The following is a 72089-nucleotide window of genomic DNA, read 5'->3' as shown; positions in this document are numbered from 1 at the left end:
TTAAAAGACACAAAAGATGATTCAATAGGGAAATGTATGTTAGTGTGAGATAAATTAACGTAATTTTTTTAATTATTTTGCTTAAACCCTTATTTTGGGTATTAGAAATTTCTGTTACTAAGAAAAAATGGTGACTTGTTTTCAGAAAGCAGCTCGAGTGATTTGTGTGGAAAAGATAATACAGCACCACCTAGTGGCATAGTAGATCATTGTTTCAAATCAATGTTGCAAATTAACTTTTGAATACCTGTCAGATTGCCACCTAGTGGCATAACAGGTAATAGGGTTATTCACAAATGCTAAAATAGTATACTTAGAAGGGTTCATGCATGCAGAGCTTGTGAGCATCTAAGTATAATGGACACCTGGCGAGAGAGATATACAAATAGGATACAATGCTGTCTCCTCACGAGTAGCCACCCCAACTGGCCCATCCTACTCTCTCGCCGACCTTCCTGTCCAGAGCACCTGCAGGGGGCTAACCTTGCCAATCTTCTCCCCATCAAACTCATCCCTCCAAGCGCTGACCCTGTGGATGCTGGCAGTGGATCAGCCATCACTGACCCTCTCCGCATCTCCCTCCAGAATGTTGGTTCACTTGCGAACAAGGCCCTTGCCATCCATGAGCTTATCATGAATGATTGCATCTACATCATGGCCCTGACATAAATTTGGCTGAGGGGTGATGAAATCTTACCCTTAAATGAAGCCTCCCCGCCTGGCTATACCTTCCACCACTTGCCCCGCCCAGACCGCTGTGGTGGCGGTGTGACTCTCATCACCAAATCATACCTGGGTCTGTCCCCCTACTCCTCTGGCACTTTCTCCTCCTTTGAGCATCTCACCTTGTTTCACACCTCTCACCTCTCATTTAAAATTATCATTCTCTACCACCCACCCAAGTGCCTTAAAAAATATTATCACCAAGATATCCTCATTGCTTTCCTCCCTCAGCCTCTGCGCTGAGCGACTTTTCATCCTCGGTGATTTCAACCTCCATCTCAATTTAACATGCTCTCCCTCCTCTGCGTTCACTACCCTCCTATCCTCCCTGAATCTCTCCCTCCATGTGAACTCCCCAACGTATATTCACGGCCACCCCCTTGACCTTGCCCTCTCTCGTGGCCTCGCTACTCTCACCATGTCAATCGAAGATAAGGCCATCTCTGACCACTTCCTTGTATCGCTCTCCATCCACATCCCCCTTCCACCACCCAACCCTACTTCCTTCTGTGTCCGCCCCTGGAAAAAACTCTCTCCCAACTCTCTTACAACTGCACTTACGAAATCCCAACTGTCCAGTCTTTGGCCCTCCATTAACCACAACATTTCTGCAGCTACCGATCTGCTCAACCATACTCTCACCACCACCTTTGATGTCCTAGTCCCTATTAAAACGATTACTCTCTCTCACCCTGGCCGTTCCCCTTGGTAAGGCCCACATCTATGCCCCCTCAAGTCCAAGGGACGCAGACTTGAACGGATATGGTGGACAGTTCTGACGAAAGGTCATCGACCTGACAGGACTGAACAGACTAGATGCAGGAAGAATGTTCCCGATGGTCGGGGAGTCCAGAACCAGGGGTCACAGTCTAAGGATAAGGGGTAGGCCATTTAGGACAGAAATTAGGAGGAATTTCTTCACCTGGAGAGTGGTGAACCTGTGGAATTCTCTACCACAGAAGGCAGTGGAGGCCAATTCATTAAATATATTCAAGAAGGAGTTGGATATATTTCCAAAGGCTAAAGGGATCAAGGGGTATGGGGAGAAAGCAGGGACTGGGTATTGAATTTGGATGATCAGCCATGATCGCATTGAATGGTGGAGCAGGCTCGAGGGGCCGAATAGTCTACTCCTGCTTCTATCTTCTATTAAAAAATGTTAACTCTGTTTCTCTCTTCACAGATGCTGCCTGACCTGCTGAGCATCTCCAGCATTTTCTGGTTTGATATCAGCTTTCCAGCATCTGCAGTATTTTCTTTTTGGATATGGCAGACAACTGGTTTAATCGTTCACTGCCAGATCTGGTTGGACCACATAAAGTATTATCGGATCCTACTCCCAAAACTGCTCACTATTCCAGGATCATTCTGGAATGCAAAGATAGCCCCGGCTACTATTTTCTACTGCTAACCATCTTCTTAAACACCTCTCTCCTATCTTCTCCACACTCACCTCCAACAACAAGTGCAAGGAGCTCATGGACTTCATTGTCTCTAAGGTTTAGACCATCCGATCAGCTTCCTCTGCCACTTCCCTTCCTAACATAAAAGCGGATTGTAAAAGCTTCTACAAGTATGTAAAAAGAAAAAGATTAGTGAAGACAAATGTAGGTCCCTTACAGTCAGAAACGGGAGAATTTATAATGAGGAACAAGGAAATGGCAGGGAAATTAAACAAATACTTTGGTTCTGTTTTCACGGAAGAGGACACAAATAACTTCCCAGAAATGCTAGGGAACCAAGAGTCTAGTGAGAAGGAGGAACTAAAGGAAATTAGTATTAGTAGAAAAATAGTGCTGGAGAAATTAATGGGACTGAAAGCTGATAAATCCCCAGGGCCTGATAATCGGCATCTCAGAGTACTAAAAAGGTAGCCATGGAAATAGTGGATGCATTGGTTGTCATCTTCCAAAATTCTGTAGATTATGGAACAGTTCCTGCAGATTGGAGGGTGGCAAATGTAACCCCACTATTTAAAAAAGGAGGGAGAGAGAAAACAGGGAACTACAGACCGGTTAGCCTAACATCAATAGTAGAGAAAATGCTAGAGCCTATTTTAAAGGATCTGATAACAGGATACTTAGAAAATTTCAACAAGATTAGACAAAGTCAACATGGATTTATGAAAAGGAAATCATGTTTGACAAACCTACTGGAGTTTTTTGAGGACGTAACTGACAGAATAGATAAGCGAGAACCAGTGGATGTGGTGTATTTGGATTTTCAGAAGGCCTTTGATAAAGTCCCACATAAGAGGTTAGTGTGTAAAATTAAAGCACATGGGATTGGAGGTAATATACTGGCATGGATTGAAAATTGATTAACAGACAGGAAACAGAGAGTAGGAATAAATGGGTCTTTTTCGGGGTGGCAGGCGGTGACTAGTGGGGTACCGCAGGGATCAGTGCTTGGGCCCCAGCTATTCACAATATATATCAATGATTTGGGTGAGGGAACCAAATGTAATATTTCCAAGTTTGCTGACGACACGAAACTAGGTAGGATTGTGAGTTGTGAGGAGGATGCAAAGAGCCTTCAAGGCGATTTAGACAAGTTGAGTGAGTGGGCAAATACATGGCAGATGCAGTATAACATGGATAAATGTGAAGTTATCCACTTCGGTAGGAAAAACAGAAAGGTAGAGTATTATTTAAATGGTGATAGATTGGGAAATGCTGATGTACAAAGGGACCTGGGTGTCCCTGTACACCAGTCACTGAAAGCAAACATGCAGGTGCAGCAAGCAGTTAGGAAGGCAAATGGTATGTTGGCATTCATTGCAAGAGGATTTGAGTACAGGAGCAAGAATGTCTTACTACAGTTGTACCGGGCCTGGTGAGACCACACCTGGAGTACTGTGTGCAGTTTTGGTCTCCTTACCTAAGAATGGATATACTTGCCAGAGAGGGAGTGCAGCGAAGGTTCACCAGACTGATTCCTGGGATGGCAGGACTGTCGTATGAGGAGAGATTGGGTTGACTAGGCCTGTATTCACTAGAGTTTAGAAGAATGAGAGTGGATCTCATTGAAACGTATAAAATTCTGACAGGGCTAGACAGGCTGGATACAAGGAGGATGTTTCCCCTGGCTGGGGGGTCTAGAACGAGGGGTCACAGACTCAGGATACGGGATAGGACATTTAGGACTGAGATGAGGAGACATTTTTTCACTCAGAGGGTGGTGAACCTGTGGAATTCTCTACCACAGAAGGCTGTGGAGGCCAAGTCACTGAATATATTTAAGAAGGAGATAGATAGATTGCTAGACACAAAAGGCATCAAGGAGTATGGGGAGAGAGCGGGAATATGGTACTGAGATAGAGGATCAGCCATGATCATAGTGAATGGCGGAGCAGGTTCGAAGGGCCGAATGGCTTACTCCTGCTCCTATTTTTCTATGTTTCTATGTTTCCCCTAGCCCACCGGGCCAAACTTCCTCTAAGGTTCCCCCCTGCCCTAGCCCTGAACTCGCATCTTTCTCCAGTTTCTCTCCGATCTCCCCTCTTGTCCTCCCCACACTCATTTTGTCTATAAGACCTACATCCTGCTCCATTGACCCTATTCACACCAAATTGCTGACCACCCAACTTCCTTTTCCGGGTCCCATGTTAGCTGATGTTGTTAATGGTTCTCTCTCCTCAGGTACTGTACCCCTCTCCTTCAAATCTGCCTTCACCACCCCCTCCTCAAAAAAACAACCCTTGATCCCTCAGTCCTTGCAAACTACCGCCCCATCTCCAACCTCCCTTTCCTCTCCAAAGTCCTTGAACGTGCTGTCGCCTCCCAAATCTGTGACCATCTTTCCCGGAACTCCATGTTAGAATCCCTCCAATCCAGTTTCCGCCTCTGCCACAGTACCGAAACGGCTCTCATCAATGTCACAAATGACATCCTTTGTGACTGTGACAAAGGTAAACTTTCCCTCCTCGTCCTTTTTGACTTGTCTGCAGCCTTTAACATGGTTGACCACTCCATCCTCCTCCAATGCCTCTCCACCATCATCCAGCTGTGTGGTACTGCACTCGTCTGGTTCCATTCTTATCTATCTAATCGTAGCCAGAAAATCACCTGCAATGGCTTCTCTTCCCACTCCCGCATCGTTACCTCTGGGGTTCCCCAAGGATCTATCCTTGGCCCACTCCTATTTCTCATCTATTTGCTGCCCCTTGGTGACATCATCGAAAACACAGGGCAGGATTTTCATTGGGCCGTGGAGGTGGGATTGGAGGCATGTGGGGGGTTAAAATTCCGAAATCGGGGGGCACGAACCCATCCTGCCCCAAACTCGCCTCCATGCCAGTTTCAAAGGAGGCGGGTACCCGCCCCGCACTGGGACCTTCCTCCCCGAGGCGGGAAGGGGATTAGTGCCAATTAACTGCCTGTTAACAGATAGTTAACAGGCAGTTTTTAGCCTAATCCCTATTTTCATTCTTGAAGTGTGGGATTCCCGACAGCTCCAAACCACGCCAAGTTAGCGAGGCGGGCCGTCGGGCTGAAGGGCTTGGAGGGGTCGAGATGTCCGGTGTTCAGGTGAGTGATGGGTGCAGGAGTGCAGAGGTAAGTGTGTTTGGTGTGTTTAAAGTGTTTAAAGAAGCTTTATTTACCTTTGCAGCCTTCCTTCCTTCAGGTCTTGGGAATCCCTCATCTCACCGGCACAGAAAGCAGAATGGCCGCGATCTGTCAAAATTTGCAGCATTCAGCTTTCTGCTCTGGAGAGATCTCTAAATCATCCTGAAAGGAAGGAATTAACTTAGAGTACAGATTGTCAGTGTTTGACAGCTTCAAACAGCTGTGAAATGCTGATATTTCATCTGTCAAAGTATCAATCTGTGACATCACCTGTTGCTGGGTGGCCCTTAATTGGCCTGCTGAGCCCGCTGGGCGGGCTCAACAAGGTCAATCAAGTCAAAATCGCGTGGGTTGGCTACAACTCGATGGAGGCGGGACTACAACCCCGAAAGTTGTAGTCCTGCCTTCTACCCACCTCCTCAATGAAAATCTAGCCCACAGTGTCAGTTTCCACATGTATGCTGATGACACCCAGCTCTACCTCAACACCACTTCTCTCGACCCCTCCACAGTCTCTTAATTGGTACACTGCTAGTCCGACATCCAGTACTGGATAAGCAGAAGTTTTCTCCAATTAAATATTGGGAAGATCGAAGCCATTGTCTTCGGGCCCCCCACAAACTCTGTTCCCCAGCCATTGACTCCATCCCTCTCCCTAGCATCTGTCTGAAGCTGAAGCAGATTGTTTGCAACCTTGGTGTCATATTTGACCCTAAAATGAGTTTCCGACCACATGTCCGTGGCATAACTAATTCCGCCTATTTCCACCTCTGTAATATCACCTGTGTCTGCCCCTGCCTCAGCTCATCTGCTACTGAAACCCTCATCGTTGCCTTTGTTACCTCTAGACTTGACTATTGCAACGCCCTCCTGACTGGCCTCCCACATTTTACCCTGCGTAAACTTGAGGTCATCCAAAATTCGGTTGACCATGTCCTAACTCGCATCGCATCCCATTCACCCATCACCCCTGTGCTCACTGACCTACATTGGCTCCCAGTTAAGCAACGCCTCGATTTCAAAATTCTCATTCTTGTTTTCAAATCCCTCCATGGCCTCGCTCATCCCTATCTCTGTTATCTCCTTCAGCCCCACAACCCCCCGAGACATCTGCACTCCTCAAATTCTGGCCCCTTGAGAATCCCTGAGTATAATCGCTCAACCATCGATGGACGTGCCTTCAGCTGCCTAAGCTCTGGAACTCCCTCCCTAAACTTCTCCGCCTCTTTACCTCTCCTTCCTCCTTTAAGATGCTCCTTAAAACCTACCTCATTGACCAAGCTTTTGGTCATCTGCCCTAACTTCTTATGTATCGGTGTCAATTTTTTTGTCTGATAACACTCCTGTGAAGCACCTTGGGTCATTTTACTACATTAAAGGTGCTATATAAATGCAAGTTGTTGTTGTTGTTGTTGAAATGTATAAATTGTTTAGCAGAGTTATATGTAAGTGCAGAAGAGGGGATGTAGCAATATTAATCAAGGAACTCATAAAGGTTAAGAAAAGCCATGACATCAAAGAGGAGTCAATGGCGACTGAAACACTGGATAAATTAAATACGGGGAATCAAAGAGAAACTACAGCTGCCTATTTTACCTTAAGATCCATGATCCATATCTTGAGGGGTCTGTGTAACTATAAAACAGTTAGTCTCACATCAGTCCGTGGGAAATTTCTGGATCAATTATTAAGGACAAGGTAATGGAGACATTAGAGAGTTACAAACTAATTATTCAGATTCAGCATGGATTTATAAATAGGGAAGTCATGCCAAAGCAATCTAATAGAATTATTTGATAGAATAATATTAGATGTAAATAAAGGGAAGAACATAGATTCAATATATTAGGATTTTTCTGAGAATGATTCCAGGGATGAGGGACTTCAGTTACGTGGATAGAGGAGATTTGATCGAGGTATTCAAAATCATGAGGGGCCTAGACAGAGTAGATATAAAGAAACTGTTCCCATTGGCAGAAGGGTCGAGAACCAGAGGGCACAAATTTAAGGTAATTGGCAAAAGAACCAAAGGCGACGTGAGGAAAAACTTTTTTACACAGCAAGTGGTTAAGATCTGGAATGCACTGCCTCAAAGGGTGGTGGAGGCAGGCTCAATCATGGCTTTCAAAAGGGAATTGGATAATTACCTGAAGGAAAAATATTTGCAGGGCTATGGGGAAAGTGCGGGGGAGTGGGACTCGCTGAAGTGCTCTTGCAGAGAGCCAGCATGGGCTGGATGTGCTGAATGGCCTCCTTCTGTGCTGTAACTGTTAGATCCGTGATTCTGAGGGTATGCTGTTATTCAATAACCACACGGATGCTGTTATTTAACAATAAACAGGTCTTTACTGGAGGAGGGTAGTCTCAAGACTGGGGGTACAGAGGCATGCGCAAAGCTTATATACAGGTGTGGTCACTGCCGGTACTACAGTATACAGGAGCTGTAAAAGTAGTTCTGTCTTAAAGGCACATGCACTACAATTCCTCCCCTTTTAGATTAGTAGTACCCCTAATATTCAAATAACAATTAACACTTTAACATGTACATTAAACAACAATAATCCAGTTATAGATTCAGTCTTTGGGGCGGCTTCCTGACCCTTTCGGGATAGCGCCTTTCCGGAGGTTCTTGTTCTTGGTGCAGAGGCGATTCTGACCCCTTTTCATCGGGTAGTTCATCGGGTTCCACTGCTATTAAGAACAATAAGTCCATGAATGGACCAGCGAAATCAATATGCACCCATTGCCATGGAGAGGAGGGCCACTCCCATGGGTGTAGAGGGGCATGTGGTGGTGCATTTTGGACCTTCTGGCATCCTAAGCAGCTCTTAGTTAGGTCTTCGATTTGTTGATCGATTCCTGGCCACCACACATAAGCCCTAGCAAGGCTTTTCATTTTCACTCCCCCCAGATGACCTTCATGTAGCTCATTTAGCACTCTCTCCCTTAACTTGGGTGGAATCACCACTCTGGATCCACACATCACTGTCCCCTGGCATACTGACAGCTGTTCTCTTCTGCATGAGAATGCTGGCAACAGTGAGTCGCCATGTGTTGGCCATCCCCTCACCGTCAAATCATATACCCGAGACAGCGTCGGATCATTTCGGGTCTCCTTCTCTATATCCGCGTTCGTTACTGGCAATCGTTCAATTATTGACGAATAAAATATCTCGATAGGGTCCACTGCTGGGGCTTCCTCCACAGTAGGCAGTGGCAGGCGCGATAGCCCATCAGCGTTCCCATGCTGTTTCGTGCCTTTATATTCTATTTCATATTGATTCGCCCCTAGAAACAGGGACCATCTTTGTAACCGCTGTGCAGTCATCACTGGAACGCCCTTCTTAAGATTAAAGATGGAGACAAGTGGTTGGTGGTCAGTCAGCAAGGTGAACTTCTGCCCATGCAGATAGTGGTTGAATTTTTTTACTCCCCACACTAGGCTGAGGGCCTCCCTGTCAATCTGGGCATAGTTGCACTCGGCTGAGGTTAGTGACCGAGACGCAAAGGCTACTGGCCTCTCCAACCTGTCTGGGAATTTGTGCGACAGCACCGCTCCAATACCATAGGGTGATGCATCACATGCCAAACGAATTGGTAGTGCTGGGTTGAAATGGGCCAACACCTCTTTTGATGTGATCAATTCTTTACACTCCTGGAAAGCTCGTCTACGTTTGTCATCCCACTTCCATGGTACCCCTGTTTGCAGTAGGGTGTTCAGTGGGTGTAATACCGTGGACAAATTTGGTAAGAACTTGTGGTAGTAGTTTACCAGCCCGAGGAACGACCTCAGTTGTGACACATTTTCCGGTGCTGGAGCCTTGACTACAGCTTCAATCTTGTCAGGGGACTTATGTAACCCCTCTTCATCGATGACGTGGACACAATACGAGATCTGTTTCTGGAAAAACTCGCACTTGTGGCGATTAGCTCGTAGCCCATACTCCTTTAATCCGGTGAGCACCTTCTCCAAGTTGGCGAGGTGATCACTGTCATTTTCGCCCGTGACCAAGATGTCGTCCAAATAACACTGGGTCCCTGGAATCCCTTGCAGGACCTGATCCATCGCCCTTTGCCAGATAGCCGGAGCTGAGGCTACTCCGAACACCAGCCAGTTGTATTGATAGAGACCTTTATGAGTGTTAATCGTAAGGTATTGTTTCGAAGCTTCTTCTACCTCCATTTGCAAGTACGCCTGGGCTAGATCAATTTTGGTGAAGCGTTTACCTCCAGATAGCGAGGCGAAAATATCCTCAATTCGTGGAAGCGGATATTGCACCGTGTGAAGGACTGGGTTCACTGTCACCTTAAAATCCCCACAGATGCAGACCTTCTTTGGTTCCCCAGGCGTACTACTCAATGACCTCTTCATTACAGGAACGATGGGTGTAGCCCACTCGCTCCAGTCCACTTTGGACAGTACTCCTGAACGTTCCAACCCTTCCAGCGCTGCTTCAACAGCTGGTCTGATCGCATAAGGCACTGGGCTGGCCTTAAGAAACTTTGGGCTTGCATTTTCCTCTATTTTAATCGTTGCTGTTATGCCTTTTAGTGTTCCTAGTCCCTCCTGGAACACTTCTTTTGCATCAGTTAGCATTTTTGACAGTCGTCCAGGTGTGACGTCATCATCCTTTTTGGCCTCAACCTTCAGTGCCTGTATGGAATGCCAATCTAATTGTATCTTCCGGATCCATTCACATCCTAGCAGTGGTGGTCCTCCATCTGGCAATACATATATATCCATTTTAGGTATTTCCTGGCCTTTATATATCACTTTCACCCTTATTTTTCCTTTGGGGTAGACTTTTTGCCCCGTATACATCTTCAAGACAATCTCTGTAGCTTTCAAGGGTATATGTGAAAATAACTGCTTGTAGTCCCTTTGATTTATGACTGTTAGGGCTGATCCTGTGTCCAATTCCATTTTCACTTGGACTCCGTCTATCTCGAGTGTAACCCAGATAGTCTGGTGATCCTCCATTTCGGTTACCTTATGCAGTTTCAGACAACCCAGCTCCTTGCTTCCGGAGCCTGTGTCCCTTTTCTGTTCATCTGAACCACTGTCCATCACCTGGTGTACCTTTTTGTACTTCTCCTGTGGAGATTTCTCACTGTTGGTTTTCTTCCCAGACCTGAAGACTCTTGCTATGTGCCCTGCTTTCCCACACTGTCTGCACACTTGGTCCTTGAACCAACAATCCTTCTGGTCATGTGTTGTTCTGCCGCAGCGATAGCACTTCCCTGTTCCATAGGACATTTCATTGGTGCCATATTCTTGCGGTCTCCGTTGTATCTCTGCAGCGCCCCTTGCGGCTGCTTCGTGTGATACTGCCATACTGAAAGCTTTGTCCAGCGTAAGATCCTTTTCTGATAGAAGCCGTTTCTGGGTTCCTTCACTTTGTAGCCCACACACAAACTTGTCCCTTAACGTATCTGCTAGTCCCGCTCCAAACTGGCAGTGTTTCGATAGCTTGCGCAGTTCCGTTAGGTACTCAGCATTGCTTTCGTCTTTGTGTTGGTTCCTTTTATGGAACTTAAATCGTTCTGCTATCAGCAGCGGTGTGGAGTTTAAGTGGTCCTGTAGGATTTCTGCTATGCTTTCGAAATTCTTGTTCACCGGCTTCTCTGGGGTTATTAGGTTTCGCAGTAACCCATAAGTTTTTGCACCCATGGAATTTAACAAAACCAGTGCTTGATTAGCATCTGGCACTTCATTCACCCTGCAGTACACCTCAATACGTTGCACATATGTCGCCCAATCTTCGACTTCATTGTCGAACGTAGAGATACTGCCACTCTTCGGCATCCCTGGGTGTGAGTTAACTGTCAAAAATGGCGTCTCCCGCACTTCCCCTTCTTCTCCCCGCGGACCCTGTTCAGCCCGTGAGCCCTGGCTGTGCTCTGCGCGTTCTTCTTTTTATTATTATTATTATTTTTTTTTTTTTTTCGACACCGCTCGGTCTTGAACCCGGCTGTTTCTTTACCCTCTCTCTCTCCAGTTTGTTTTCTTTTTCTCGACGCCGCTCGGTGTTCAACCCCCGGCTGCGCCCTGCACGCTTCACCCTCTGTCTTACCCCGTCGACGCTGCTCGGCTTTCTCTCCGCCGTCGGTCGGCTCCAGCCGCCGCTGCTCGGGAAGGGTCTGCGCTGGACCTGTCGTCAGTCTCTTGCTGATCGTCTTGGCTGGGGAACCAAGCCCGGCTCTCCACAGCCTCCCCTGCAATGTTCACTCTCTGCCTGACGACTGGGCAGTTGCTCGTGGTCGACGCCCGTGTTCCTGGCCTCGACTTTTTTTTTTGTTGCAAATAGATTCAAATCGACACTCGTCGCCACTGTTAGATCCGTGATTCTGAGGGTATGCTGTTATTCAGTAACCACACGGATGCTGTTACTTAACAATAAACAGGTCTTTACTGGAGGAGGGTAGTCTCAAGACTGGGGGTACAGAGGCATGTGCAAAGCTTATATACAGGTGTGGTCACTGCCGGTACTACAGTATACAGGAGCTGTAAAAGTAGTTCTGTCTTAAAGGCACATACACTACAGTAACCATTCAATGATTCTATGATTCTAGTGAGGCTATTAATAGCTTTCTTAGAAAAGTAATTCAGAAAATTAGCTGCTGTGATACTGGCACAATGTGTTGAGAGAATTGAATTGTGACTTGGCAGTAAGAGAGAGACCATCTATGTCTATTGGAATGGCAAGTATATTGGGTGGTGGTATGTGGTGAGTGAAGTCCCATGTGGCTCGATTTTGTGACTAGCACTCGTCAAACCTTTCATAAATAACCTGGAAGAGGGCATCGGTAGCTTCATCTCAGAGCTTGTGGATTACTCCGAAGTAGCAGGAATGATTAATATATTGAAAGATGGGGATGATTTATAACAGGACTGAGACTGTTTGGTGAGATGGGTGGAGAATTGGCAGATGCACTTTAATGCACATAAGTTTAAAGTCACACATTACAGGATTATAATAGGAAAATATTAATGTAGATAGAACAGGAAAGGGATCTGAACTGCGTAATAGATAGGACATCAAGCCAATGTCTGGCTTCTATGAGAAAAAAACAATGGGATTGTAGGTTGCATAAAAAGAGGAATGGAATGTAGATTAAATGAAATAATTCTACCATTATGAGGAGCAGTGGTCAAGCCTCACCAAGAGCTGTGTGCATTTCTAGAACACACATCACAGAAAAGATGTTACTGAGTTGGAAAAGATACAAAGAAAAGCTACTACGATTATAAGAGGGATAGAGAATGAAAGGTGAGGATAGGCTCAACAAATTGGGAATGTTCTCATTGGGGAGAAGACTGAGTGGGACATGATTGATGTTTTCAAACTAATAAGACTTATGAACATAGGGGATCAGTCTATTTGACTATTTAACTTGGTACAAGACGGCAGAACTGAAGATGAGTATATAATCTATGTATGAATACATTCAAGCAGGATGTAAAAGTCATTAATTAGAGTGTGGAAAATTTTTGGAATAGCTTAATGAGAGAGGTTGCAGGGCAAGTAGCTTAGATTTCCTCATGGTAAAATCAGACAAGTATCCTGAAACTGAAATACATCATCAAATACAAATGTGAGCACAGCATGAAGGCAGACTAGATAGATTTGAGGGATAATGTTAAGGCTTCACACCTCCATTATTGAAATGAACATAAAATCATGTTCATGCACATGAATTTCTGATATAGAAACATAGAAGATAGGAGCAGGAGTAGGCCATTCAGCCCCTCGAGCCTGCTCCGTCATTCAATGAGATCATGGCTGATCATCCAAATTCAGTACCCTGTCCCTGCCTTCTCCCCATATCCCTATGCACTAGTGACAGGCACTGCTTCTGCCAGGGGTGTAAAGTCAGACCACGACATTGTGGTGTTGCCTAGCCTTGAGATTTTGTATGTTTCTCAGTATCACCATATTATCAAAATTGTTGGAATGCCTGAAAAGGAGAGAGAAAACTTCTGATGGTATCACTCCATGAAATACAAGAAAAGTCAGAAAAGCTGATTGATGTCAAGGCAGAGCAAACACATATTCATTAATTTAACAGTACAGGTAGAACTATATTCTATAAACTAATTTCTATGCTATCGCATTGACTGTGAAATTTGCTGCAAGTAGCAACATCGCTTCCACACCCAGCATTGAAATGACTGGAATGCATGCACAAATCATGAATAGCTAACATGTCAGATCTTCCAGGGGTGGCCTTCATTTACTATATACAGTGGGCTCCTGGGCTAGATTGGCAAAAAATAGGAGAGGGAAATCTGACACATCATCAGCCCTTTAAGGGCCATAGACCAGATTTATATTGCTGTGTCCACTTAACTGTAAATGGCAACACGTAGGGATCAAAATGTACAAGCCTTTCCAAAGGTTGTACTACATATTAAAATGATTGTGTGTCGGGCAAAAGATGTGGCTGCCAAAAGAAAACCACTTTTCCGGAAATGAAATCCATGAGCAAGTTATGGAGTTGATGCAGCAATTATACGCACTGTTTGAAGGCCAAAAAATGAAAGTGCTGCTGCATGAATTAGGTGCAAGGAGGGTTGTCTTAATTGACACTACAGGGCGACCTTCCCAGCGGACAGAAATGCAACATGCTGTGTACACTACTTGTAGAATCTGATAATAAATATGGAAAACGATGCCACACCTCAAGTAAGCTCCCAAGGAATCACATCCCAACAGTATCACTGGCTAGATAGATGGCTCAAGTGTTACGTGCTCCATGTTTATCTGGTGCACACTTACTGTTGGTTCATAACCAAGATCCTATACAAACTTAATAACCACAATAACCTCATTGCTTATTATGCATAACCATACCCAGCAGGGCATACATTCAAGCTGCAACTTACAATTGAACACTTTGGCACACTGACATCTTCACAGGGTTTCACATATAAAATAATTGCAACACAACAGTGCTACAAGATGCATCATCACTTACTGACATACAAGATGGGCTGCAGGTGTTGCTCATGTCTGTCACTGTGTATGTGCTCCTTCAACTTACAATATGTTAAACTTATTTCACTACTTGCATGACAAGATGGTGCATAATAGAATAGAATAGGTCAGAACTAGAGGCCTTAGAAATTATAAGCTGTTGACTCTCTTGCAAGAGCCACCCTGGGCATCTTTGTAAGTAATAGACAGAGGATGTAGTGGAAGGTGAGGCTGCATGTCTCCTCCAAGCTTTTTTTTTATTCGCTTATGGGATCTGGGCATCGCTGGCCAGGCCAGCATTTATTGCCCATCCCTAGTTGCCCTTGAGAAGGTGGTGGTGAGCTGCCTTCTTGTACCGCTGCAGTCTGTGTGGTGAAGGTACTCCCACAGTGCTGTTAGGTAGGGAGTTCCAGGATTTTGACCCAGTGACGATGAAGCATCGGTGATATACTTCTAAGTCAGGAAGGTGTGTGACTTGGAGGGGAACTTGGAGGTGGTGGTGTTCCTGCTGCCCTTGTCCTTCTAGGTGGAAGAGGTCACGAGTTTGGGAGGTGCTGCCGAAGAAGCCTTGGTGAGTTGCTGCAGTGCATCTTGTAGATGGTACACACTGCAGCCACAGTACGCCGGTGGTGGAGGGAGTGGATGTTTAAGGTGGTAGAGGGGGTGCCAAACAAGTGGGCTGCTTTGTCTTGGATGGTGTCGAGCTTCTTGAGTGTTGTTAGAGCTGCACTCATCCAGGCAAGTGGAGAGTATTCCATCACATTTCTTACTTGTGCCTTGTAGATGGTAGAAAGGCTTTGGGGAGACAGGAGGTGAGACACTTGCCGCAGAATACCTAGCCTCTGACCTGCTCTTGTCGCCACAGTATTTATGTGGCTGGTCCAGTTAAGTTTCTGGTCAATGGTGACACCCAGGTTGTTGATGGTGGGGGATTCGGTGATGGTAATGCCATTGAATGTCAAGAGGAGGTGGTTAGACTCTTGCTTGTTGGAGATAGTCATTGCCTGGCACTTCTGTGGCGCAAATGTTACCTGCCACTTATCAGCCCAAGCCTGAACGTCGTCCAGGTCTTGTTGCATGCGGGCATAGACTGCTTCTTTATCAACATATAAGAACATAAGAACATGAGAATTAGGAGCAGGAGTAGGCCATACGGCCCCTCGAGTCTGTTCCACCATTCAATAAGATTGTGGTTGATCTTTGACCTCAACGCCACATTCCCGCCTGATCCCCATATCCCTTGATTCCCCTAGAGTCCAGACATCTATCTATCCTTGAATATGCTCAATGATTCAGCATCCACAGAACTTTGGGGTAGTGCATTCCAAAGATTCACAACCCCCTGAGTTAGAAAAATCTTCTCACCTCAGTATTAAATGACTGATCCCTTATCCTGAGACTATGCCCCCTAGTTCTAGACTTTCCAGCCAGGGGAAGCAACTTCTCAGCATCTAGCCTGTGAATCCCCCTCAGAATCTTACATGTTTCAATGAGATCACTTCTCATTCTTCTAAACGCTAGAGAGTATAGGCCCAGTCTACTCAATATCTCCTTATAGGACAACCCTCTCATCCCAGGAATCATTCTAGTAAACCTCTCATCCCAGGAATCAATCTAGTGAGCCAGGTTTCCACAAAACTCTGCTTACTGGAAGGTGAAATCCTATGTTATCTTTTCTAGCATTGAAAGCTTAAACTGGCCAGGGGATGGGCTGAAACAGTACAAAAATAGTTCAATCGATCTGCCTGACTTAATTTCTGACTCTCTAAAATAGTTGACACATATAAGCTAATCGAGGTACACTTGATATCTATTGACTTTAATGGCACACAAAAGATATGGGCCTAGAAATTGGGTTGGTAGCGCCGGCGCTGAGCGCCTAAAGAGACCAAGAATTGGGGCGAAGCCCTATGTTGGGGCGGACGCTATGAAGATAGCGACAACTCAGATATTGACTATACATTTAGCGCCTGCGCTAAGTGTTTGCGCGCGCCCGCGAGCGCAAGCAGTTCATGACGTCATTTCAGTGTGCAACGCCTTCTAGGATCGCCTGAGCGCATATTGGGTGGCGCCCGGAGCCTTAGTGCCCAGCGCTATTAGTGACAGTTCGAAGGAGGACTAACAGGCCCTTCTCGGAGTAGGGGGTGCTATTTAAAGGGGACAGCTTTAGTGCAGAATCTTCTGCCACTTGGCCTGCTCATTGCGATCGTTGCTAGAAAGAGTTGGCGAGCTAATGTGGAGCCGAGTTCTAGGAATTTAGCTTTACAGTACTTGGGACCTTCAAACCTGTCCGGAGCACTTGCAGCACTACACCTAAAAGCCTTTTGACCAATTGGCATCAGAATGAGAGTTTGTTTGGAGGGCAATGGCCTCATCGCCCAACACTGTGAAGGGGCAGAGAGACGGCGGGAGAGAGGGCCGGGATTGGCCAGAAGGAGGAGGGGCAATGGAGGTCGGCCAATCCAACGGGAAGCTGCGAGGGTCTTTAGGCAGCAGGTGACAAGCCTTGACATGTCGGAGGAGCAGTGTTTGGGAAGGCTCCGATTCTGGACGGACATTGTTACTGATCTGTGCCAACTGTTTGGTCAGAATCTGCAGCCGCGTGAACGCTGCAGAACCTCTCTGTCCGTGATGGCTAAACTGACTGATGGCCTCCATTTTTATGCCAACGGATCCTTTCAGTCAGCCATTGGGGACATTGCGACTGTCGCTCAGGTTGCAGTCCACTGTTGCATCCGGCAAGTTACAGAAGCCCTTTATAGGCGAAGGCGTCAAATCATGACCTTCCCTCGGACCCTGCACAAGCAGGCGGAGGGCACTCAGGGTGTCGCTTCTATTGCTGACTTCCCCATGGTGCAGGGGATGAGTGACAGCACACACGTGGCTTTGAGGGCGCCATGCCATCATCCTTAGGACTTCCGCAACTGCAAGGGGTTGCACTCCCTCAACATGCAGCTGGTCTGTGACCACCGCCAAATCATCATGGCAGTCACCGCGCATTTCCCAGGGTGCAGCCACGATGCCTTTATCCTGCGGTTGACCTCAGTTTGTAACCTTTTTGAGGGGCTGCCTCGAAGACGAGGCTGGCTTACTGGGGACAAGGGCTATCCTCTCTGGCCATGGCTGATGACAACACTCCGTGTGGCCGACACCCCAGCAGAAGAGCTGATCAGCAGCGGCCATCAGGCGACTAGGCACAGTAAACAGCACACTATTGGTGTTGTCAAAAAGCATTTCCAATGTCTGGAACATTCGGGGGGATCCATGCAGTACTCGCCGCAGCAAGTGGCACACATCATCGTCGTCTGCTGCATGCTCCACAACTTGGCGAATCGATGCACCCAGCCAATTCCAGCTGTCCCTCAATGACCAGCAGAGCAGGTGGAGGAGGAGGAGTATGAGGAGGAGGAGGAGGAGGAGGAGGAAGAGCAGGTGGAGGAGGAGGAGGAGGAGGAGTATGAGGAGGAGGAGGAGCAGGAAGATGGAAGGGCTGCTGAAAGTGGAAGGGCCATACGTCAGAGGCTCATTTGGACTCGTGTCGAGACCCCTGTGGCAGAATGATGAGAGTCTTAATTCATGCGCACTTTGGATGTTTGAGGGCCTCTGAATGCCAGCATCACTGAAACTAGTCACATGCACCATGCCACATTGAAACTTCTGTTTATTGGCACAAAAGTCTTTCATTACAGCTAAACAACGTAATGTCAACAGAAACCATAGCTTTCAAAATAACTGCGAACTGTTCGGCAAAGCTGCAAAACTCAACAAACCTTCAGCAAATATAACAGCAGGTGAGGGTGTCCTTGAATTTGGACAAACAAACGTCTCAGCACCTCCCTCTACAACTGGCCCCTTGAGGGAGAACGACTTCTCTTTCGCGCCTGGCCCCTTCCCTCCCTGCTGCTCCTACGTAATTGGACCCCAGTGGCGGGCTCAAGGCTGGGGGATGCCTGCTGACTGTCTGGAAGCGCAGAAGCCCCTGAGGGACGGCCTGGCCGACCTCTGGGCTTGGAGGGTGCGGACGCAGGATGCTTAATGTGACCATGGCTGGAAGCAGTGTGGCCTGCAGGTGGTGGCAGCTGCAATGCAGGCGTCCCAGCGCTGGCATGTGCAGTGGTCTCCTGCCGAGAGAGGACACCTGCACCATGGTCGGACGACACACTGGCTATCTGAGGGGAGCGGCTCGGCTCATCCGCCACAATCGCATGCTCCACTGATTGCTGGCCTTGTATGGGACTGGAAGGGCCCGGGGTGATCCTAACTGATGCAGAGAGGGTGGCTGCAGTGAGAGATTGCGTTGCGTCAATCTGGCTGTGGAGGAGCCCAGCAAGTGACTGCGTGGCAACAGTGAGGGCCTGTGTGCCAGGTGCCAGTGTTTCGGAGAAGGCCTGGACAGTTCTTCCCATTGCTTCGGACAAGCCAGGTGCCAACAGCTCCACTGCCTCGGACAAGCCCTGCACAGACCATTCCAGGGATTGTCCGAAGCCCTGAACAGTCCTTTCCATAGCCGACTCAAAGCCGTGGACAGTCCTCTCCATTGTTGGGCCAAAGCCCTGGATAGTCCTGTCCATTGTTGCCCCGAAGCCCTGGATAGACCAGTCCATTGTTGCCCCAAACACCTGCAGAGTCCTGTCCATTGTTGCCCCAAAGCCCTGGAGAGTCCTCTCCATTGTTGCCCCAAAGCCCTGGAGAGTCCTCTCCATTGTTGCCCCGAAGTCCAACATACTCTTAGCCAATGAATCTATTGACTCAGGCATCTTCTCGACTGCAGCCATCAGCTCCGTGTGTCTGACCCAGGCCTGTTTGCTCATCTCAGCAAGGCGACGCACCTCATCTGCACTCTGTGCAGCAGTCATCACGACCTGCCTTGCCCTCCGGGGAGACGGTGGCCGAACTTGCCTATCCCCCGTGCGTTGCTGCATGCCGCTTGGTCCGGCAACTGGTTCATCCTCAGAGCCCCCCCACCTCCCCTCCAGGGGACTACTATCCCCAGCCTGTAGATGTGTCAGCTCCCCGGATTCTGCAACGGCTGGTCCGGATTCCTCCTGGTCCTCGCCTCCGGTGGCACTGGTACTGGCAGCTTCAGCGCGTTGAGCCCGAGTTGGTGCTGCTTCATCTGAAAGTGGGAGGTGGAAGAGTGGCTTTAGCAAAAGGACAGGTTTGTTGAAAGGCATGCCGGATTGCGGCAAGGCTCTGACATGGCTGCACACTGAGGAAGCATGCTGGCGGGGGGACCAAGTGGAAGGCAACAGGTGAAAAAGGTGAGAGTCTTACCCTCGCTGTCGGTAATGGGGTCGGCAGATGCAGTGGTCACAGGACCAGACAGACGTCCTCCAAGTATCTGGTGCACTCTCTCCTCCAGATCCGTCAGAGTGACCACTTGTGGAGGTCCGCCACCGGTTCGACGTTGCTCCTTCCGGATCATCGCCAGCTTGGACTGCAGGGGAAAGAAGGGGAAGTTCTGTAACATGCTGCCTTGAGAGATCATCGCATGGCCCCCATGGTGCAAGAGCCCTTACATGAGGCCTTGAGAGATCATCGCATGCCCCCCATGGTGCAAGAGCCCTTACATGAGGCTTTGAGAGATCATCGCATGCCCCCCATGGTGCAAGAGCCCTTACATGAGGCCTTGAGACGTCTGTCCATGTGTGTGCCCAGAAAGGGCCATGGGTGCATGCTGACAGATGGCCATTGGGGCATCATTGCAGCAGGGTGCCCGAAGTCAGCTGCAGATGGAGGGAATCAGAAGATTGCTAAACCATCACTCACCCTAACGATCCGTGTGAGGTCGTTGAATTTCTTCCTGCACTGAACAGGGGTCCTGGTCGCCATGCTGCTGGAGTTGACCCTCACAGCAACCTCCCTCCAAGATCATCGGTAAGCCTTCTGATTCGGCCTTTTGCCATTATCCGGATACAGGACCTCTCGATGGCGTTCAACTGCAGCCACCAAGTGGTCCAGAGCCTCAGTGCTGAAGCGCTCTGCTCTCTGTCTAACCTTCTCCATGCTGAACAAGTTTGTACCGCCAGACAAGGGCGAGCGCCGAATCTGAGGCCTACAGGGCGTTGGGTTTTGAAGCTCAAGCTGACTGACCCACCCCTTTAAGAGCCGGCCGGCGCCTGGAGGTCTCGTGGTTTCCTGTAATTGAGATCACCTGCGCTGCGCCCGTCCGCATCGATATTGAGTAGCGCCTGAACTTTTGCGCCTTAAGAGCACCGTGCAACGGCTGAATTAGCGCCTCAATCCCCTTTGGGGGCGATGCAACCCAATATCTCGCCAGGCAGCGATAACTTTCGTCTGGCTATAAACTTAGCGCTCCGCCAGTTCTAACGCCTCAAGCGAGGCTATATCCAATTTCTAGGCCATGGTGCCCTGAAAAATGTGTTTACTTGAGGAAAAATGGACACAGAGCTACACAATTGGTATGGTAGGCTTGATGTATGGCAGCTTAGCTGTTAATGCTGGTGGGCATAGGTAGGATGGATCATGCAAGAACAGGCAATGGTACAAACCTTGAGCAGAAGCAGGGCACACTCGTAATATGTCATAAGCTCCACTATTGTGGTTGTCCCTCTCCTCTGGTAGTCATCTGCTACCAACAAAACTGAAGTAAATGAAAAAAAAGGTGAGTATATCTGCCTGGATTAGTTCTACATTCAGTTGTGAAAGTGCATTCTGTAGGGTTAAAGATATAAAGGTGGACCTTGAAGGGGCAAGTAATAGATAGAGTTGTCAATGGGTTGCCTTGTGATTCTTGTTCAAAGAAAATGAGCATGTGCAGGGCAGATGGTGGCAGGTGCACAGTGAAGCTTCATGGACAGTCGTGGAAAGGTGGAAGAAAAGCCTACCACCAGTTGGCACAGTGCAGAAATAACAGAGGGAGTTGCCCCTGCTCACCTGGCCTTTTCTGGGCAGATCTTTGGACTTCTTCTGGCAATGAAGCCACCTCCCTTGAATAGTGCTGGAAACATTGGGTGGGATTTTCATTGGGCCGTGGAGGTGGGATTGGAGGCGTGTGGAGGATTAAAATTGCAAAAGCTGGCGTGTGGGCCCAACCCCGCCTCCATCCCGCCTCCAAGCAATTTTCATTAATTAGTGTCTACTGGTCCCGTCTCTGTCCCGCCTCCAAGAGTTGGGATAGGCCGTTAAGGCCCTTAACAAGCACTAAATTGCCTCTATAATGCCATTTTGAAAGGCCTTTGTGATTTTAACCCTTTTCCCACGTGAAACACGCCTGTTCTGAAACATGATGGTGAAACCTGGCGGGAGCACAATTGGATTGCTGACTATCAGCTGCAGCTCAACCATTACAGAGGAGATTTGATCAGCCATCATTTGCAGGTGGCAGGACTTTGTAGTCTCAGGTCTGGGGGAACTTTTAGAAGGCATAACCACAGCTGTGGAAGTTTGGAGCCTGACACCCATCTCCAGTGTGACCTCCTGGGAAACCCCTCTCGCCACCTTCACTGAGCGCTTTCTCAACAGAGGCATATACCAGAAGCATGGGAGCCATTTAGTTCCTTCCCTTCTGGACATCAGATGAGGATGAAGACCAGCCGCATCACCAGCAGAACCAGGAACAACAGCAGCACCAACAGCAGCAGCAACAACAGGAGCGCCAAGCTGCTGCTCACCCACCTGAAGCTGCACAGGCCAGAAGGAGCCAGCGCATGGAAGCCCATCGGCGCAGGAGATACCCCCCAAACAGGGTCTACATACACAGGGTCAGCTACCTCAACATGTCTGAGCAGCAGTGCCAAAGGTGGCTCCAACTTTCGCGAGAGGTAGTGGGTGACATCTGCGCAATGCTGCAACAATACCTGCAGCCCAGAGGACCAGGTGGACAACCCTTACCAGTGGCCGTCAAAGTCATCACCGCACTCAACTTTTTTGCCTCAGGCTCATTCCAGGGATCAGCAGCAGACATCAGCAGCATCTCCCAGGCAGCCGCACACACTTGCATCACAAAGGTAACTGATGCCCTCATTTCACCAAGGATCATGCAAGTGTCACGGCGCGTGCGGTTGAATTAGCTAATCTGGCAGGCTTTCCAAGGGTGCAGGGCATCATTGACTGCACACGTGTGGCCCTTAAGGCACCCCATCACAATCCAGGTATTTTTGTCAACTGCAAGGGCTTCCACTCCCTTAACGTTCAGCTGGTGTGTGACCACAAGAAGGAAATTTTGCATGTTTGTGCCAAGTACCCTGGCAGTTGCCATGACTCCTTCATACTGCGCCAGTCTAGTGTGCCTCCGCTATTTAGTCCACCAGACCAACTTAACGGATGGCTACTTGGAGACAAGGGCTATCCCCTGAAGACATGGCTAATGACGCCGTTGAGGAGCCCATCCAACGAAGCTGAGGAGAGCTACAACTCCAGCCACATGTCCACCAGAGCTATAATTGAGCAAACCATCGGTTTGCTGAAGATGCGCTTCAGATGCCTGGATAGATCAGGTGGAGCCCTGCAGTACTCAGCAGCCATGGTCTCCAGAATTGTCGTGGTTTGCTATGCACTTCACAACATAGCACAGCGTCGTGGCTTGCAGATTCCTGAGGACCAAGTGGCTCGTCACATATCCTCCTCAGATGAGGAGGAGGAGGAGAAGGAGGAGGAGAGCGAAAACGAACATCTTGCAGAGGCCCATCAACCAACGGCAGCAGTACGCGAGAACATTGCTGCCCAGGATGCAAGGAACGCACTCATCTTGGCCAGATTTGCTTAGCCTAGCCAATCAAGCACTTTTGCCTCATAGCTTCGTACCTGAGCATCGACAATGGCCAAGAACCAGCAGATTCCTAGCAATTTGACCACCATACGGACAAGTGCAAGTAATCCTAAGCCCTCAATGTGAAAGTCCCATTCGCGAAATGACACACGCCACAACTACAGCAGTAGCCATCAGATTTTTTATTTACATTATTCATTTGGAGGCTTTTTCACAGAAAACATCAAATTTCACCCAAGTGACTACCCTTGTGACTATTTGTGCAGTATCTTTCTCTTACGCGTGCTCCTACTTGGTGCTTCCCCTGTGGCTTCAGCAGATATGGAGGCCTCTTGCTCACTTTCCTGCTGCTCCTGTCTCGACACCTTTGGTGGGCGTCCTCTGGGGTTGCAAACCTGTGAGGGCTCGGCAACAGTCTGCTGCTCCTGTGGCTGTGCAGGGGTTGAGATGCCGATCTTAGATGGGTGTGGACCGAGGGCTCTGCAGTGGCATGGAAGTGTGAGCGCTTGGAGAGGAGCCCGCACTTCCTTGATGTCTGCCACCAACTTCCCTCTCATGGGGTCAGGTCCCCCTCAGTGGTTGCAAGTGGCTTGAGAGCACCTTGCTGCACATCAGGGGGGCCATGGGGACCCGTATCTGCACTGGCAGTCCATCTCAGCAGGACTTCCATGAAGGTCTGATTTTTCTGTTCAATAGATGCCCATCGCTCCTCAAGAGATGTCATTCTATTCTGAACAATCACCATGTTTTCTGCACTCTGGTGACTTATCACCTCCATGGATGTTTCCATCCTTTCCATGGTGATGCATTCATGCGCCAATGACTCCACAAAGGCTCTGCTCATGTTCGCTATGGACTCCTCCATTTGCTCCACACTTGCAGTGACCCTGGAGACAAAACCTGCCAGAGATTCCTGCATCTGTTCCTGGAGTTCCAGTACCGCTGATCTTGTGGATGGACCCAGAGGCAGAGGGTCGACACGCAGCTGAGCCGAGCTGGCAGAGTCCTGCGCCCTCTGACGAGGACTCTCCACTGCTGTCCCTGTCTCCACCATCTGCTGATGCTCACTTGTGAGCTGTGATATGCCATGTGACAACACTACTCTATGTCCCGAAGGTCCCACCGAGGTGTGAGTGCCTGCGCTGGTGCTGGGTGTGCTGAATTCTGCTGACGCTGCGCCCTCAGAGGTTGCAGCTTCCTCTGATGAGTCTAGATGCTCAGGCTCTTCCTCCTGGCTAGTGGGGACGGCTGCTGTCGATGGTCCTCTGGGGGAGTAAAGGAAAGAGTCAGAGATGTGATGCCAAGGTTAGATGCGCATTGCATATTGCAGATGATCATTAGTCCATCTGTTAGAGCTTCAGAATCATTATCAGCGACTCATACAATGTCAGTGAGAGAGATGGAAAACTATTCTGTCACCAGCTTGCTGTGATGCAGCCCTCTGTCCGTCCCCCACTTGCGCATCTTCCTCCACTCCTACGATCTCCAGGACCGCCTCCTCCCAGGGGGTGACGTGGTCTACTGAGGGTAGCCCTCCTCCTGTCCTCACTCTTTCTCGCTTATTGTGAGCTCTCTTTTCCTGCAATGAGGGAGACAAGTGGAGGTTGAGTGAGAATGAAGGAGTGAGTGTAGAGATTCCATAGCATAGCTACTTAGAGGGAGACAAAGATGGTGGGAGGTGGCAAGACCAAGGGCCCTCCGTGTGTGTTGTCAGTTGTTTTCATAGCATCACAGTGATAGGGAGTGTGGTAAACCACTGTCGTTCACTGTGTTCACTATTGTTGTTGTTGTTGTTGTTGTTGTTGTCGTTCACTCTTGTTTCACTGTTATGCCTGACTATGCCTCAGCTGACTCCGCCCTTGGCTACCGGGTATAAGGACGGCCGCATGGCAGCTCCTGGCATTCGGTCGTCCACTAGAGGCATAGTCCTGATCTGTCTGAAGTGCAATTCAGTAGTTAATAAAAGCCTGTCGTTCTGAACTCTGCTCAGCCTTTTATTAGAATTGATAGCGCATCAGGGAGTGTGAGGGCTGCATAGTCAAATAGTTAGGTGAATGTGACCATAGAGAGAGAGGAAATGGGTAAGGGTGCATGGATGTCAGTGTCAAGTGGGATGTGCAAATGTAAGAAGTCACACAACACCAGGTTATAGTCCAACAGCTTTATTTGAAATCACAAGCTTTCGGAGCGCTGCTCCTTCGTCAGGTGAAGTGGAGAAATGCATAAAGACACAGCTTATATAGTCAGAGCTTATATAGGAAGAGATTGCTAAAGCTGAGTGCTGGTGAGGAAAGGCAATGGGGATCAGATTGATGGTGATGGGAAATTCATACTCACGTTTCCAGTGTGCAGAAGGTCATGAAATCTCTTCCTGCATTGAATCCAGGTTCTGCGGGTTGCTGATAATGAGTTGACCTCCTTTGCCACCTGGATCCACACAGCCTTGGTCTGCTGGGGAGGCTTCTTCCTCCCTGAAGAAGGGAAGAGCACCTCTTTATGTGCTCTTGCTCCCTCAACTAAAGCCCTCGGAGCAGCCCTAGGTCTCTCGCTGGCCATTCTTCCTCCAGGTCTCTGTAGCATGAAAGGCCAAAAGGTTGGCAGCCTGCAGAAGAAGCAAGGCTTGTTGCAGACCTTAAATGCAGCAGCAATAGTGACATCATTGGAGGCGACTTTCAGACTGGAAAAACTCATTTGCCATGGGTTCCCACACGTTGGAACTCAATTGGCCAATTAAGTTAAAATCGCATCAATCTCCCATTTAGATTCGGGTGGATAACACGAAATGCGGATTACACGACCCCAGCCCACCCCTGAATTAAAATCCAGCCCATTCACTCTCTCTGTCTGCTACCTATTGCCAAGCTCAGTGTTGCTGATTTTCCAACTCTGCAGCCATGGCATGTTAATAATACATCCTTTCTGCACTCCACTTCCTCTGGCCAGCTGCTCTATAGTGTCACCATCAAAGCAGGGGTCCTTCCTCTTTGTGCATGCTGCCCACCATACCTGTGCTGAAATTGACTGCAAAAGTTCCCAGGCAGCTCCCAACGAAGTTCAGCCAACAGCAAGGATACAACGGCCATCATTTAGCCCCTGAATCAGCTGCCACATGTCAGGCACCACTGCAGCAGGTTGACTTCAGCCAGGGGACTCACTCCACGATAACTTCAAGCTGGCAAGTTATAGGCACCATGGATGGAAAATCAGGCAGGCTTTCTTAAGGACATGCACACTTCCTCACTGAATTTTCCTCTACTCAGGCAATCTACTACCCCCAGATGCAGGAACAGTACAAATTGTCCCATGATTCATTTCTCTCACCATGAAAACACTGCTTTAAATATCAAATGTAGTAGGATGGCAAATATATACAATTTATTTCTGACTACTTGATTATAAGGCTCATGTTTGCATTTGAAGCTATGCCAATTTCAATCATATCAAAAGAGATTGGAAGCACAATTATCACAGGATCCAAGTTAATTAGACTATATGACTAATAGAAATCAAAATGTTTGCAATAAATTATACCAAGTCAGCAATGACACTCTATCATTTGGAAACTCGCCAAGGCATTGCTGAAAGGAAGGATCATAATGCATTTGTTAGTGAAAGGAACAGCAACAGGAGTTATTGGTGCTGGCAAAAAAGGTCAAGGATCTGGACAATGAGTTTGTAAACGAACCAAATAACAGCTTAGAGTAGGATACGAATAGAAGCCGTTCATCTCAGAGCAGATAATTTTCTTAATGAGAACTAGGCTACAATACTGCAAAGAAGAAGAAAAGGCAGATAAATTGATTTGCCAACTCATTTTTTTTATATTAACTAAAATACCAAAACTTGGGTGACTCAGTAACTATAGATGTTTACAGCACAGGAGGAAGCCATTCAGCCCACTGTATCTGTGTGAGCTCTTTGTTATACCAATTTAAAACTAATCGCAAAACTAATCTCTCCCCAGAGCCCTGTTTTTTCATTGCTTCAAATACTTATTCCATTTTCCATTAAAAGAAGCAGTAGGGGGCAATTTTAACTTAACCTGCCCAGCAAGAAACTGATGGGATCGGATTACAAGCCGCCCGATTTTACTTTCCATTGACGTCATGTTTTATTTTGTCTGCAACACCATTACATTTTTAAAAATTCATTCATGGGATGTGGGCGTTGCTGGCAAGGCCAGCATTTATTGCCCATCCCTAATTGCCCTCGAGAAGGTTGCGGTGAGCCGCCTTCTTGAACCGCTGCAGTCCGTGTGGTGAAGGTACTCCCACAGTGCTATTAGGTAGGGAGTTCCAGGATTTGACCCAGCGCCGGTGAAGGATTGGTGATATATTTCCAAGTCAGGTGACTTGAGGGGAACTTGCAGGTGATGGTGTTCCCATGCGCCTGCTGTCCTTGTCCTTCTAGGTGGTAGAGGTTGTGGGTTTCAGAGGTGCTGTCAAAGAAGCCTTGGTGAGTTGCTGCAGTGTATCTTGTAGATAGTACACACCTGTAGATGGTGGAAAGGGATTGGGGAGTCAGGAGGTGAGTCACTCGCTGCAGAATACTCAGCCTCTGACCTAGTCCTGCAGCCACAATATTTATGTGGCTGGTCCAGTTAAGTTTTTGATCAATGGTGACCCCCAGGATGTTGATGGCGGGGGATTCAGCAATGGTAATGCCATTAAATATCAAGGGGAGGTAGTTAGACACTCTCTTGTTGGAGATAGACATTGCCTGGCACTTGTGTGGCACAAATGTTACTACAGGAAACTTTCTGGTATCCGGCACTGATGGGACCGAGCTGGTGCCATTAGATCAAAACTGCCGTATAAACTAACGGCAATGTTAAAACATACAGAGCTTTTTAGCTCCGTGTGAATCAACAAACCCTGTTGCTTAGCAACAGCTTCAAAACAGTCGGCTGCAGCTGCAAGCATCTCTAGCTGAAGCTGTTGCTTAGCTACAGACCTTGCAGAGCCTGACTGGGAAAAAAAAAGCAACGAGAAGTAAAAAAACTTATAGAAAACGGCTCCTGAATTTTGCCGGTAGATAGAGCTTTCCGGACTTTTAACCTCCGGTTAAACGAAAGTTTCCTGTCCCCATTTATCAGCTCAAGCCTAAATGTTGTCCAGGTCTTGTTGCATGTGAGCATGGACTGTTTCATTATCTGAGATGTTGCGGATGGAACTGAACATTGTGCAATCATCAGTGAACATCCCCACTTCTGACCTTATGATGGAGTGAAGATCATTGATGAAGCAGCTGAAGATAGTTGGGTCTAGGACAATGCCCTGAGGAACTCCTGCAGCGATGCCCTGAGGCTGAGATGATTGCCCTCCAACAACACAACCATCTCTTCCTTTGTGATGAGTATGACTCCAGCCAGTGGAGAGTTTTCTTCCTGATACCCATTGACTTCCAGTTTTACTAGGACTCCTCGATGTCACACTCGGTCAAATGGTTCCTTGATGTCGAGGGTAGTCACTCTCACCTCACCTCTGGAATTCAGCTCTTTTGTGCATGTTTGAGCCAAGGCTGTAATGAGGTCTGGAGCCAAATGGTCCTGGTGGAACCCAAACTGAGCATTGGTGAGCAGGTTACTGGTGAGTAAGTGCCGCTTGATAGCACTGTCAATGACCACCTTCCATCACTTTGCTGATGATTGAGATTAGGCTGATGGGGCAGTAATTGGCTGGATTGGATTTATCCTGCTTTTTGTGGACAGGACATACCTGGGCAATTTTCCACTTTGCTGGGTAGGTGCCAGTGTTGTAGCTGTACTGGAACAGTTTGGCTAGAGTTTGGTCTAGTTCTGGAGCACAAGTCTTCAGCATGACAGCCGGGATGTTGTCGGGACCCATAACCTTTGCTCAGGAAGAGGCTGAGACTTGGCACTTCTGGCTGTAGATGGTTGCAAACGCTTGTAGGGGGTGGCGTGTGCCCAGTCAGCTCTGCCCCTGACTGTCCCTGAGCGGTTCGAATCACTCCCACACCCCTGGGTTCTAGACACCGGACTTAGGTACAGGCGGCGACACAGAAAATAGAGCAGACAACTGGTTTGGTGCAAGAAAACCGTAATTTTTATTAAAGACAAAATAAAGTCACAATACTGAGAATTACTAGGATAATTACAGGCATATATATAAAAAATATACACTTATTTGGGAATGAGGAACACACAGCACATCGAGGGAACAAACACTTTAAAATCACCATATCCTTATCCCACCCCCAATACCTAACTAGATTAAGCTATGAGGGGCCAGGGATTTATGCTCACCAATTCGAAGCCTGTTGATTAAACCAGTTGTGGTTTTTGGGATTCGCTCTTGTTGTCCTTTGGGGTCCGTTGTCATCATGTGGTCAGCGGGCGTGGCGATGGAGTCGTTTGTGTGAAGTCCCCTCCTTTTCCTCCATTAACGTCTTCGTTGGGTACTTTGCAGCGATGGGTTTTCTTCTTCTGGTGGCGGTTTGGTCGCAACGGTTTTGTTGCGGTTGGGGCTCGGTTGGCGGTTTATTGTCAATTGATCTTCCTACCCATGCTTCGAACGGCAGCTTATAACTAGGCTGGGGTGTGTACCCGTTCGTCCCCAATGCGTCTTTTCCGCTGCCCTTCTCTGCTTTTATTGGTTTTACCGTTTGTCTCGTCTCGTCTCGTCTGCCCGTTCGTGGCCCCGTGTGTCCTGTGCATTTTTGATTCGGGTCTTGTTCTCCTCCTGCGTTTGGCCCCCGGTGTAATAATGGGTGTCCTTGGTGTCGAGCGGCACAGGGAGGGAGAAGAGAGCCCGCAACGAGGCACGACGCAAGAGCGAGAGGCAAGAGGCAAGGAGCGAAGAGAGTGAGAGCTACCGGTGGGCCTACAATTATACTCGGTTCTGCACCCCTTATCTACGCACCAAATCAGGTCAGTCCTTTGTCTAACTTTTGGCGGGCTCGTCCAAAGTGATTGCGGTCATCCACTTTAATGGCTTTCTGGGGCGGTTGTCTCCTGGTTTAACGGCTTCGATATCCTGGCTGTTTGTTATTTATGAAACTTAATCATCTTTTCCTGGCTCGGTGGCCACGTTGACCTGTTACCGATTATGTATGCAAAAAGTTGATGCCTAGCAACCATGCCCCATACAGTACGCACACCTCATTCTGTGTAGCCTGGTCTGAAGCATTTCTGTCCTCTCTTATAAGGGCCTTCACAGTCTTGGCGTGTCTCTCCAGCTCAGCTATAATTTCTTTTAAATGGACCGTCATGGCCTGGTCCACATGTAACTCTGAGCCTACTACCTTATTTTCGTCCATTAAGATTTTCCTCAATTGAGTTTTTAAACCGTTTATCTGTGTCTGCAATTCTATGTTATCCAGACTGTTGATGACAGAGGACACTGTGTTAAACGCTGTAAAAACATAATTCCAGGCTCCCCTTCTTTGTCTCCCCGTATTACCAACAAACTCATGGTGTGTGGTGTACAGTTCGGTCTTGTCTACATTGGCAAAATTGAACTCATAGAATTTCCTAAACATCTCTTTTAACAGGGCCTGGTATAGCTGTTCTGTCTCTTTGGGGCACCACTCAGGTAAGTGTACCTCGGTGAGGTTTAAAATCATGGAGGCTACCGCGTAATGTACCCCCTGGTACAGCACCTGATCCATAGGCACTAGTACCAGCCCATTCCCTGGTCCCTTGGTGGTGGCAGGGCACCCCTCCCTGTGTGTCCTTGCTGCCTGGGTCGTGGGCAGGGGCTTTCGGGGGCGGGTCACAAGTTCAGTGGCATTCACTGGGTTTGGGGAGTATGGGACCGCGCACGCCTTCAGGCTGGAATCCCACTCCACCCCCTCCCCGGCATCTTACCATTGCCGGTGGAAAATGATGGATATGCCTGTGGGGCAGACCTTCTCTGACCCCCACATACAGACATAAATCCCCTGATCCGGTTCCCACCACATGTCCCAGCACACACTCAATCCCCTGTGAGTCCCTGTAATCGTCCGATGGGTATTGTCCTCCAATCGTTCCCACTCGACTGCAGGGTTTCCCATATCCTTGCTCAGTTTTCTGAGCCACCACCACCTATCCAGAGGAATCTGTCCCTTGCATGATAAACATACACGTTTCCCCACGGTGACGCTGACCCTTGTGGCAATGACCTGTACCCTGGGGCACAGGAGGGAGGCCGCCCCATACGTGAACCCGGTTTGGCTGGAGTACTAGTCAAACTGGACCCCAGCGACCCTGACCACCTTCCCTCGTGGAAGTAGACGGCGAACTCCTGCACATCCCGTTCGCCACTTCCATCGGTAACTATAGGTGCTCTATCTCCTGAGCACCCATAGATGTGGGATTCCTCCACATCACCTCGCTTTCCAATGCTCATTCCTATCAGGGCGATTAGGAGTACGCCCCCCTTCATCCTGAAATCCTCTCTGCAAAGAGATACAAGAACATATAGCCAGGTCCTGCAGAGATTCTCTGGCTTGGGTGAAGCATAGTCGAGTCTTGCGACCTCGACTCAATATAAACACTCTTAACAAATTATTACTTATTTAAGACTACCCACCACCTTTTTTAAACTTACACTAAACACCCAAACTTAACGATATCACACATAAATTACATAAACTATGTACAACTGCCGCCCGTCTTCGGGCGGCCAGCCTAATTCCTGTTCGGGCTGCGGCACACCGCCCCCTTCGGTGTGGCCACACTGTCCTGTACTTTCGTTCCCTCGCAGCCTGTGGCTGCTGGCTGGGGACCTCTACCCTCATACTGATCCCTCACTCGAGAGGCTTCCCCTTTTAAATGGGGAGCCGGTGACCACGGTTTCCTTGGCTGAGGCATCCGTGGGGACCTTCTAGGGACTTTGGCGGGTGGGGTTTTTCTGGCTGGTGGGCCTTTAACCCGAGCCACTGCCCCCTCCAGTGCGGTCTGTGGACTTACCACTACCGCTGGCTGGGGATCTTCATCCTCAGGCTTTGCCACTCCTATCGTAATCTGGGGTGTAATGTTTAAGTTATCCACCAGATGGAGCCAAATATTAAGGGTTCACATTCACTAGTATTTAAGGTAATGGGTCATGTGTTCAATGTCCTGGTACACCAGTTAATATGGTAATGTGGCATTGCATTATGGGTATGACTCAGAGGTGGATCCTCCATCTTGTGCTCGTGCAATGAGAATTGTGTGCCTGGCCTCCAGCTAATAAGAGATATGTTTCTCTGCTACACCGTGTAAATAAACAGTTGGGTTTTGTTCCTAATATCTCGCTTCTCTCAGTTTCTGACTTTACCACTCGGATATCACATATTGGCGACGAGGATAAACAGATCACATCTTGACGAAGAAAAAAAAGAAAAGGAACACTGAATAATGGATCATGGCTGCTACGGTAGGAAAGATCTCTGCTTTTGGTGTTCAGACGCAGACCTGGAATGAATACTGCGAGGTGTTGATGCATTTCTTTGAAGCAACTGATATAAATGATGTTGGAAAAAGGAGAGCAATTTTGCTCACTTCCGTGGGAAGTCAGATGTATAGTTTAATGAGAAACTTATGCAGTCCTGCAAAGCCTGGAGACAGATCATTTGCTGATTTAGTGGCCTTGCTAAAGGACCATTTCAATCCCAGACCGAGTGAGATTGTACAGCGCTTCAAATTTAATTCACGGAACAGAAAACCGGGAGAGACTGTATTGGATTATGTAGCGGTGTTGTGGAAATTGGCACACGATTGCAATTACGACAACAACCTGAAAGACATGCTGAGAGATAGGCTAGTTTGCGGGATAATGGATGATCGAATGCAGCGGAGATTATTGTCCAAAACTGGGCTTGCGTACGAAAAAGCATTGGAACTTGCTCAAGCCATAGAGACAGCGAACCGAGATGTAAAAGAAATACAAGGTTCCGACTGGGCTACTACAAAGCAAGTTGCAGGTGAGGTTATTGTGCAAAAGTTAAACATGCGTCAGGAACCACAATGTGAGCATGTAAAGGCATGTTATAGATGCAATGGTGATCACCTGGCGAGGGAATGCAGGTTTCTGGAGGAAATGTGCCACAAGTGTGGGAAAAAAGGGCACATAAAATGTGCATGCAGAGCAAAAGCAATCGTGGAGGAATACAAACCAAAAGGGGGAGAACAGCAAAACCTAGGAAGAGAAGTGAAAAAACAGGGAGCACATCACATCAGCGGAGAAGCTGAGAAAGAAGACGATATGTTCATAATGCATAGTATGGTAGAGAACATTCCAAAAGTGGATCCAATCACTTTGCAACTGACAGTAAATGACTCTAAGGTCAACTTTGAAGTGGATACAGGATGCGGTGTAACCATAATGAACAGGGAGGAGTGCTCAAAGTTGTGGAACCATGCAAAAGTTCCAGAGTTAAAGTCTTGCTCTATGCAGCTTAAAACATATACCGGTGAACGAGTGGCAACATTGGGTACAGCTACTGTAACTGTGCAACACAGGGACACCGTGGAACAGCTACCTGTAGTTGTAGTATCGGGTTCCAGACCAAACCTGTTAGGTCGGGGCTGGATACAAGAACTTAAATTAGATTGGGGAGCAATAAATCAAATAGAGGGAGGCAAACAGTTGTATTTGCAAGAAATCACAGAAATCACAGAAATCACAGAAACCCCACAGTGCAGATAGAGGCCATTTCGGCCCATCGAGCCTGCACCGACACATGTCCCACCCGATCCCCGTAACCCCTACACCAACACATATCCCACCCTATCCCCGTAACCCCACGTATTTAATCCCCCTAACACTAAGGGTCAATTTATCATAGCCAATCAACCTAACCCGCACATCTTTGGACTGTGGGAGGAAACCGGAGCACCCGGAGAAAACCCACGCAAACACGGGGAGAATGTGCAAACTCCACACAGACAGTCGCCCGAGGCCGGATTCGAACCCGGGTCCCTGGTGCTGTGAGGCAACAGTGCTAACCACTATGCCACCGTGCTGCCCTTGATTGAACATGAGAACATGTTCAAGGAAGAACTTGGCACATTTAATGGCCCCCCAGTTAAGATTTATGTAGACAAGGAGGCACTGCCAAGGTTTTTTAAACAACGACCTGTGCCGTATGCCATGAAACCGAAGGTAGTGGTTGAGCTTGACCGTCTTTTGAGAGAGAATATACTGGAACCCGTGAAATGTTCAGAATAGGCAGCTCCCATTGTACCTGTTTTAAAACCGGACAATTCGGTAAGACTCTTTGGAGATTATAAATTGACAGTAAATAGGGTGTCTAAACTAGAACAGTATCCTATTCCCAAAACAGAGGATCTCTTTGCAAACCTGGCTGGAGGGAAGAAATTCACGAAGCTGGATATGAGTCATGCATACTTGCAGATTACACTAGATGAGGAATCCAAGAAGTATGTAACCATAAATACACACAAGGGTTTGTTTACCTATAACTGCTTACCATTCGGTGTCTCATCTAGTCCAGCTATTTTCCAGAGGACTATCGAGGGTGTACTGCAAGGGATCCCACATGTTTCAATCTATCTGGATGACATTCTGGTGACGGGAAGAACCGACCAGGAGCATCTGAGCACTCTGAGAGAGGTACTACAAAGATTGGATAAGGCTGGGTTACGGCTCAAGAGGAGTAAGTGCACTTTCCTGGGGGATGAGGCCGTGTTCCTGGGACACAGAGTGGACGCCACCGGGCTCCATCCGATCAAGGAGAAGGTACAAGCACTGCAGGAGGCCCCAGCTCCTACCAATGTGACTGAGTTAAAAGCTTACCTGGGACTGCTAAACTATTATAACAGATTTTTACCAAACTTGGCAACAGTGTTAGCACCTCTTCACAAACTTCTGTGCAAGGAGGCGCAGTGGCAGTGGAAAGAGGAACAGAGGGTTTCATTCGAACAGTCCAAGAAACTGATGCTGTCCTCGGATGTGCTGGTTCACTACAATGCAGAGAAAAACATCATTCTCTCTTGTGATGCTTCACCTTACGGGGTGGGGGCGGTTCTTTCACACAGCTTGGAAGATGGAACAGAAAGACCAATAGGGTTTATGTCTTGAACTCAGACACCGGCGGAAAAAAACTATTCCCAGTTAGATAAAGAGGGGTTAGCAGGAATGTTTGGGTTACAGAGGCTTTACAAGTACATATATGGCAGGAAATTCACCATATGCACTGATCATAAACCTCTTCTATCTCTTTTTAATGAAATTAAAGCGGTACCACAGATGGTGTCGCCCTGGATCCAGAGGTGGGCAGTGACGTTGAGGGCATATGAGTATGTCATCGTTTACAAGGCGGGCAAGTACCATGGGAACGCAGATGCCTTGAGCTGTCTTCCACTGCCAGGTACACCTATCCGTGCAGCTCCAGAGGACAGAGTTTTGATGTTGGAGGACATGGACACGGCAATTGTGACCGCAGAACAAGTAAGGACATGGACCGGTAAAGATCCAGTACTGTCTAGAGTCCGAGAATATATGATGAGGGGTTGGCCACAGCATCTGGAAGGGGCTGACTTCACACCTTACAGTGTCAGGAAAACAGAGCTGAGTGTGCAGGATGGTTGCGTGTTGTGGGGAGCACGAGTGATTATTCCACAGCCAGCACGATAGTCTATCCTAGGGCAACTACATCAGTGTCATCCTGGAGTTTCGCGTATGAAAGCCTTGGCAAGGAGTTACTTGTGGTGGCCAAAGCTAGATGAGGAGGTAGAAAATCTAGTCAAGACATGCAGCACTTGTCAAGTACACAGGAAGGCACCAGCAGCGGCTCCTCTCCACCCCTGGGAGTGGCCGGATAAACCATGGAGAAGATTACATGTAGATTATGCGGGTCCATTCATGGGAAAGATGTTCCTCATAATCATTGATGCCCATTCCAAATGGATGGATGTTTATCCTGTAAATTCTGCTTCATCCAATGTTACTATAGACTGCCTGCGTAGGAGTTTTAGTAATCAAGGGCTACCGGAGATCGTAGTAAGTGACAATGCCACGTGTTTTGTGAGTACCGAAACCAAAGAGTTCATGAGAAACAATGGCATAGTGCACGTGACCTCATCTGTCTTCAAATGGGCTTGCGGATAGAGCCGTACAAACATTTAAGGAGATGATGAAAAAAAGTGCGGAAGGGAGTTTGGCGGCCAAGGTGTCACGAGTTCTGTTCAACTACAGAATAACACCTCAATCTACCACAGGACTCTCTCCTGCTGAGCTGTTTAAGGATGTCGACTATGCTCCACTCTTGACCTGGTTCACCCAGATCTAAAAAGAAAGGTGGAAAACCGACAAATCAAACAAAAGGAGAACCATGACAGAAGGACAAAGAGCCGCAGTTTTGGAGAAGGAGATGCGGTCCTTACCAGGAATTTCAGTTATGATCCAAAATGGATTGCTGGCGTCATAGACTCAATGACCAGTCCAGTATCATATACGGTCATGGTGGGAACTGGTCAGGTAGTACGCAGACATGTAGATCAGATACTGACCAGACAAGAGGAAATCGGACTGGAGGTTCCAGAGGAGATGTCAGAGGACAACTTGGCCCCCAGTTATCCAAATGCATCGGTGGAACCACCACCACGAACAGAGCCAGTTCCACCTGGACCCCTTCGTCAAGAGGAAACCATCGTAGCAGAGTCAGATACTCTGAGTACTGCTCAGGAGCAGCAGGTGGCTCTACCACAACCAAGCAGGGACTTGACTGTAAGACGTTCACCAAGGCCTCACAAGCCACCAGAGAGATTGATAACGACCTGCTAGATTCGTTCAGTGTGGACTATCGTTAAAGGAGTTTCCTTATGGGACTTTGTAAGAATGTTGTTTAGAAATTAATGTTCAACTTAAGAGGGGAGGGATATAGTAATCTGGGATGTAATGTTTAAGTTATCCACCAGATGGAGCCAAATATTAAGGGTTCACATTCACCAGTATTTAAGGTAATTAGTCATGTATTCAATGTCCTGGTACACCAGTTAATACGGTAATGTGGCATTGCATTATGGGTATGACTCAGAGGTGGATCCTCCATCTTGTGCTCATGCAATGAGAATTGTGTGCCTGGCCTCCAGCTAATAAGAGATATGTTTCTCTGCAACACCGTGTAAATAAACAGTTGGGTTTTGTTCCTAATATCTCGCTTCTCTCAGTTTCTGACCTTACCACTCAGATATCACAACTCCTGAACCTGGGCTAGGGGCAGGTAACTCTTCGCAGCCTGGTGCTGCAGGCTGAGGGTCCTCGCCCTCGGGTCCCTCCTCCTCTAAACCTGGGTCAGGGGCTGGGTCTTCACCCTCGGGTCCCTCCTCCTCTAAACCTGGGTCAGGGGCGGGGTCTTCGCCCTCGGGTCCCTCCTCACCTGAATCCCAGAAGAGTGGGGGAGTGTCCCAAGCATTGGGCGGGATGGCACCTCCCCTTAAACAAGCCACAGTGCCTGCCTGTGCTGCCTGTGAACTTGCTCCTGCTGCAGGCTGAGGATTTCTATCCTCAGACCTTATCCCAACTGGCTGTTCTCTCTTCTGGGGCTCAAACAGTTTACACTGATTAATGTAACTAGCAGCCTGTTTTAAAGTCTCGTCCGCTGTCCCGACCGGGCCTTCTATGAACTCCCCATTCTTTCTCCTTACCGGGACGGCCTTAAGGGCGGGATCTTAAGGGGCTTGGACCTGCTTTGGGTCCGGGGCCAAAACTACCCACTGTGTGCCTCCCTGCGGCTACTGGGCCTGCTCTACAGGGATCCCAGAACTCTCCTTCCCTGGCCCCCTGCTTGGCCACCTCATTGGTCCTTTGGTTACCCTCCCACGTGGTAGGGAGGGGTCCTAATTCTAAGCCCAAAGGTTTGGCCATTTCCCCAGCCTGCTCGTTCCCTGTGAATCCCATTAGGCCAAATGGGACCTTGTTAGACCTGGGTGAATTGGTCGGGTCTTCCGAATGGACCACCGTGCTGGAAGCTCCAGTGTCCACCAAATATCTCCCCTGCACCGTCTCCACCCACATCTTAACACAGGGCCTGCTCCCCTCGTCGTTTTCAGGAGGACACAGGTCAACAGGCTGCGCTGGTTCTAGTCATGGCTGTGGGTTGGATGGGGCTGACGGGGTCGGAGCACCGGTAGCGGCTGCTACTCTCCCTTGGCCAGTCAATAAGGATCTCATGGTGTCCAAAAATGACTCGACCGTGGCGGGAGGGATTCCTGTCTCTGCCTTTTGGACTGGGGCTGTGGAATTCCTTCCCTTGTCATCTTTCCAAGGGTTTTTGAACTCCTTCCTCCAGTGTCCATCCTTCCCACACCCGTAACAATTGAGCTTAGGTTTGGAAGGGTTATTCCCTTCCTGATGCCACTCCTTCCTACCCTGTCCGGGTTTTACCTCATGCACCTTCCCCTTAGGTGGGTGTGCAACGGTTCCCCTACCGTTCTTATAGGCTAGGGTCAACTGTCTGATCACCATAAGTTCGGTGGTCAGGGGATTCCTAGAGTCGAACCAGACTCCTGCCTTGGCCCGGACCTGTGGCAAGCTGTTTGCCACCAGGCAATGGAGCCAGTGGGCCAGCTGGTCACGGCTCAGGAATGCCGGGTTAGGTGCCCCAGGACAGGCGCTCCTATATACCGGCCATAACCTGTCCGCGAAAGCCTGTGGGGTTTCCCCTGCGAGCTGCACTGTCTTCTCCACAAGGGAGAAAGGACTTCCCTCACTCATCCACATGGCCTCCAGAACTTCATCCCTGAGCTCCTCATACCCGCTCTGCCCCCTCTTACATTCGTCAGAGAGGGACTGGAGGAGCCTACTCTCCAAAGAGAACAGCAGCATTTTGGCCTGCTCAGCATCATCGCACTCGTTGATGCTGGCTGCCTGTTCCACTTCCCTGAAGTGGACCAAGGGGTCCCCTTTTTCGGTGAGCTTTAGGATATGACTCACCGTAGCCCTAAGCTGTTGGGTGCTATAGGGTAATACAAACTGGTTTTGGAGGGGTCCCACGTCCTCGCCATTAATGGGTGGGCCGAACCTCCGATGCTGGGCTGGGCACATCGGGCCTGGTTCTAGCCTTTCTTGCGGGGGGTTGTTCCACCTCCGCTTCTACCCCTGACTTCACACCCCCTTGCTGCCAGACCTCGCTAAATCCTGGCGCTACGGGTGGTGGTCGTGGGACCTCCTGTTCCTCAACTGGGTCGACCCTTGGCAGTACCTGTGGTGTCTGAATCGTTCTCCCCAGGTTCCCTGTAAAGTCGACCTGGGCTGCCTTCAGGCTTATGAGGCACACCATGCCCTTTGCCCTCTTTAGGGCCAGGCTCAGATTCTCTATCTGTTCCTTGCAGGGGCCATGATCTGCATCTTCAAACCCCTGTTCGCTCGCTAACTTATAAGCTGCCTTTACTTCTTTTACTTTCTCCTCCTGCTCTCTTACTTGTCTCGCTAGGCGGGCGTTCTTTTCCCGCAACCTCAACTCACTGCTCTTGGCTTCGGTGACCTGGCACTGTAGTTATTCCAACCTGGCCTTATGTTCTTCCATTAATTGTACCCTTTCCTGATTCAGGGCCTGCAATGCTACCAGTAACTTCTCCCCTGCTAGAGCCTTGTCGTGGACCTCCAGGGCTGACTCCCTTATCTTGGCTGCCTGTGCTACAACAAGCCTGTCCAAAAGCTGGACCTGCTTCTTGAAGCACATCAGCCAGACTGCCTTCTCTAGGGATTATCCACTTTGGTGGCAAAAACAGGAAGGCAGATTATTATATGAATGGCAATAGATTGGGAGAAGGGGGAGTGCAAAGAGGCCTGGGTGTTCTTGTGCACCAGTCGCTGAAGGTAAGCATGCAGGTGCAGCAGGCGGTTAAGAAGGCAAATGGTATGTTGGCCTTCGTAGCAAGAGGGTTCGAGTACAAGAACAAGGATGTCTTGCTGCAGTTGTACAGGGCCTTGGTGAGACCGCACCTTGAGTATTGTGTGCAGTTTTGGTCACCTTAGCTGAGGAAGGACGTTCTTGCCATGGAGGGAGTGCAGCGAAGATTCACCAGGCTGATACCTGGGATGGCAGGAATGACGTACGAGGAGAGATTGTGTCAATTGGGCTTCTACTCACTGGAGTTTAGAAGATTGAGAGGGGATCTCATCGAAACCTATAAAATTCTGTCAGGTCTGGACAGACTAGATGCAGAAAGGATGTTTCTGATGGCCAGGGAGTCCAGAACCAGGGGTCATAGTCTAAGGATAAGGGGTAAGCCATTTAGGACTGAAATGAGGAGGAATTTCTTCACCCAGAGAGTGGTGAACCTGTGGAATTCTCTGCCACAGAGGGCGGTGGAGGCCAGTTCATTAAATATATTCAAGAAAGAGTTGGATATATTTCTTAAGACTAAAGGGATCAAGGGATATGGGGAGAAGGCAGGGACAGGGTAATAAATTTTGATGATCAGCCATGATCTCATTGAATGGCGGAGCAGGCTCAAAGGGCCGAATGGCCTACTCCTGCTCCTATCTTCTATGTTTCTATGTTTCTATGTTTCTGTCCACTTAGCTGCGGCATCTACCGGACGCCCAGCCTTTAACAGATTGGTGATCCACTTCTTCGTGATATTCACCTTGCTGAACACATAATCAGAAATCCTTTCCTCCATCATGGTTTGCTCTTCCGAACCATTGTCTACTGTATCGCACCCCTGTTGCCGGAGTCCTGCCGTGGTCGCCATTTCTGTAGGGGGTGCTGTGTGCCCAGTCAGCTCTGCCCCGACTGTCCCTGAGCGGTTCGAATAGCTCCCACACCCCTGGGTTCTAGACACCGGACTTAGGTACAGGCGGCGATACAGAAAATAGAGTAGACAACTGGTTTTGTGCAAGAAAACCGTAATTTTTATTAAAGGCAAAATAAAGTCACAATTCTGAGAATTACTAGGATAATTACAGGTATATATTAAAAAAAAATACACTTATTTGGGAATGGGGAACACACAGCACATCAAGGGAACAAACATATTAAAATCCCATTATCCTTATCCCACCCCCAATACCTAACTAGATTAAGCTACGTGGGGCCATGGATTTATGCTCACCAATTCGAAATCTGTTGATTAAACCGGTAGTGGTTTTTGGGGTTCGCTCTTGCTGTCCTTTGGGGTCCGTTGTCATCACGTGGTCACAGGGCGCGGCGATGGAGTCGTTTGTGCGATGTACCCTCCTTTTCCTCCGTTAACATCTTCGTTGGGTACTTTGCAGCGATGGGTTTTCTTCTTCTGGTGGCGGTTTGGTCGCCGACAGTTTTGTTGCAGTTGGGGCTTGGTTGGCGGTTTATTGTCAATTGATCTTCCTACCCATGCTTCGAACACCAGCTTATAACTAGGCCGGGGTGTGTACCCACTCGTCCCCAACGTGTCTTTTCCGCTGCCCTTCTCTGCTTTTATCGGTTTTACCGTTTGTCTCGTCTCATCTCATCTCGTCTCGTCTGCCCGTTCGTGGCCCAGTGTGTCCTGTGCATTTTCAATTCGGGTCTCGTTCTCCTCCTGCGTTTGGCCCCCGGAGTAGTAATGGGCGTCCTTGGTGTCGAGCGGCATGGGGAGGGAGAAGAGAGCGCACAATGAGGCACGATGCAAGAGCGAGAGGCAAGGAGCGAAGAGAGCGAGAGCTACTGGTGGGCCTACAATTATACTCGGTTCTTCACCCCTTATCTGCACGCCAAATCAGGTCAGTCCTTTGTCTAACTTTTGGCGGGCTCGTCCAAAGTGATTACGGTCATCCACTTTAACGGCTTTTGGGGCGGTTATCTCCTGGTTTAATGGCTTCGATATCCTGGCTGTTTGTTATTTATGAAACTTAATCATCTTTTCCTGGCTCGGTGGCCACGTTGATCTGTTACCGATTATGTATGCAATAGGTTGATGGCCTCAACATTAGGTCCATCCTGACTTGATCTGTTCCAAGGTGAAGAATCCATATTCTGTGTTTACCTAGCTGTCTGGCTTTACAAAGTCTTTCACAGATCCATGCATGTTAGGTTTCGTTTCAGGTTTTGAAAGGGCCTGCCTTTTGCAGGGCCTTGCTTAAAAAAAAAATCCTGTAGGTTTTGGTCACGAGGTTTCAGAAGCCATTTTGGGTACCCTTTTTAATAACTTGTCCATACAGGGTCCCTTTATTCATAACTTTTGGGGAATGTGGGAATTTTGAGAGCCCTACAGCTTCAGCCTTGTCTCTTGCACTCAAGTGCTGGGCTCCCCCATCATTGAGGATGTGGATGTTCATGGAGCTTCCTCCTTCCATTAGTTGTTTAATTGTCCACCACAATTTAGAACTGGACTGCAGAGCTTTGATCTGATCCATTGGTTGTGCGATCGCTTAGCTCTGTCTATAGCATGCAGCTTCCACTGTTTAACGTAAGAACATAAGAAATAGGAGCAGGAGTAGGCCATTTGGCCCCTTGAGCCTGCTCCACCATTTAAAGGGATCATGGCTGATCTGATCTTGGGCTCAGCTCCATTTCCCTGCCCGCTCTCCATAACCCTTCACTCCATTATTGTTCAAAAATCTGTCTATCTCCACCTTAAATATATTCAATAACCAAGCCTCCACAGCTCTCTAGGGCAGAGAATTCCAGATTTATGACCCTCTGAGAGAAGAAATTCCTCCTCATCTCAGTTTTAAAAGGGCGTCCCCTTATTGTTGAGCCCGCTCAGTATCTTATATGTTTCAATAAGATCACCTCTCATTCTTCTAAACTCCAATGCGTATAGGCCCAACCTGCTCACCCTTTCACAGAAACCTCACAGTACAGATAGAGGCCATTTCGGCCCATCGAGCCTGCACCAACACATATCCCTCCCAATCCCCGTAACCCCTACACCAACACATATCCCACCCTATCCCCGTAACCCCACGTATTTAATCCCCCTAACACTAAGGGTCAATTTTTTTTTTAATCATAGCCAATCAACCTAACCTGCACATCTTTGGACATCTTCATAAGACAACCCCTTCATCTCAGGAATCAACCTCATGAATCTTCTCTGAACTGCCTCCAATGCAAGTATATCCCTCCTTAAATAAGGAGACCAAAATTGTTCTCAGTACTCCAAGCGTAGTCTCACCAATACCCTGTACAGTTGTAATAGGACTTCCCTGCTTTTATACTCCAACCCCCTTGCAATAAAGGCCAACATTCCATTTGCCTTCCTAATTACCTGCTGTACCTGCATGCTAACTTGATTGTGTTTTATGCACAAGGACCCCCAGGTCTCTCTGTAGAGCAGCATTTTGTAATCTCTCTCATTTAAATAATAATTTGCTTTTTTATTTTCCTTACCAAAGTGGGTAACCTCACACTTTCCAACATTATACTCCACCTGTTAAATGTTTGCCCACTCATTTAGCCTGTCTATATCCCTTTGCAGATTTTTTGTGTCCTCTTCACAACTTGCTTTCCCACCTATCTTTGTATCATCAGCAAATTTTGCTAATTACACTCGGTCCCTTCATCCAAGTCATTAATATAGATTGTAAATAGTTGAGGCCCCAGCACTGATCCCTGTGGCACCCCCACCAGTTCCAGTTTGCTAACGGGAAAATTACTAATTTATTCTGACTCTCTATTTTCTGTTAGCCAATCCTCTATCCACGCTAATATATTGCCCCCAACCCCGTGAGCTCTTATCTTGTGCAGTAACCTTTAATATGGCACCTTATCGAATGCCTTCTGGAAATCCAAACACACCACATCCACTGGTTCCCTTTTATCCACCCTGCTCATTACATCCTCAAAGAACTCCAGCAAATTTGCCAAACACGATTTCCCTTTCATAAAACCATGTTGAATCTGCTTGATTGTATTATGATTTTCTAAATGTCCTTAGTTTGCTTCATTAATAATGGGCTCCAGCATTTTCCCAATGAAAGACGTTAGGCTAACTGGTCTATAGTTTCCTGCTTTTGGTCTCCCTCCCTTCTTAAATAGGGGCGTTACATTTGCAGTTTTCCAATCCACTGGGACCTCTCCAGAATCCAGGGAATTTTGGTAGATTGCAACCAATGCATCCACTACCTCTGCAGCCACTTCTTTTCGGACCCTAGGATGCAGGCCATCAGGTCCAGGGGACTTGTCACCTTTAGTCCCATTATTTTACCGATTACTTTTTCTTTAGTGATAGTGATTGTTTTAAGTTCCCCCCTCCCTATAGCCCCTTGATTATGTATTGTTGGGATGGTTTTAGTGTCTTCTACCATGAATGTAGTCCTGTGCTGTAGCTTCACCAGGTTGGTACCTCATGTTTAGCTATGCCTGGTATTACTGGTATCATAGGGTTTTTCAGTAGGAATCCTCCTATCTGAAGTGCTCAAAAGCAAAAGAGGAGGAGCCCTAAATGGATGCCAAGTAGTTTGGGCTGCATGAGGGTTGCTCTATGCCTACCTACCACTACCCACACAACCACAAGTGGAGACAAAAATGACCAGTATTTGCTTTGGCAGACAATTAGTGCATGAGGAGATAGGTAATACCAACAGGCCATAATGCAAAGGCATGTCTGAAGGCCAAGTTAACGACTATGCTTGATAATTCTCCAATCACAGCATTTCATTTTTTATGTAGTCCTGTATGTCAGAGTGATCAGCAAGCAAAGTCTGATTGATTCTGTCTGCCAAGATATTGCCAATCATATTTGCAGGGATTCTTGCACTTATCTGGCAAGGAGATTTTGATGGTTAAGCCAGGGCCACATCTTCTGCTGTCCTCCAGAGTTCACAAAGTCAGCTGCAAGGCAGCTAATTTGCATGAAGCTGAAGTGAACGAGTGTCACTGCGAGCACATCTCCTGTGCTCGCCTGCCCCATGCAACCAGAAAACTCTGTGCCTGCCTGCTACTGGGGGGTTGAGCACACATGTCCCAACCCCCATGACCCCAGCTATGTCCACTTCCGCCCACAGTATAATGGGACCAATCAGGATGTTTTTTTTAAGTTAGTACCTTTCTTCGGATATCCAGGATACTTGCCTAACCTGGATACCCCACCCTGTTGGGTTCCCTTTCCACTCATCTGGAGGGCAGAATGCCTCCAGTAATGCATTAGGTCGCAAATAAGCCAGGAAAGCAGGAATTCCTGGAGCAGGGAGCCCCTGCCCTTGTCTGTTTCCCCTCTGGACCTTTGCCTTTTTAAGGGATAGGCAGAAGTTCTGCCCTTGATAAGGCATACTGGAAAATCCTAGAAGCAGCAGGGACCCAGAACAACCAGGTTCCTGTCCTTATCTGATGGGTTCCACTGGTGGAGTTATGGCCAATGGAACCCTATGGATTTCTGAGGCAATGCTTTATACCAGTACAAAACAGTTGGCCACATGATTTTCTAAAGAGGGTATTCCAGCTGCAGTAGTTTCTCTCGATGTTGAGAAATATTTGACGTTTTAATGGAAATATCTGAATTGCATGCATAAGTAATATGGCTTCCTTATTAACTTAAAAAATTATAGATAATAGCCAATACCTCCACCATAAGAGGTGTTAAAATATGACTTTATTTATTCAATTTTGTGAGGATATGCTTTTATTGTTATATTTCCAATTATTTACGCCCTTCAACATTTCTGGTATCCCCAGCTCATGCACCAACAATGGCTGGGAAGGAAAGAAACATGGACCAACTTTGTGCCAACTGCTAGCAGCGCACAGCATTGACCTGGACATGACTCTCCTGGAATTTTAACTCTCTCCTGGACATCACCTGGCCTCTTTCTACAGTAACATGGCTGATAGTGAAAATTCAAAAATATGGAGAAATGTGGGTGCAAATCAATGTCGCATCACTCTGTGATGCCCCAAACCACTGCACAGCATGAATCTCACTGTGTTTGTCACCTCTGATTTATACTCATTACAAAACTCCTAGCAACCACAACTGGCAACTACTAAAAACCAAGTGCATTGAATAACAGTAGATGAAAGGAACCGTAAGATTACTTTCTATGCAGACAATATCATGCTGCTTTTGTCAGATTGTGAGAAATCCCTGCCAAGTTTGTTAGGGATTATAAATGGTTTCCGAGCCACTTCTGGACACAGAACAAATTGAAGTGAATCTGAAATAATTCCTCCAATAATTACCATTTAAATAGGCAACAGATGGTTGAGTATCTAGGGATATACTTTTGGAAAGGAATAAGACAATTAACAGGGACAACTCATGAAAACATGATTGAATGATAACAAGAAGTCCTGAAACTGCTGAAGAATTGAAGTACTTATGGTTAGGGTGTTCTCAATAAAAATTAACTTATTACTGAGACTAAGCTATCATTTTACAATGATCCCAGTTCACAGTGCCCAAACCAATTTTAAATAAGTTTAACATTTTTAGGAATTATAGTCCCAGTTAAAATAATATGTTAACCCAAAATGACAGGTGGGCTTGCTCACCAAGATAATTAATCACTGCATATTATGTATAATTCATTGCTTTTGAAAAGATGGCATTTCAAATAGCTGAGCACTTTAAATTCAAAGTCCATTAGGACAGCCCAGCTTGATTGAGAATAATATCATGAAATTAATGAGCCTATGAGCATGGCAACAGCAATGTGAAGAGCCCCCCCTTGCTATTTGAGCCTAGTCACTGATTTTGATTAGTTATAAAGAATCAGAAAAAAACAAAATAGCATCATATATACCAGCTGTCAGCGTTTTAAATTCATCAGCTTTGATACTGTGATTTTAGCAAAAATGTGATTGTGTGGAAGGCCGGACTGGAGGTTGTCAGAACCAGTCCATTTGTTTGAAGCATGGTAGAGGCAAGTCGATGGTACTTTCTTCCACTGTTGGTTGTGCACACACCTGAGGCAGGAAAATTTAAAATGAGCAGTTGGCTTCTGAGAGTTGCATTTACACTTTTTTTTAGTGCTTTTCCAAAGGCGTTAAGAGGGGGAGAAAGTGAGGAAGTTCAAAGAACAACCAGATCACACAGCTGAGAACCAATCATCTGAGGCAACAACTCAGATTCAAGGACAATTAATCAGAAAATCCTCAAGACACGTGAAGCCTCCTGAGAGACTCATTGAGCAAATTTAAGGACTATTGTTAAAGAAGGAAGTAATGTTATCTTATTCTTTCTTCAAGTTCTAGTGTATTGACATATTTCATGTGAACACACAAAGCAAGGGTAAAAAACCTTGATCATGATAATGATGATGTAAGTTCATTAAATGTTGTTAGTTAAAAGTAAAATACTTTTGTTTTAAGAAAGGGAGATGTAAGGATATCAGCAAATAGTGATGATATTTGTCTGTGTTTGATTACTTATGCCTTACAGCATATTTGTCTGTGTTTTTGATTGCTTGTGCCTTAGCAGCAGAGGTCATGTGACCAGACAAACAGGCTGGCAGTTTTACTTTCAGTTTGATTCTAGCTGCATCACAGCATAGTGTGTTCTGTAAAAAGCTGTAGAAAGTCTTGAACAAGACTTTAGATTAAACAACATTCTCTTTCAGAAATGAGTCTTTATTGAACCCAAAAAGAAATCAAAACATTATATATAACACGTTGGGATAGATTTTGACTTTATGTGATAGTGTAAAACGGATGATTTATACTATCGCTGAATTGCAGCCCATTTTACATCACTCCCGATTTTGATTTCAAATCAAGAAAGATGTAAAATGGGCTGCCATTTCTCTATCACCTGTTTTACACTATTGCACAAAATCTAAATCTATCAGATAATCTGCTAAAATGCTGCTTTAAAAACTTTACTTTCACTCAGAGGAACTTTCTGGGCTTGTTCAGCTGTTGCTTCACATGAAGAATTATTTTCTTCAGGACTGCTTGAAGCCAATTGTTTGAAATAAGGAGGATGTTCCCTTCGTGAACGCATTAACTGCTTTATTTGAGCAGTCCTGTTGCTGCTTTTGTGGAATCGCTAATGTTTGAAATAAAATGGGGAGTGAAGTTGGATTAGTGATACGTTTTATTCAATTTTGTAGATTACACTAGAAAATTCCTGAATATGTAAATTTTACGATTGGGGATTGCTCTCAAAGTCCTCTAGAAAATAAACCTTTTTCAGCACTTGCAATAATTTCTAAGTCCACTACTACTACAAACTGGTTTTGTCTACTGCAAAAAAAGTAATCAAAGCCATAAGGGTAAAACTGAATCTTAAAGCTCTGGCAAGACCATGACTCAGTGTACAGTACTTTCAGTCTACATTACAACAGTGACTACACTCCAAAAGTACTTCATTGGATGTAAAGTGCTTTGAGACGTCCGGTGGTCATGAAAGGCGCTACATAAATGCAAGTCTTTCTTTTTAAACTTTAGGGGGCTATTTTGGCCAAAGGGTGAAAATAGTTTCTAAATGGGTGCTGTGCTAATAAGTAACTTTTGTTTGAAATTCTGGATTTAGTACGCAATTTGTGGAATAATTGATTATTATCATAATTTGAACATGCCTGCAGGCGCTAATCAGAATCCTAGGGGGAGAAATTCGGTATCGCCCCGTTTGGGGCGCAATTATCGGCTGGGCGCAAAGTTTAGCGCCTGCCGCTAATTATCGCCTCCGACTGCAAACTTGGCTTCTATCGCCCCTGGCGGTGATTGGAGCACCAAATCACACCTCTCTTACGGTGCTAACGCCGAGGAGCGAGGCGCTACCTCAGAGCACTGGCGAAGCTCATGTGATATCAGTCAGCAATGGAACACAGACACACTGGCCAGTTCTTAAAGGGGAGGGTCGATCTTGCTCTTCATCAACACCCTACTCATTGCAGCCTTGAATCTCAGCCTGAAGAGACCTGTACATCAATTCTGCTGGAAAGAACAATGGAGAGGCCCAGGGAAAGAACTCAGAGTGCAGCACCCACAGTCTCTTCTAAATTGATGCAAGGAAGGTCAAATCAAAATGAACCTGCAAAGTGCTGCTCAGTACCCAAAACTCCTTCACACAGCATTGAATCTCCCCAGAAGGCTTTCTCTCTCTCTCAGAATGCGTGGTGCAAAAATGTCGCTGACAAAAAAGAGTGTGAGTCATCAAAAAGTGCTGTGAGTTTGGGTAAGTGTGAGAGTTCTTTAATTGTTATTTCTCTTTAAATCATTCTTGATAAGATTGCTTAAGCAGTTTAAGTAAAGGGGAAAAGTTAAATATTTGGGATTATGTTGGTTTAAGAAGAGTAAAACAAGGTTACACTGCAGTAGGAGTAACTTGGCAGTGGAAACCAGTTTTCTAACCAATCAGCAAGGGTGACTCATTTGGCTGTAAACAAACAAACAGTATAAAACGACCAGTCCTAGTGCGAGCAAGCACTGAGTGCGAGTCATCAGAGAGTGCTGTGAGTTTGGGTAAGTGTGAGTTAGAGTAAGTGGGGTGTTAGGTGCTCTTTTCAAACTTTAACTCTGTGGGTTGTAGTTAATAAGGCCCTTCTGGTGCAGAGTGACTGTTGGTAAACCATTTAACTGGTGTAATTAGAGGGATTGATTTAATTTAAATCCAATTAATTAAAGGGGATACTAGCATCTAAAATCAGGCAGAGGGTGTCCATAACTAACAATAACAAATTTAATTAATTACATAGAATGGAGCAGGTGATGTGTTACTGTTGCGAGATGTGGGAGCCGGTGAACCCCATTGAGGCTCACGGTGATTACGTCTGTGACAAGTGTCTGCTGCTACAGGAACTCCAGCTCCGTGTTGATGAGCTGGAGTCTGAGCTTCAGACACTGCGACACATCATGGAGGGGGAGAAGTACCTGGACTCTGTGTATCAGGAGGTGGTCACATCTATGAAGTTAATTATTTCAGATGTAGCCCATGGTCAGGGACAGGACGGTGTGACTACAAGTGAGGCAGGTATGGGGATCCAGGAGGTAGAGCTGGAGCTGGAGGAGCCGCAGCCCTTGCTCTTGTCCAACAGGTTCGAGGTTCTTACTCCCTGTGGGGACAGGAGCAGGGACTGCAGGGAGGATGAGCAAACTGGCCACAGCACCGTGGAATGGGGGGCCATTTAAGAGGGGGGAGTAAATAGAAATGTTGTAGTGGTAGGGGATAGAATTATTAGGGGGATAGATAGAGTTCTCTGCAGCCGAGAGCGAGAGTCCCGAAGGCTGTGTTGCCTACCCGGTGCCAGGGTTAAGGACATCTCCTCTAGGCTGGAAAGAAACTTGCAGTGGGAGGGGGTGGATCCAGTTGTCATGGTCCATGTTGGTACAAACGACGTAGATAGGACTAGGAAGCCGGTTCTGTTAAAGGAGTATGAGCAGCTAGGGGTTAAATTAAAAAACAGAACCTCAAGGGTAATAATCTCTGGATTATTACCTGAGCCATGAGTGAATTTGGCTAGGACAAATAAATTTAGAGAGTTAAATGCGTGGCTCAAAGACCGGTGTGTGAGAAATGGGTTTTGCTTCCTGGGACACTGGCACCAGTACTGGGGCAGGAGATAGCTATTCTGTTGGGACGGGCTTCACTTGGCCAGTGCTGGGACTAGAGTCCTGGCAGATCATATAACTAGGGCTGTAGAGAGGGCTTTAAACTAACTAGTGGGGGGGAGGTTCCTAGAGAGCAAATACTAAAAATGACAACAGAGAAGGTCATAGACTTAGGTAGCAGTGGGGAAATTAAAAACCAGAGCGTGTCGGGAAGGGGCAGAAGGTATGGAGTAAAAGGTAAAGTAATAAAAAGGGCAAAAGCAGGAACTAAGTGTCATAAAACATATTTGAAAGTTCTCTATCTGAATGCACGTAGCGTTCGTAACAAAATAGACGAGTTAATGGCACAAATAACTACATATGGGTATGATCTTGTGGCCATTACAGAATCATGGCTGCAGGGTGACAATGCCTGGGAATTAAACATACCAGGTTATTTAACGATCAGGAAGGACAGGCAGGAAGGAAGGGGAGGTGGGGTGACTATGTTAATAAAGGAAGGAATCACTGTAATAAAGAGAAATGATATTGGGTCAAAAGATCAGGATAATGAAACAGTTTGGGTGGAGGTAAGGAATAATAAGGGGAAAAAAACACGAGTGGGCGTAGTCTATAGGCCTCTGAACAGTGGCAACTCTGTTGGACGGAGTATCAATCAGGAAATAGTTGAGGCTTGTAATAAGGGAACATCTATAATTATGGGGGATTTTAACTATCATATTAATTGGACAAATCAAATTGGGCAGAGCTGCCTTGAGGATGAGTTCATTGAGTGTATTAGGGATGGGTTTCTTGAGCAGTATGTAACTGAACCGACCAGGGGGCAAGCAACCTTAGATCTGGTCCTGTGTAACGAGACAGGATTAATTAAAAATGTCCTAGTAAAGGATCCCCTTGGAATGAGTGACCATAACATGGTTGAATTCCATATTCAATTAGAGGGTGAGAAGGTTGGATCTCAAACAAGCGTGCTAAGTTTGAATAAAGGAGACTATGAAGGTATGAGAGCGGAATTGAGTAGAGTGGATTGGGAAAATATATTAAAGGGTAAGACGATACATGATCAGTGGTGTACATTTAAGGAATTATTTTACAACTTCCAAAAAATATATATTCCACTGAGGAAAAAAGGGTGTAAAAGAAAAGACAGCCATCCGTGGCTAAACAAAGAAATTAAGGATATTATTCGACTAAAAACAAGGGCATATAAGGTAGCCAAATCTGGTGGGAGGATAGAGGATTGGGAAAACTTTAAAAGACAGCAAAAAGTAACAAAAAGATTGATTAAGAAAGGGAAGATAGATTATGAAAGTAAATTAGCAAAAAATATAAAAACAGATAGTAAGAGTTTTTATAGTTATATAAAAAGAAAAAGGGTGGCTAAAGCAAATGTTGGTCCCTTAGAGGATGAGACCGGGAAATTAATGGTGGGAAATATGGAGATGGCAAAAACACTGAATGAATATTTTGTATTAGTCTTTACAGCAGAGGACACTAAGAATATCCCAACACTGGACAAACAGGGGGCTATGGGGGGGAGGAGCTAAACACGATCAAAATCACTAAGGAAGTGGTACTCGGTAAAATAATGGGACTCAAGGCGGATAAATCACCTGGACATGATGGCTTACATCCTAGGGTCTTGAGGGAAGTGGCGGTAGGGATTGTGGATGCATTGGTAATAATTTTCCAAAACTCCCTGGACTCAGCAAAGGTCCCGGCAGACTGGAAAACTGCTAATGTAACACCCTTATTTAAAAAGGGCAGTAGACAGAAGGCTGGAAACTATAGACCGGTTAGCCTAACATCTGTGGTAGGTAAAATTTTGGAGTCCATTATTAAGGAGACAGTAACAGGACATTTGGATGATCATAATTTAATAGGACAAAGTCAGCATGGTTTTATGAAGGGGAAGTCATGTTTGACAAATTTGCTGGAGTTCTTTGAGGAAGTAACATATAGGGTGGATAAAGGGGAACCAGTGGACGTAGTGTATTTAGACTTCCAAAAGGCATTTGACAAGGTGCCACACAAAAGACTATTGCTAAAGATAAAAAATCACGGGATTGGGGGTAATATTCTGGCATGGATAGAGGATTGGCTATCTAACAGAAGGCAGAGAGTTGGGATAAATGGTTCATTCTCAGACTGGCAATCAGTAACTAGTGGTGTTCCGCAGGGGTCAGTGCTGGGTCCCCAACTCTTTACAATCTATATTAACGATTTGGAGGAGGGGACCGAGTGTAACATATCAAAGTTTGCAGATGATACTAAGATGGGAGGGAAAGTAGTGAGTGAGGAGGACATAAAAAACCTGCAAGGGGACATAGACAGGCTAAGTAAGTGGGCAGAGATTTGGCAGATGGAATACAATACTGGAAAGTGTGAGGTTATGCACTTTGGCAGGAAAAATCGTAGAGCAAGTTATTATCTTAATGGCAAGAAACTGAAAGTACTGAAGTACAAAGGGATCTGGGGGTCCTGGTGCACGAAACTCAAAAGGTTAGTATGCAGGTGCAGCAAGTGATTAAGAAGACCAATGGAATGTTGGCTTTCATTGCTGGGGGGATAGAATATAAAAATAGGGAGGTATTGCTTCAGTTGTACAAGGTATTGGTGAGACCGCACCTGGAATACTGCATACAGTTTTGGTGTCCATACTTAAGAAAAGACATACTTGCTCTCGAGTCAGTACAAAGAAGGTTCACTCGGTTAATCCCGGGGACGAGGGGATGGACATATGAGGAGAGGTTGAGTAGATTGGGACTCTACTCATTGGAGTTCAGAAGAATGAGAGGCGATCTTATTGAAACATATAAGATTGTGAAGGGGTTGGATTGGGTGGATTCGGGGAGGATGTTCCCGATGATGGGTGAAACTAGAACTAGGGGGCATAGTCTTAGAATAAGGGGCTGCTCTTTCAAAACTGAGATGAGGAGGAACTACTTCACTCAGAGGGTGGTAGGTCCATGGAATATGCTGCCCCAAAAAGCTGTAGAAGCTACATCATTACATAAATTTAAAACAGAAATAGACAGTTTCCTAGAAGTAAAGGGAATTAAGGGTTACGGGGAGCGGGCAGGAAATTGGACATGAGTCTAGGTTCGGATCGGACATGGCCCTGTGGGTAGCGGAGCGGGCCCAGGGGCCGTGTAGCCTGATCCTGCTCCTATTTTGTGTGTCTAATTCTGTTAGATTCAGGAGATGGTTCTGTGATAGTAGATTGGCGGTTAGGATCAGATCAGCCATGATCTTATTGAATGGTGGAGCAGGCTCGAGGGGCCGATTGGCCTACTCCTGCTCCTATTTCTTATGTTCTTATGTTCTTATATCCAGTCCGGGGGGCTACCGGGGTGTTGCACGCTCGACTGATGTCACGATCTGCGGATGCAGGAAATTGTGGCAGTAGTGTTTAGTGCCACCGCAAAATGTCTGGTCAATTTCGGGAGCGGCGCAAACATCACCGCGCCCGGGCACTAGTTGCTTTGCACCACATTAGCACCCTCTTATGGCACTATCGGGAGGCGCAAAGCAACCGAATTTTTCCACCCTACAGTTTTAGCACTCAAGTGCTGATTAGATGCAATTTTCGTGGAGCAGTAAGGTGTGGAGTGCTCTGGTTGGCACTACCACCATGCTAAATGGGATAGATTCAGAACAGATCTAGTAGCTCAAAACTGGGCATCCATGAGGTGCTGTGGGCCATCGGCTGCAGCAGAATTGTATTCCACCACAATTGGTAAGCTCATGGCCCAGCATATCCCTCACTCTACCATTACCATTAAGCCAGGGGACCAAACCCAGTTCAAAGAGGCATGTAGAAGAGGATGCCAGGAGTCACACCAGGCGTATCTAAAAAAAATGAGGTACCAACCTGGGGAAGCTGCAACACAAGACCACATGCTAAACAGCAGAAACAGCATGCTATAGACAGAGCTAAGGGATCCCACAACCAACGGATTAGATCAAAGCTCTGCAGTCCCACCACATCCAGTTGTGAATGGTGGTGGACAATTAAACAACTAATGGGAGGAGGGAGCTCCATGAACATACCCATCCTCAATGATGGCGGAGCCCAGCACGTGAGTGCAAAGACAAGGCTGAAGTGTTTGCAACCATCTTCAGCCAGAAATGCCGAGTGGATGATCCATCTCAGACTACTCCTGAGGTCCCCACCATCACAGGAGCCATTCCTCGGCCAATTCGATTCACTCCACATGGTATCAAGAAATGGCTGAGCACACTGGATACAGCAAAGGCTATGGGCACTGACAACATCCCGGCTGTCGGGCTGAAGACTTGTACTCCAGATCTAGCAGCGCCTCTAGCCAAGCTGTTCCAGTACAGCTACAACACTGGCATCTACCCGACAATGTGGAAAATTGCCCAAGTATGTCCTGTCCACAAAAAGCAGGACAAATCCAATCCAGCTAATTACTGCATCATCAGTCTACTCTCAATCATCAGCAAAGTGATGGAAGGTGTCGTCAGCAGTGCTATCAAGCGGCACTTACTCACCAATAACCTGCTCACTGACGCTCAGTTTCGGTTCCACTGGGACCAACTGGCTCTAGACCTCATTATATCCTTAGTCCAAAAATGGACAAAAGAGCTGAATTCCAGGGGTGAGGCGAGAGTGACTGCCCTTGACATCAAGGCAGCATTTGACCGAGTGTGGCATAAAAGAGCCCTAGTAAAACTGAAGTCAAACGGAATCAGAGGAAAAGTTCTCCACTGGCTGGAGTCACACCGAACACAAAGGAAGGTGGAATAACAACAGAAAATGCTGGAAATACTCAGCAGGCCAGGCAGCATCCGAGGAGCGAGAAACAGAGTTAACGTTTCAGGTCTGGGACCCTTCATCAGAACTGGAAAAAACTGGAGATGTAACAGATATTAAGCAGGTGCAGAGACAGCGGGGGGGCGGGTTAGGAGGGGAGGAAGAAATAGAAAGAACATCCTGTACTTTTGTAAGAGGCAGGAAAGATAAAATGTTGCAAATGGGAATGGCAAAAATCATACTGCATGAAAAATGGGGGCAGGGATAATTATCTGAAATTGTTGAACTCAATGTTGAGTCCGGCAGGCTGCAAAGTGCCCAATCGAAAGATGAGGTGCTGTTCCTCGAGCTTACGTTGAGCTTCATTGGAACAATGTAATAGGCCGAGGACAGAGAGCTCAGAGTGGGAGTGAAGCGGTGAATTAAAGTGACAGGCGACCGGAAGCTCAGGGTCACCCGTACGGACTGAACGGAGGTGTTCCGCAAAGCGGTCGCCCAATCTGCGTTTGGTCTCCCCAATGTAGAGGAGACCGCATCGTGAGCAGCGAATACAGTATATTAAATTGCAAGAAGTACAAGTAAATCACTGTTTCACCTGAAAGGGGTGTTTGGGGCCCTGGACAGTGGGAAGGGAGGAGGTAAAAGGGCATGTGTTGCATCTCCTGCGCTTGCACGGGAAGGTGCCAGGTGAAGGAGCAGGGCTGTTGGGGGTGATTGAGGAGTGGACCAGGGTGTCGCGGAGGGAGCGGTCCCTTCGGAATGCTGAAAGGGGAGGTGAGGGGAAGATGTGTTTGGTGGTGGGATCACGTTGGAGGTGGCGGAAATGGCGGAGGATGATCCGTTGAATGTGGAGGCTGGTGGGGTGAAAGGTGAGGACAAGGGGAACCCTATCGTGGTTCTGGGAGGGAGGGGCAGGGGTGAGAGCAGAAGTGTGGGAAGTAGAACGGACACGGTCAAGGGCCGTGTCAACAACGGTGGAGGGGAATCCTCGGTTGAGGAAAAAGGAAGACATGTCAGAAGCACTTGTATGGAAGGTGGCATCGTCAGAACAGACGCGGTGGAGACGGAGAAACTGGGAGAATGGAATAGAGTACTTACAGGAAGCGGGGTGGGAGGAAGTGTAGTCCAGGTAGCTGCAGGATTCGGTGGGCTTGTAGTGGATGTTTATTGAAAGCCGATCGCCAGAAATGGAGACGGAGAAGTCAAGGAAGGGAAGGGAAGAGTTGGAGATGGACCATGTGAAGGTGAGGGCAGGGTGGAAAGTGGAAGTAAAGTGAATGAACTTATCCGGTTCAGGGCGAGAGCAGGAAACGGCACCAATACAGTCATCGATGTACCGGAAAAAGAGGTGAGGGAGGGGACCTGAGTAGGACTGGAACAAAGAATGTTCCACATGTCCCATGAACAGGCAGGCATAGCTCGGGCCCATGCGGGTTCCCATAGCAACACCTTTAATTTGGAGGAAGTGAGTGGAGTCAAAGGAGAAGTTGTTCAATGTGAGAACAAGTTCAGCCAGGCGGAGGAGGGTGGTGGTGGATGGGGACTGGTTGGGCCTCTGTTCAAGGAAGAAACAGAGCGCCCGAAGGCCGTCCTGGTGGGGGATGGAGGTGTAGAGGGATTGGACGTCCATGGTGAAAAGGAGACGGTTGGGGCCAGGAAACTGGAAACTGTTAAAGAGATGGAGGGCGTCGGAAGAGTCGCGAATGTAGGTGGGAAGAGACTGGACAAGGGGAGAAAAAATAGAGTCGAGATAGGAAGAGATAAGTTCTGTGGGGCAAGAACAGGCTGAAACGATGGGTCTACCAGGGCAGTCCTGTTTGTGGAACTGTAAGGGGTTTTCGTCCTCGAGAGGTTTCCCAGAGGTTTCTCTCTCTTGAGGCCTATCTCTCTTGCACAGTAAACCTTGAGTGGTTCGACCCACTCGCCCCTTAGATTCTGTACTCTGGACTTAGGCGCAGGAACTACAATGTAGAGAAAACTCGTGTAGACCAAGTTTGAGGAATCAAAATGAAATTTTATTGCAAATGGAAAAATATATCAAATCAAATGCAACACAGATAAGAGTACGGTACATGGGAGGGAAAAACAAACGCAAACAAATCATAACAACATTATACTAACTAAGGCAAATACAGGCATCTTATATTCTACAAAGATCATCATGAAATAAGGAAACACACGGAACATCGAGGGACAACAACTCATGTTAATTGTACCCTTAAATCCACCCCCTTATTAAACCTATCTAGATCTGATTGTGAAGGGCCAGAAACATGCTCACCAATCCCACTAGGAAGTGCAAGGTTTTGAAATCGAGTCTGTGTTTGGTCCTTTCAGGCATCTCGTCTCCACGTGGATCGTGCAGCCCCTGCGAGCTGTGCCACACCTTTCTCCTGAGGTGGGGGTCGGGGGCGGCTGGACACCGGCGGGCCTGGATGTCGGCGGGGTCGAGGATCGTCGGCTCGACCCTGGTCAGAGGAGCCTTGGGCTGGCACCCATCGCTTCTTCAGGTTCCTTTCCTCTCTTCTACCGAGCCGTGGTGGCCGGAAGGTTTCTTCGCTTGGGACCTTTACTTTTTTGTTTCTTCTCCCAAGCTGGATCTATGGCCTCTCGCTCCGGCAATGGCCCGGGGATGGTCGATGATCTCCCGATGTGCTTCCCCGGGGCGGAACGCCTGCGATTGACTGCTCCTTCTTCTGGGTGTCTGGATTCAAGCTACGTGTTTCCAGCTCTCTAACCCGGCGTGTCTGTGTTCAAGCTGTAGGCTTGCAACTGTTTGCCTTCCAACTCGCTCTGGCCTGCCTGTCCCGACTGTTTCCGAGTGCTTGCCCAACTGCCGAAAAGTCTCTCCAAATATACCTTTCTTCCCGAGGCCTCACTTCCCGCCCAAAATCAGGTTAGTCTTTGTTTTAACTTTGGCGGGCTTTGAGCACAGCGGGGCAGTTATTATATTTTAAATCATTTTAAGCAGCTGGTAACAGGCCCATCTCTGGTTGGAAATGGCTTTCATTGTTTTGAATGTCCTGCTGACCTCGTTATCTAGTCCTGGGTGCTGTTCTCATGAATATATATTGTCCTCTTTCGTCTGGGTCAACATTTAGATGGCCCTTGTCTCCAAGCCGATCTTGAGTGGATCTGCATCTAATCCATATGCATGCCTGTGGGTCTGGTTTCGTTCTCTCCGAAACGGCTTCCAGAACTTACTGTGGGTTCAATCCACATAGCTGTCTGAGGTTGCGCAGGAACCATTTTAAAGTGTCCCAATGAGCTGATCACATGGTATGGTGGCCATTTTGTATGCCCCTTTTTCTGGGCTTCTTTTAAAACAGTCTTTAAAATCATGGCCTCTTCTGCCATTTAACCCTTATTAATATGAAATCCAATTTTGCGAATCCTACAGATCTTGGGAAGGAGGTTGAAGCGGGCTGTGCGGGGTTGGGGGACTATGAGGTTGGCGGCCATGGAGGGAAGATCTTCAGAGGAGATGACGTCAGTAACACACTTGGAAACAATGGCTTGATGTTTGCTAGTGGGGTCATGGTCCTGAGCTTCCGGTCGCCTGTCACTTTAATTCACCGCTTCACTCCCACTCTGAGCTCTCTGTCCTCGGGCTATTGCATTGTTCCAATGAAGCTCAACGTAAGCTCGAGGAACAGCACCTCATCTTTCGATTGGGCACTTTGCAGCCTGCCGGACTCAACATTGAGTTCAACAATTTCAGATAATTATCCCTGCCCCCATTTTTTATGCAGTATGATTTTTGCCATTCCCATTTGCAACATTTTATCTTTCCTGCCTCTTACAAAAGTACAGGATGTTCTTTCTATTTCTTCCTCCCCTCCTAACTCCCCCTCCCCGCCCCGCTGTCTCTGCACCTGCTTAATATCTGTTACATCTCCAGCTTTTTCCAGTTCTGATGAAGGGTCCCAGACCTGAAACGTTAACTCTGTTTCTCTCTCCACGGATGCTGCCTGGCCTGCTGAGTATTTCCAGCATTTTCTGTTGTTATTTCAGATTTCCAGCATCCGCAGTATTTTGCAATTATTATACAAAGGAAGATGGTTCTGGTTGTTGAAGGTCAATCATCACAGCCCCAGGACATCACTGCAGGAGCTCCTCAGGGCAGTTTCCTAGGCCCAACCATCTTCAGCTGCTTCATCAATGACCTTCCCCCCATCATAAGGTCAGACGTGTGAATGTTCACTGATGATTGCACAGTTTCCAGTTCCACTCACAACTCCTCAGATAATGAAGCAGTCCATGCCTGCATTCAGCAAGACCTGGATGACATTCAGGTTCGGGCCTGATAAGTGGCAAGTAACATTCGTGCCACACAAGTGCCAGGCAATGACTATCTCCAACAAGAGAGTGTTTAACCACTGCCCCTTGACATTCAATGGCATTACCATCATCGAATCCCGCACCATTAACATCCTGGGGGTCGCCATTAACCAGAAACTTAACTGGACCAGCCACATAAATATTGTGGCTACAACAGCAGGTCAGAGACTGGATGTTCTGCGGTGAGTGTCTCACCTCCTGACTCCCCAAAGTCTTTCTACCATCTACAAGGCACGAGTCAGGAGTGTAATGAAATACTCTCCACTTGCCTGAATGAGTGCAGCTCTAACAACACTCAAGAAGCTCAACACCATCTAGGACAAAGCAGTCCACTTGATTGGCATCCCATCTACCACCTTAAACATTTAGGCCTAGAAATTGGGTTGGGGTGCCAAAGTGGCGCCAAAGTCACCTGAGCGCAGGATTTAGTGCAGCGTTCGAGGCTTTAGCGATCATCAGATATTCAGTTTCATTGCCCCTAGAGGGAGACGGGGCGAGGCTCGAGGCGCTCCGCGTCCCTCTTAGGGCGCTGAAACTGAATATCGCAGCGCAACGTGCTGCAGCAGCACACGCTGCGGCACGGCACGCTGCGGTACTGCAGGCCTTCCTTCCATTGTTAAGGGGGAGGGGCCTGCAACAGCGCGATCCCCGCTCGCGAGTGCCGGCAAACGAGCCCGGCACCAAGGAGAAGTGCCGGGCTCTCGGGAAACAGCCGGCAATGCCGCGGGGGGGGGGGGGGCGGTCAGGAGGCCGGGGACGGAGGTGCTGGCAGACAGCCGCCAAAAAAGACGGCCGCCCCACACCTCCACCTTAACTTGCGCCGCTGCCAGCACAGCAAGGCCCCGTGAACCGGGCACGGGTAGCGAACGGCGCAACTGTGGCGTTCGCTACCAAATATCGCGAACGGGGCGCTAATGGGGCGCTGCGCACACTGATGACGTCATCGGTGGTGGCGCAGCGCAACAGGCTAATGCCACCATTATCGCCCCAACTCAATATCGTGGGTGGCGCAGCCAGTGGCGCTACAGCCACTGACTGCCTCTTTAGGCGCTAACAGGTGGCGCTACTCACCGAATTTCTCTCCCTTACTCTCTCCACCACTGGTGCACCATGGCTGCAGTGTGTACCATCTACAAGATGCACTACAGCAACTCGCCAAGGCTTCTTCGACAACACCTCCCAAACCCGCAAACTCTTCCACCTAGAAGGGCAAGAGCCGCAGACGCATGGGAACACCATCACCTGCAAGATCTCCTCCAAGTCACACACCATCCTGACTTGGAAATATATCGCAGTTGCTTTATCATCACTGGGTCCAAATCCTGGAACTCCCTCCCTAACAGCACTGTGGGAGTACCTCCGCCACAGGAACTGCAGCGGTTCAAGAAGGCAGTTCGCCACCGCCATCTCAAGGGCAATTAGGGATGGACAATAAATGCTGGCTTTGCCAGCACTGCCCACATCCCAGGAACGAATAAATAAAAAAAAATAGTGCCTGCTCCTGAGAGAAGACCGTGTATTTCCACCTCTGTAACATTGCCTGTCCCTGCCCCTGCCTCAGCTCATCTGCTGCTGGAACCCTCATCCATGCCTTTGTTACCTCTAAACTTGACTATTCTAATGCACTCCTGACTGGCCTCCCACTTTATGCCCTATGTGAACTTGAGGTAATCCAAAACTCAGCTGCCCGTGTCCTAACTCGCACCAAGTCCCGTTCGCCTATCACCCCTGTGCTCTCTGACCTACATTGGCTCCCAGTTAAGCAGCGCCTCGATTTTAAAATTCTCATCCTTGTTTTCAAATCCCTCCATGGCCTCGCCCCTCTCTAGCTCTGTAATCTTCTCCAGCCCCACAACCCCCTGAGATATCTGCGCTCCTCTAATTTTGTCCTCTTGAGCATCCCTGATTATAATCACTCAACCAGTGGTGGCCGTGCCTTCAGCTGCCTAGGCCCTAAGCTCTGGAGTGCCCTCCCTAAACCACTCCGCCTCTCTTTCCTCCTTTAAGACACTCATTAAAACCTACCTGTTTGACCAAGCTTTTGGTCATCTGCCCTAATTTCTCCTTATGTGGCTCGGTGTCAAATATTTTGTCTTATAATACTCCTGTGAAATGCCTTGGGATGTTTTACTACGTTAAAGGCGCTATATAAATACAAGTCGTTGTTGATGACTCCAGTGGTATCGTGGCAGTCGCTGGTTCTGAGCCCACTCTTGCATTGTTCCCGTCATGCCCAGGTAGCCAACTCTGTTGTGGGAGCGATTGTTTGGGTATACCTCCAATTGCTCTTTCTCCTCCTGCTGCTGCAGTGCAAGATACCCGGCAATGGCTGCTGTCCCCATGCTGATTGCCTCAGAACCAAATCATCATGCAAGGCCCTGCTGGTGTTAAATACATCTATTTCAATCCTCTCCCATCCTGTGTAATTCTGCACAAAGTTTTCACAACTGACTTTTAATAAAACATCAACAAATGTCTTTTTCTTTCACATTTCTTTAATTATCACTTGCAGAAAGCATCAATCCTAGACACATGCAAATAGTCATCAGCATCACTGTTTGCAAGTGTTTACTTTGTCACTAAAATTAATGAACCGATAAAAATATGGCCCTTTGTTACTTCAGATTATACATAGTTTTTTTTCAAAGTTTTATGTTGGACTCTTAGCTGATAAGTTGTTACTTGTGTAATATCTATCTAATTATTAACATGTGCTGAGAATAGGTTCTGGGAATTATAAATCAAAAAAGGAACAAGGCACTTAAGAGTTCAGAGTAGGCAGCTTGCCAAGTTTTACTTCCTGCAGAAGATTTTTCAATACAATTCACTCAGGAACAGCTAATATGTTTGACTAATCAGTTCTTTCTTAACCAAGGCAAATTTAAACAAACTTTGAATCAAAGCTGCAAACCTGCTGGGGACTTTTTTTGAATTATAATGGGGCAGAAATTCCTCCCCAAACGCGTGAGTACGGAAGGGGTACTCACGCGTCTGGCCGGAGGAAATGCCGGTTTTCAGCATGCACAGCGCATGCGCTGAAAACCGGCATTTCCTCTCCTCTAACCCAAGAGTTGAAGAGGCTAGCGCGTGCGCTGTAGGGGGCAGCGCGTGTGTCTTGGATTTCCTCTGTTTTGGGGGATTTGCGCATGTCTAAAGGCCTCCGGTCTTTACGCTTGTAAAAAGCACACGTAAGTATTTATTTTTACAGGTAAGTGGTGTTTTAGTGTAATTTAGAATTTTTTTTCCCACAGGTTTATTATTTTAAGGAATCTACAATAAGGTAAGTTTAGTTTTAGACCCTTTGTATTAAAAATTTATTTTTTTCAAAAAAAAAAATTATTGTTTAAATTATTTTTTTAAACTTATTTATACTTAATTTAATGATTGGGATGTTTTTTAAATTTTTATTTAAAGTTTAAATAGTGTTTTGGGCCCCCGTAGTTTTCATGAGTTTGACAGTTCTTACTCTCAAACTCATGAATGAACCTTCCCCTCCCCTGATTGGTTGTACAGTGCTCACCTGATCCCAGCCGGCACATCGCACTAACTACGCCACTGGATCAGGTAAGCACTGCGCGCTGACATCTGAACCGGGCCTGTGACAGGAAATGCAAGCAGGCCCGGGCTTCAGATGTCAGCGCGCAGGGTGAGTGCAGATCGGGGGCTTGCACCCGCGGGAAGCCCCCGACCCGAATTTTTGGCCCAATGAAATGGCTTTCACAAATTTCGAGAGTTTACCTAACAACTTACTTAATCCAAATTTCATGATCGGGTGAATGGAAATCCGTGGCCTTGAAGTGACAATTTGAGATAATAGCATACCAGGCACTTAATTTGTTTATCTGAAATTCCTTTGATGTTTTAGTGAAGACCTGGTTCAAATAAATGGCTTAGCGCCTGCACTAAAGTAATCAGAGGAATGTCATAGGAGTGAGTTAAACATCCGTATGCTATTATCTCACAGTGTAGTTTCAAGGACTATAGAGAAGAAATTATGATTCATTGAGCAACTGTCCATTATAGCATTCTTACTTTATGTATATTTCTCTTAAAAGTACATTGCTAAAAAAATATACATTGAATAATTCAGATGTAGCATTGATATATAAAACTAGCAAAATAAAATCAAGCTTTTGCTGCTGGTGGAATTTATTATATAATGTTTTGTGTGCACAATTTCTTTTACTAAACTTTTCAACAGGAGGAATTTTTAATAGCGAGTATTCTGGGAATTTCTACTCCATCTCCAATTTCCCTTTTCTCTCCAAAGTCCTTGAATGGGTTGTCACCTCCCAAATCCATGTCCAATTTTCCCGCAACTCCATGTTTGAATATTCCCCCTGCCGCAGCACTGAAACATCCGCTGTGACTGTGACAGTGGTGCACTATCCCTCTTCATCCATCATGACCATTCTGCAGCTTTTCTACATTAAAGGGGCTATATAAATGCAAAATGTGGGTGTTCAGCGATTTCTGTTTTTGGTTTCTTGATCTGTAGACATCTTTAAATCTAACTTACCTTAGTTACAAATGGTCTGTTCGACAATGGCTCTTGTTAAATCATGGATGTGACACCAAAACTGCATACAGTTTTGGTGTCCATACTTAAGAAAAGACATACTTGCTCTCAAGTCAGTACAAAGAAGGTTCACTCGGTTAATCCCGGGGATGAGGGGATGGACATATGAGGAGAGGTTGAGTAGATTGGGACTCTACTCATTGGAGTTCAGAAGAATGAAAGGCGATCTTATTGAAACATATAAGATTGTGAAGGGGTTGGATTGGGTGGATGCGGGGAGGATGTTCCCGATGATGGGATAAACTAGAACTAGGGGGCATAGTCTTAGAATAAGGGGCTGCTCTTTCAAAACTGAGATGAGGAGGAACTACTTCACTCAGAGGGCGGTAGGTCCATGGAATATGCTGCCCCAAAAAGCTGTAGAAGCTACATCATTACATAAATTTAAAACAGAAATAGACAGTTTCCCAGAAGTAAAGGGAATTAAGGGTTATGGGGAGCGGGCAGGAGTTTGGACATGAGTCTAGGTTCGGATCGGTCATGACCCTGTGGGTAGCGGAGCGGGCCCAGGGGCCGTGTAGCCTGATCCTGCTCCGATTTTGTGTGTCTAATTCTGTTAGATTCAGGAGATGGTTCTGTGATAGTAGATTGGCGGTTAGGATCAGATCAGCCATGATCTTATTGAACGGCGGAGCAGGCTCGAGGGGCCGATTGGCCTACTCCTGCTCCTATTTCTTATGTTCTTATACCTGTGCTTTGCTGGAGTCTGTGGATTTCTCGCAGGTGTCAAAATCTAGACCTGGAGAGCATAACCCTGGTTTCCAAAGATCTAATCTCATACTTGCTGTACTGTGTTAGACAATAGGGAAATGGAGGACTGGTATAATGCAAATATGTCATGGCAGCTGCCAGGAGAGTGACCTGGACAATCACCCACCAGTTGGACATGGATCAAATGGAATCCCTTGTGATTCTTAAAGGCAACAGCATGTGGGCAGGAGGTGTGAGTCGACTTCTGTGCAGTCTACAATGCCCTGTACTTAGGGAAACTCTGCAATCTCTGTGAACCTCAAAACACTATCCTGCTGCTTTCAGATGTCCATGGGGCAGAGATGAAGATGTTTGCATTCATAAACAAAGCATCAATCAGCCTGTTTGACACGTGTACTGATGTCCCCTGTGACAGCCTGGAAGGAGTTGGATGCAGGGCTCCAGTGACCTTGACTGCAATAGGCAGGGCTGAACATGCTCTGACAGTTATTCACAGTGCTTCTTGCAACACGCAACACAAGTCTGTCACTGCCTCCCTGGAGAAGCATAACATCCTCATGCATTGCGCTTCATTATCTACATTCCCTACATTACAACAGTGACTACATTTAAAAAGTACTTCATTGGCTGTAAAACGCTTTGGGACAGCCTGAAGTCGTGAAAGGCGCTAGATAAATGCAAGTCTTTCTTTTCATCAAACTGCAGTTATGTTCTCCTTGGCCTACACACTCAGTAAGTGGTATCAATGAGCAGACCTCTTCTTATGTGCTGCCCCTCTAGCTGAATGCCTGTTTCTTTCCTCCTCCGCCTCCTCCCAGTATGCTAAATAGACTGATAGTTCCAGAAGAACCCCAAAAGAGGAAAAGACTAGGGTTCCAGCTTCAACTAAGGCTGAAAAGTCTCGTGGTTAAAGCTCCTTTGTGGACACACTGGCCTAGAAATTGAGTTTGCGCTGCGCCGGGGCTTAACGCCGGAAATTTAGCGCCGGTGCTAAGTCGCGCTGTGCGCGCCAAAAATTCAGTAGCGCCGTGCCCAAACGGCTGCCGGCGCTACTGAAGGCTGTTTGCGCCTGAAAACTGGTGCTACACGCCGCATTGCGGCGCTATTCCGGCGCTGCGGCGCCCGATGCGGTGCGGCAGGCTCGGGAAGTGCAGGCCTCCTCCTTCAGTTAAGGAGGAGCTGCCTGCACCCGCCCGCTGGCCGGTTAAATCGCCACAAAAATGAGCCCGGCACCTCGGGGAAGTGCCGGGCTCGCAGCCGAGAAGCATCTGTTCCGCGGGGGGGGGGTGGGGGAGTCCGGGGAGGGAGGTGCGGGCAGGCGGCCAGCGGGAAAGCGGCCGGCCGCCGCTCCACCTTTATGCGCCGGCGCAAAGTCGTGCAAGACTCTGTTGCCAGAGTCTTAGTTGCGGCTGCCACGGGCGAGGCGGCCGCAACTGAATTTCGGCGCTGGGGCCCGTCACCACGGCAACCGGGACGCTGCGCACACCGATGACGTCATCGGTGCCGGCGCAGCGCTACCGGTGTAACGCCGATGTTGGGCCCTAGTCAATTTCACAACCGGCTTTAAGTCCAGCGCAATGCCCTCTATCGCCGCAAAATGGGCGCTAAGCCCACTCAATTTCTAGGCCAGTATGTACTATGCAGCAAGTTAGTCAAAAAACCATTCTCAAAACAATTCCAGAGATCAGCTACTGGACCCGTTAATGTTTGATACAGTCTACATGTTTGTGGATGGGAACCAGAAGTGGCGTTATGAGGCGCAAAAGTTGGGAATGGCTTTGCCGTCTTCATGACATCACATCTCCTTGTTCTGCATATATTTATGGAGTTGCTGCCTGTTGTAGATTCCATGAGCACCAAAAATCTCCCCCTTCCCCGGAAATTTGTGTGGCACGATAAATGAGCACCAAGTGGGCGGGAATAAATGATGTACACGTCCTCAGCTGCTATGATGCTATTTGCGGTCGATATTGGGGTAGTAGCAAGACAAAAATTGGCTCCAGTAAGTATAACCCTAAAGTGACCAATTATATAGGAAAGGCATTTGTTTATACATAAGAACATAAGAAACAGGAGCAGGAGTAGGCCAATCGGTCCCTCGAGCCTGCTTCGCCATTCAATAAGATCATGGCTGATCCAATCTTGTCCTCAACACTACTTTCCCGCTCTCTCCCTATACTCCTTGACTCCCTTGTAGTTCAAATGTCTGTCAATCACCGCCTTGAATATATTCAGTGACTCACACTAATAGCTGATGCAATTCCTTGGGAATATCTACTCAATTATATTTGTTATTTTGCTTCGAACATTGAAAACTATGAAAAATTTAGAAACATTATTCCTCATGTCTGAAAAGATCTAAATCGATATACTCGATTTCTTCCTAGGGAAATAGTTCAGTAGTTCTCAGTTCAACCCGACTGAGTTTTCAGGCAATGGCCAGTGTCCATTCCAAATCTGTGTTTGGCAGCCAACTTCTCTTTGGTCTCTGTAGGGTTCTCAAAATTCCCACATTCCCCAAAGTTAGTAATAAAGGGACCCTGAAGGACAAAGTTATTAATAAGGGTACCCTAAAGAAAATGGCTTCTGAACCTCGTGGCAGAAGCCTGCAAGATTGGAAAGCAGGGCCCTGCAAAAGCAGCAGGTCAAATGACATGCCTGGGCCTGTGAGAGCTGAAGCCAGACAATAGATTATGCAGAATACGCATTCTTTATTTTGAAACCAATCAACTCAGGAAAGACTGAATCTTGAACCCATCAAACCTTTGCATAAATAATCGCTTACAGTTTAAACTGGCTACCGAGCCAGGAAGATACCAATTCACATTATGAATAACAAACACCGAGACATTAAAGAGCATTTAACAACAGGGCAACCACCCAAAAAGCAGTTAAGGTGAACGACTATAATCACTTTAATGAGCCCGCCAAAAATCGGGCAAAGAACTAACCCTGATTTGGCGCGCAGATAACAACCTCCGAAATAGTATAACTGTAGGCCCACTGGCAACCAAGGCAAGCAGGCGAGCAGACAAAACGACAAGCAGACGTGTGCAGCAAGCGGGCAAGTGAGGCGAGATGAACGGCAAGGCCGACAAGTAGAGAAGGGCAGTGTGGAGAAGCGTTGGGGGATGAGCAGGCACACGCCGTGGTCCAGGAATACTCGAAACTCAATGAAGCAGAACGACCACGAGCACCGCGGTAACAAAGGGCTGGGTAAACCATACCTTCAGATCATTACCACTGCACTGATAGTGATCTAGGCCACTGCGACCGAGCTAACACCGAAGACCGCCAACCGAACCCCAACCGCAACAAAACTTTGACGACCAGACCACCACCAGAAGAACAAAACCCGAAGTTTTTCCACTCTACAAGGTAAAGTACCCAACAAAGACATTACTCCCTATCTCTAACGGAGAAAAGAGGGTACTTTACTCTGACAACTCCACCACCGCGCCCTGGGACCACGTGACGATGGCAGGCCCCAAAGGACACAAAGAGCGAACCCCAAAACCGCAACCGGCTTAATCGACAGGATTCGACCTGTCCAGAAACCCTTATTGGTGAGCATAATCCCTGGCCCCTCAAAGCACAATTAGTTAGATATTGGGGGTAGGACAAGGGTAGGGGGATTAATACTGTGATTTTCCCCTCGATGTGCCGTGTGTTCCCCATTCCTAATCAAGTGTACTCTTGTAAGCCTGTAACCGTTCCAGTAATTTTCAATGTTGTAATTTTATTGTGCCTTTTTAATAAAATACAGTTTTCTTGTACCAAACTAGTTGTCTACTCCAATTCTGTATCACCGCCTGTACCTAGGTCCGGTGTCCAGAACCCAGGGGTGTGCGAGCAATTCAAACCACTCAGAAACCCAGTCAGAGGCAAGCTGACTGCACACATGCCACCCCCTACAGTCTCCCTGCGGATATCATTAAGTCACCTTTGGCATTTTTCCCATGCCCTCTTGGCCTGGGAGACTGAACTTACTTCCACGGCAATTTGATCTCTGGTCTTTTTCCCCTCTTAGTGTTTTGATTGAAGTCTGTGTCAGGTATCAATATATTCCAGTAACTCCAAATGGTGCCCACATCAGCACTGCAGCTCCTTTCACTTTAATGATATTTTGCATGCTTCCTATTAAGAAAAAACAAGGTTGCACATTAAAAGAAGGGATATGCATTATTTACAGGCAATTAGTATGCGCTTATCTGTAGTTTGTGGAAGGATGCTGATTGGTCAGTGGAATTTATCTTTGAAGCAATTTGCTGTGAGGATGGGGGGAAAACAACCTTTTTCAGTAAAATAGGAAAGTAGACTGTGCAGTATTTGTCCCTTTGTACATTGTCACCTGCACTGTTCAAACCACTTCCTCAGTTTTCCCCCTACAGCTGCTACAGTCCTAATCTCTGGAACTCCATCCCTAAACCTCACCACCTCTACATTTTCCCCTCCATGTTTAAAAACCTCCTTAAAACCCATCTTTTTAACCAAGCTTTCGATCACCTTCCTCCATGGCTTGGTGTCTGTTCTTTTTTTTCTATATTGATCTTTTATCCTGCATTGGTGTATTTATTAGGATAAATGTGCAGGGCTATGGGGATAGAGAATGGGAGTGGGACTAATTTGATAGCTCTTTCAAAGAGCCGGCACAGACACGGTGGGCCAAATGGCCTTCTTCTGTGCTGTGTGATTCTATTCTATTCTATTTTACTCTATTTGTTTACTACAATAATAATAATTATATAGGAAAATATGGATAAGCAAAGGGAGAGGGTTATTGGGAAGAAATATGTGCACCCACTGTCCATCGAGTTGTCACCCATTGTTGGCACCCATTTCCTTTACATTGCACATAAATACACTTTTCCACACCTCACAGTTCTGTACATACACTCTGCCAAAGGCACACTAATAGTTAAGAAATACAGAGGAATCTACACAATAGTGCATATTTAAGTTAAAAATATGTTGCCACTAATTAAATTATTATGCTAGTTCTGTCCCTTGTGTAAACAACAAAGGAGTGCCATCAAATGCTTGTGTTGATGTGTTACTGGTAAGATATAGGTCAACAGTGGGGAAGCAGATAACATGGACATCACTGCAGTCAATACAAGATGTGTGTCCCTGTGCAGCAGTTCAGGGAATCAAGCCATCAGTCAATTGGTGTTACTGTTCTCATACTCTTAGCAGAATAGTGACGTGAGTGAAATTAATTACTCTCTGAATATTTGGGAACAACACAAGTTCCTAGAAGCCCTGCTGCCTCTGAGATTGCAGGTGGTCTGGGTGCTAGTGTTGACATACTGGTTGGGAATGAATAAATAGCGCTTCAGTCATCACCTTTATAGATTTGTCGACCAAATACTGCTCGGCTCTTTGATCCTCTCTATTGAAGCCTGGAAGCCACCTCAGGCTCTGATTAAAAGGCAAGAAGTCCCGAAATGAGAAGCTGTGTTAAAAAAATGTTAAAGTTACCCAGGATCCTGTCACATCTCTGGACTCAACATCGAGTTCAACAATTTCAGACCATAACCTCGGCCCCAAGCTTTTCACATGGCAGCTGTTGATGATTCTGCTATTCCCATTTACACCTCTTCTAGACCCATCTTTTGTTTCCTTACTTGCCCCATTACCATCTCCTTTTGCTTTGTACAATCATTTTCCTTTTAATCACTCCTGCCTTCCAGCCGATCACAGACCTTCCCTTTCGTTCTTTCCTCTCCTCCCCCTTTCCCTGCACCTGCATTGGCTTAAAATCTGTTACATCTCCAACTGTTTCTAGTTCTGACGAAAGGTCATTGACCTGAAACGTTAACTCTGTTTCTCTCTCTACAGCTGCTGCCTGACCTGCTGAGGATTTCCAGCATTTTCTCTTTTTATTCCTGAACAAGGTGCTAGGGCAGTCTTTTAAAACAAGCAAGAAGATATCAACCTTTTGGAACTCAGACTCAAATCTTTCAAATCATAGAATCATAGAACCACAGAATAGTTACAGCACAGAAGGAGGCCATTCAGCCCGTCGAGCCCGTGCCGACTCTCTGCAAGAGCACTTCAGCTACTCCCACTCTCCCGCCCTCTCCCCATAGCGCTGCAAATTTTTTTCCTTCAGGTACTTTTCCAATTCCCTTTTGAAAGACACAATTGAATCTGCCTCTACCATCCTTTCAGGCAGTACATTCCAGATCCTAACCACTCACTGCGTAAAAGATTTTCCTCATGTCGCCTTTGGTTCTTCTGCCAATCACCTTAAATCTGTGTCCACTGGTCCTCGGCCCTTCCGCCAATGGGAACAGTTTCTCACTATCTACTCTGTCTAGACCCCTCATGATTTTGAACACCTCCTATCAAATCCCCTCTCAACCTTCTCTACTGTAAAGAGAACACCACCAGCTTCTCCAGTCTATCCACATAACTGAAGTCCCTCATCCCTGGAACCATTCTTGTAAATTTTTTCTGCACCCTCTCTAAGGCTTTCACATCCTTCCTAAAGTGCAGTGCCCAGAATTGGACACATACTCCAGTTGAGGCCGAACCATTGTTTTATACAGGTTCATCATAACTTCCTTGCCTTTGTACTCTGTGCCTCTATTTATGAGGCCCAGGATCCCATATGCATTTTCAGCCTGCCCTGCCACCTTCAATGATTTGTGCACATATATCCCCGGGTCTCTCTGTTTATGCACCCCCTTTAAAATTGTAACCTTTAATTTATATTGCCTCTCCTCGTTCTTCCTACCAAAATGTATCATTTAGCACTTTTCTGCACTAAATTTATCTGCCACGTGTCCGCCCATTTCACCAGCCTGTCTATGTCTTCCTGAAGTCTATCACTATCCTCCTCACTGTCGACTATACTTCCAAGTTTTGAGTCACCTTCAAATTTTGAAATTGTGCCCTGTACACCCAAGTCTAAGTCATTAATATATATCAAGCAATGCAGTGGTCCTAGTACTGACCCCTGGGGAACACCACTGTATAACTTGCTCCAGTCCGAAAAACAACCATTCACCACTACTCTCTGTTTCCTATCACTTAGCCAATTTCGTACCCATGCTGCCACTGTCCCTTTTATTCCATGGGCTTCAATTTTGCTAGCAAGCCTATTATGTGGCACTTTATCAAATGCCTCTTGGAAATCCATGTACACCATGTCAACCGTATTGCCCTCATCAACCCTCTCTGTTACCTCATCAAAAAACTCAATCAAGTTAGTTAAACATGAATTGCCTTTAACAAATCCATGCTGGCTTTCCTTAATTAATCCATACTTGTCCAAGTGACTATTAATTTTGTCCCGGATTATAGTTTCTAAAAGCTTTCCCAC

This window comes from Somniosus microcephalus, chromosome 2 (assembly GCF_052327205.1).
Source record: "Somniosus microcephalus isolate GS21.2 chromosome 2, FLI_Smic_1.0, whole genome shotgun sequence".
NCBI lineage: Eukaryota > Metazoa > Chordata > Chondrichthyes > Squaliformes > Somniosidae > Somniosus > Somniosus microcephalus.
This window is presented reverse-complemented; position numbering follows the sequence as displayed.